The sequence below is a fragment of the Lotus japonicus genome, chromosome 2, assembly GCF_012489685.1.
Source record: "Lotus japonicus ecotype B-129 chromosome 2, LjGifu_v1.2".
NCBI classification, from domain to species: domain Eukaryota; kingdom Viridiplantae; phylum Streptophyta; class Magnoliopsida; order Fabales; family Fabaceae; genus Lotus; species Lotus japonicus.
The window spans coordinates 5581224-5643568 of NC_080042.1; the positions used below are offsets into that span (position 1 = coordinate 5581224).

At 39.9% G+C, this 62345-nt stretch overlaps 3 protein-coding genes and 2 long non-coding RNA genes across 9 annotated transcripts; 4 read left to right on the top strand and 1 right to left on the bottom strand.

The window, feature by feature from the left end:
- Positions 1–9639: 9639 nt before the first annotated feature.
- LOC130735208 (B3 domain-containing transcription factor VRN1-like) lies at positions 9640–12581 on the top strand. Of its 2 annotated transcripts, XM_057587285.1 has the most exons (6): positions 9640–9799; positions 10228–10732; positions 10828–10976; positions 11098–11368; positions 11629–11726; positions 12164–12581. In XM_057587285.1, the coding sequence occupies exons 1-6, from the start codon at positions 9716–9718 to the stop codon at positions 12407–12409; spliced, it is 1353 nt and encodes a 450-aa protein (XP_057443268.1). In that variant the 5' UTR covers positions 9640–9715; the 3' UTR covers positions 12410–12581. The 2 variants fall into 2 exon arrangements, with proteins under 2 accessions (XP_057443268.1, XP_057443269.1); XM_057587286.1 differs by lacking the exons at positions 11629–11726; positions 12164–12581 and adding an exon at positions 11449–11614.
- Positions 12582–15383: 2802 nt separating this feature from the next.
- On the top strand, positions 15384–17875 carry LOC130737453 (uncharacterized). 4 transcript variants are annotated; one of them, XR_009018703.1, is made up of 5 exons: positions 15384–15678; positions 15856–15947; positions 16098–16724; positions 17072–17218; positions 17600–17875. It is a non-coding gene; the product is annotated as an uncharacterized LOC130737453 (long non-coding RNA). The 4 variants fall into 4 exon arrangements; XR_009018701.1 differs by having other exon boundaries at positions 15391–15947; positions 16098–16260; positions 16585–16724; XR_009018700.1 differs by having other exon boundaries at positions 15385–15947.
- Positions 17876–21178: 3303 nt separating this feature from the next.
- LOC130735209 (uncharacterized) lies at positions 21179–22830 on the top strand. The gene is made up of 3 exons (XR_009018339.1): positions 21179–21311; positions 21992–22064; positions 22575–22830. It is a non-coding gene; the product is annotated as an uncharacterized LOC130735209 (long non-coding RNA).
- A 5889-nt stretch (positions 22831–28719) lies between these two features.
- LOC130737454 (B3 domain-containing transcription factor VRN1-like) lies at positions 28720–30437 on the bottom strand. Its single transcript, XM_057589215.1, has 4 exons — positions 29802–30437; positions 29575–29714; positions 29238–29493; positions 28720–29049 (listed from the first exon to the last, which is right to left on the bottom strand). The coding sequence occupies exons 1-4, from the start codon at positions 30361–30363 to the stop codon at positions 28982–28984; spliced, it is 1026 nt and encodes a 341-aa protein (XP_057445198.1). The 5' UTR covers positions 30364–30437; the 3' UTR covers positions 28720–28981.
- Positions 30438–34239: 3802 nt separating this feature from the next.
- LOC130735210 (uncharacterized) lies at positions 34240–36775 on the top strand. The gene is made up of 3 exons (XM_057587287.1): positions 34240–36094; positions 36237–36373; positions 36460–36775. The coding sequence occupies exons 1-3, from the start codon at positions 35830–35832 to the stop codon at positions 36703–36705; spliced, it is 648 nt and encodes a 215-aa protein (XP_057443270.1). The 5' UTR covers positions 34240–35829; the 3' UTR covers positions 36706–36775.
- Positions 36776–62345: the final 25570 nt, after the last annotated feature.

A 62345-nucleotide genomic window follows, 5' to 3' on the forward strand; every position in this document is an offset into this window, starting at 1 on the left:
CATAATCTACTTAGCATAAGTCAATTATGTGATAGTGGGTTCACTGTTTCCTTTAATAAAGTGAAGTGTAGTGTTACTGATTCCGATGACAAAATCATCTTTGAAGCTCAGAGACAAGGGAATCTATATAAGACGAACTTGGAAAACCTAGCAAATCAAAATGTAACTTGTCTAGTATCATCAGAGGATAATACATGGCTTTGGCACAGGAAGCTAGGGCATGCATCCTTAAGGACCATTACTAAAATCATAAGTAATGACTTAGTACGTGGTTTGCCAAAACTATCTATTAAATCTGATGCTACATGTTCTGCATGTACTCAAAGCAAACAGCATCGTACCTCCTGTCGTGCTAAAAACTTTGTCAGTACTAGCAAACCTCTGGACCTCTTACATATGGATTTGGTTGGTCCCACTAGGGTAGCTAGTGTTTCTGGAAAAAGATTTTGTTTTGTCATTATCGATGACTACACAAGATTCTGTTGGGTCTACTTCCTAAGAAGCAAGGATGAAACATTCCAAGCATTCAAGATCTTTAGCAAAAGAGTTCAAAATGAAAAGGGCTACTACATCACAGCCATTCGCAGTGACAGAGGAGGAGAGTTTGTGAATGAAGATTTTGAAAAATTCTGTGCACAAGAAGGTATCAGCCATCAGTTCTCAGCTCCAAGGACACCACAGCAAAACGGTGTAGCTGAACGGAAGAACAGATCACTTCAAGAAATGGCAAGGACAATGCTCAGTGAAACTTCCCTACCAAAGTATTTCTGGGCTGAAGCTATTGAAACTGCATGCTACATTCAGAATAGAATATCTATGCGACCCATGTTGAAAAAGACTCCATATGAACTATGGAAAGATAGAAAGCCAATTGTATCGTACTTTCATCCATTTGGATGCAAGTGTTACATTCTCAACACCAAGGACAACATCGGAAAATTTGACAATAAGTCTGATCAAGGAATTCTCCTTGGATATTCTTCTCACTCCAAAGCCTATAGAGTTTACAACTCAAGAACAAAAGTTGTTGAAGAACCTATCAATGTCAAGTTTGATGATAGTTCAATCAAGGCCGTTGATCGTTTAGAAAGAGATTTTCTCAATCTAGACCTATCAGATCATGATGAAGCAGATGACGACACAACAAGAGCTCAACCATCAGAATCAGTTCATGAAGATCAATCTCCGTCACCTCTTGGTACTATTCCTGAACAGTCTGACCAAGTCATGACTTCAAGCGGAATCTCACTTCCAAAGGAGTGGAAGTACAGAAGTGATCATCCACCAGAGCAAATCATTGGAAGTGTATCAGAAAGAGTAAAGACCAGATCAGCATTCAGAGAAGAATCAAACAGCGCATTCATCTCAGAGATTGAACCAAAGAACGTTGAAGAGGCTCTACAAGATGAAGGATGGATTCTGGCTATGCAAGAAGAACTAAATCAATTTGAAAGAAGTCAAGTATGGACCCTAGTTCCAAGACCAACTGGAAAATCTATCATTGGTACTAAATGGGTCTTCAGAAACAAGATGGATGAAAATGGGAAAGTCACTAGAAACAAAGCGAGACTAGTAGCACAAGGTTACAACCAACAAGAAGGAATTGACTACACTGAAACGTTCGCACCAGTTGCAAGAATTGAAGCAATAAGGATACTCCTAGCTTTTGCATGTCAACATTCCATCAAGCTATATCAAATGGATGTCAAAAGCGCCTTTCTGAACGGAGTAATTGAAGAGGAAGTCTATGTGAAGCAACCTCCAGGCTTTGAAGAACCATCCACTCCAGACTACGTGTACAGGTTGAAGAAAGCTCTGTACGGTTTAAAACAAGCCCCAAGGGCTTGGTATGATCGTCTAAGCAACTTTCTCATGAAGAATGGTTTTTCAAGAGGAAAGATTGACAACACCCTCTTCAGGAAGCAATTGAAGGACGACTACATCCTTGTACAATTGTATGTTGATGATATCATCTTCGGTGCAACTAGCGATAAACTGTGTAAAGAATTTTCCACTCTCATGCAAAGTGAATTTGAAATGAGTATGATGGGAGAACTGAAATTCTTTCTGGGACTTCAAATCAAGCAAGAGAAAGACAAGATCTTCATACATCAGTCCAAGTACATAAAGGATATGCTCAAGAAATACAACATGCACAAGTCAAATGAGATGAGTACTCCTATGTATCCCAACACTGTTCTGGACAAAAGTGATGAAAGCTCACCAGTTGACCCAACATCGTACAGAGGGATGATTGGTTCACTTCTTTATTTAACGTCCAGCAGACCAGACATAATGTTTAGTGTTTGTCTATGTGCAAGGTTTCAGGTAAACCCACAGCAATCTCATCTTAGTGCTATTAAGCGAATCTTTAGATATTTAATTGGTACTGCTAACCTTGGTCTATTATATGAGAAAGGTGAAGATTTCAGGTTGAAAGGATTTTGTGATGCGGATTATGCTGGTGATCGAGTTGAACGGAAAAGCACTAGTGGAGGATGTCACTTTCTGGGAAACTGTTTAGTATCCTGGACAAGTAAACGTCAAAGCACTATTTCCTTATCCACTGCTGAAGCTGAATATGTGGCAGCAAGTTCTTGTTGTACACAACTCCTATGGATAAAGCATCAACTTGAGGATTACAACATTCATGAAAACAAGATACCTCTTTTATGTGATAACACAAGTGCCATCAATATTGCCAAGAATCCAGTTCAGCATTCAAGAACAAAGCACATTGAGATCAAACATCATTTCATTAGAGACCTTGTGGCAAAGGGAAACATTGATATATCTCATATACACACAGAAGATCAACTTGCTGACATACTCACGAAACCTCTTTTAGAAGGCAGATTCTCAGATCTAAGAACAAGGATAAATATGCTCTCTGCTCAATAAAAGGTATGGAAACAAAGGTTTCTATTTTGCAGGTTTCGTTCTTCGAAGAACATCCGCACTGTTCTGTCTCCTCACTGTTCAACCAGTAGATCAAATCGTTCAACAACTCTCTGTTCAATGAAGTTGCTCTCAGGAAATCTATATCGTTTGGTTAACAGCTGGCAAAGACATTGTTTAGTTCAATGCATCATTACTCTTGCACGTGCTACAACAGTGAACCTTGAAAGGTCCCATCACATTAAATGCGAAGCAGTTATCTCTCTTACTTTTAACGCGCGTGGTCTCAACTGCTCAATTGTTTAATAGTTTCTCACTCATGAAAAGAAAACCGCCATCTGCACACCATCCAAAACTGCCATTCCTTATTCCAAATCAAATATATCCAAAAGATTTCCTTCTTTCTCTTTCACCTCACTTCATTTGACACTTACTCTCTCTCTCTCTTCCAAGTAAAGAAACCCTAAGCCTTCTCTGAAACTTCCTCTCATTCCCAAATGGCCGGAGTTCTTGCTACCTCTTCCAAAGCCCCTTCCAAATCTAAGGCCCAATCCAAGAAAGGTGGTAAAACACCTTACTCTGCTGAAGAAATGGAGATCATCCAGAGGAGATCAGAGAGGATCAACCGCCAACGCTCTGTTCAACTCAAGGAGGTTGGAGCCGTGAAAACTGAGAAACTGGGTGACAACTCTCTTGTGTCCCCAAGGTACTTTGATCTGAAGGTGTTTGCCTTCGTGAAGATGGCTGGGCTTGCAGACTTACTTCATCAGGACTGGGAGACGGTGTACACCATGGCTCAGCGTGAGGTGTATGTGCCTTTGGTAAAGGAATTTTATGACTGTGCCGTTGTGATAAATCACAGACAAGTCATTAATTCCAAAGTAAATGACAAGATCATCTCAGTGACTCTCAACGACATGGCTGAAGCACTGAATGTGAAGTTGGAAGCTGGTGAAAAATATTCCCCAAATTGGTTTGCGAAAGTTGATGACTGGAAGTGCATTTGGAAGAACCAAGAGGAACCACTGACTGTGGAAGTGGGCAATCTCATTGATGATGTCAAGTTCAACAATGCTGTGATTAGCAAGGTTGTCTTGCCAAAGGATGGTGCAAGAAATTATGTAAATGCGCACGCAAGGTACGCATTGTACAAGATCTTGAAAAGAGTGAAAATTAACCCTGCACACTTGATGTGGAACTACTTGATCAACTATCTGGAGAAAAGCCAAGGATACCTTCCTTTTGGCTCGCTGCTGACTGTCATTTTCGAAAAGAAAGGTGTTATCAAAGAGTTTCTGGAATCAGAGGATCGCTTGAATGAAGATGTGATCTTTCCTTCACCGATCAGACTGGGAGATGTGAGCAAAATGCACATTCCCTTTGATGCCTCTGAAGTTCCTGAAGAATACTTGCCCAGAACAAGGAAAAACACCAAAGGAAAAGAAAAGGTATCTGCTGAACAGACTGTCCAGACAAGGAAGAAAAATCTGACAGAACTGTCCGATGTGTCAAAGAGGGAACCGTCCAAGAGAACTGTTCCTGCATCTCTCCGCATCGCACCGTTCCCTGAGGACGAGGTAGAACAGTTTGTTCGAATCAAGATTGTGAAGAGTGGTGAACCATTGCAGTCTCAATCCAACCCCATCGCTTCAAGAACCAGATCCGGAAAAGGTTCTCCGCCTGTCAAGAAGGCTGAACCCAAAAAGCTAAAGAGATTGAGGAAGCAATTTGAAGAACCTCAAGTTACTGTTGAACCACAACCTGCATATCAGAAAAGGAAGATTCTCTCTGCTGAACCTGAGGAGCCCTTCTTTGATGAGGACATTGCCCTTCACACAAGGTTAGCAAACTCTCTCTTACCCTATCAAGAAATTCCTTCTGAAATGTCCAACAAAGAATTTCTGGATTCACTGTTTGTTGATAATACTCAAACACCACACTCCTCTCCAACACATTCACAACACCACACTGAACCATTGCCAAAACTCCCACCAAACACAAACCTCAATGAACCCTTGACTGAAACAACACATGAACCACTCACATCTCAACCAAACTCTACCATGAACACTGCTTTCATCACTGACCAAACTGTCGTTGCACAAGAGAATGCCTCTGCATTCCAACTTGCCCAATCTTTGCCTAAGTCATTGATTGCGGATGAGCATATGACTTCTACTCTCAAACCGTTCACGGAAGCAAGCACTAAGAAGGCAAGCAGATCCGGTACTGTTCTCTATTTTTCTCAAGCAAGAAAAAGGCGCCTTCAGACGCTAGTGTCCTCTGCTATCCAACGCAGACGCACCTTGAGGACTACCAAGGGATCGTTCAAAAGCTACCTGAACCTTCTGGCAAGAAAGATTGACAAGTCTTCAAGCAATCAGCTCACCGCCACGTGGAAACGTCAAGAGGGTGACAACTACTTGTTCCAACTTCTAGCTTGCAAAGTTCCTGATCCAGAGTTCTGGAAATTGAGTGTCTCTGAGGGATATGTTGGTACTCTGCCATATTCTCTCATGAATCGGACCTCCGCGCTCTCACTGAAATTTGGAACTTGGGTGTTTGTACTCCTACCCACTCACATTCCTGAAGTTGTTTCTCATCCTAAGAAAGCCAACGCTGACAAAGGAAAGGAGAAGATGCTTGAAGAAGCAGAAGATACAGAGTCCCAACTGAACAGTTCTGCTGATGAAGATGAATCTGAGGGACTTCAAGCTGATTTCAAGACTGAAGCTGGAAGCTCAAGTGCTCAAGTCTTGGCGACTCAATTTGTCACCAGAGAAGACTTTGAAGACCACCGTGACCACATCAACCAGCAGTTCATGACTCTTGCTCAGAAAATCGATCAGCTGCTGACACGCTTTGGCTAATGGCCAACTCTCTATCCAGAACAATTCGCTTTTACTTTTATGTTTTCAGACAATTGTTCACTTATTATGCATATTTTTATCGTTCCATCATGCTTATCGTTTTATAACTAACGTTTGCCATGTTTACTATGCATATTATACCTTTCTACTAAATTCTTTTCCCTTTCTTTTTAATAATGCCAAAGGGGGAGAAAATAGGAATTAGGAATTATAGAAAAGTTAAGATCAAGTTCAAGGTTGTTTCCTTAACCTAACACCAAAGTTTTATACAACTCAGGGGGAGTATACAACTCAGGGGGAGTAATATGTTTTGAATAAGTTGTTTTTAACATTTATCTTACCCAATTTAGGGGGAGCATAAATTCTTTTTACTCTTGATCATTATCCTTTTCAATAAAAATTGTCATTATCAAAAAGGGGGAGATTGTTAAGTTCAAACGTGTTACAACGTGTTTCAATCCTATTTTGATCCTAACAATTTTTATAAATACTTTTCTCTACTAAAATCTAATTCCAGATGTTAATGACATTTTTCAGGAAATATATATTATAAGGTCGCATGCTTCAACGAATATGCCTAAACCTTATAAGGAAAAAGAAGTTTACGCAAGATATGATCGCATCGTCCAGTAAACTAGGAAGACACTTATTCTGTATCGTTCTATGCCACGTCATACCTCAGAATTTCAGAAGAAGTCTTTGAGCGGGAAAGTCAAAATTGTATCTCAACTATTTGCCCCATGCTTTAGTCAGAAGGAAACTAATCTGGTCACGTGCAAACTGATTTATCTTTGAAGAGAGAAGTCTCGATGACCAATGAAGAGGAAAAAGGACAACACGTCAACATCACTTTTCCAAAATGTCTCTCTTCTGCAAAGTAGCCCAAAGCTATCACCACCTACTAGCTGACAAAGTACACCTTTTTGGCTAAAGGATAGTTTTGAACAGCAGCATGCATTTAATGAAGCTACCAACCGGAGATTTGAATCAATGGTTAGATGACACTCACAACGGCTACGAACAACGGCCAGATTTTGTGTCTCAACGGCTACACAACTAGCAAGATCATATATAAAGGACATATCTGAAGATTGAAGATAAGAAGAGAAAAATTTATTGCAAGAAAAGAAAGAACTCAGAGCAGTTAATCAAAACATTCTTCAAAGCATTAAAAGCTCACAGCAGATTTCCTAAGAGTCAAATCCGATCTCATACCTCTGCTAAATCAAGAGAGAATACCAAACCTTAAAAGAGTCAAACCTCTTCCCTTACTTCTCTCTTAGATTCTGAACTCCTGTGTGTTCCAACGTCTTTTCAGAACCCAAAACACTTGAGAGTTCCAGTGCCATAAATTGTCTACACCAACTCTTTTGAGAAGAGATTTCTTGTAGAGCCAAACAATCTTGTTGATTATAGGAGGAGTCCTGTACAATACTTGGAGAAGTCCGTGATAATACTAGGAGGAGTCCTGTACAATACTTGGAGAAGTCCGTGATAATACTAGGAGGAGTCCTGTACAATACTTGGAGAAGTCCGTGATAATACTTGGAGAAGTCCTGTCTAATACTTGTATTGGAGAAGTCCTTGATACTTGCTAGTGAAAATCTTGGTGGTGGCCAAGTACTGGACGTAGCCCAATCGTTTAGGGTGAACCAGTATAAATTCCTGTGTGCTGATCGTTCTGCTTTATTTACTTACTTCCGCTGCACTAAACAGTTTATGAAAAGTCACCAGAACAATTTTCTTAAGAACTTATCTTCTTTTCATAAACTAAAGTTTTAACAAGTAATTTTTAAGAACACAATGCAAACCCCCCTTTCTTGTGTTACTTATTTACATATCACAAGGTTGGTCGGATCTTGAGAGGACTGAATCAAGGCTGATTCAGTATTTAGCTAGTCTTAAGAGGATCGGTAGATCAGCTTCTTAAGAGGATACTAGTGAGAAAATCAGTGTACTGTTAGTCACTTAGCAGGTTGCAAAGTGCAGTTGTAACACTCATTGATTTTAGTGGATTGCCTTCATCAGAAGAAGGAAGAAATCACCTTCACAGGTGGACTGGATTAGCTTGAGCTTTTATCTCAAGTGAACCAGGATAAAATACTCGTGTGCTTTACTTCCTATTATTCAGCACTTAGTTTTTATCTTTGAGTTTTGAAAAAGCTAAAAAGTATACCCGAGATACAAAAACTCTATGCAAACCCCCATTTCTAGTGTTTTTCGCACCTTCATATTGATTATATTAAATTACATAATTTATTATTTGTTAGTGGAGTGTGAAGAATTTATGTGGAACATAGATAAGCTTTTACATTATTTATTATTATGCTTATCCATATGATATGAGTTCTCACCCTTCTGTTGGAATGATGTTCTATGCGACATCACTCAGGTACCGAGGATAGTGGAGCTTCTCGCGAGGGTTAGTTGGAGGAGCTAGTCTTTCATTTATGGTTTAGTTTGGGGAGTCATGCTCTGTTATGTAACACCGGGGAAAACGTTTAGTTTTGTACCTTGATGTTAAGAGTTATTTTATGAACTCTCTTTGGATTATGTTTTATCTTTGAGTTGAAAAATAAATCCGCTGTGCTATGCATGTCATGTTATGACACTAAAGTTGGAAATTTATATATTTATTATGAGTATGACAAGTGTTTTGATTTATGGTTTTGGAGAATAAGTGTGACACCCTCTGTGTTATGCATTTTACTCTTATTTATGCTATAATAACTACGCGGGGTTTAGAGGGTGTTACAGTTTGCAGTCCCAGGAGGCCCTCAGTTTATTGGTGGTGCCACTGTACAGGAGTATATGTAGCAGATTTTTGCAACACAGGATGCAGAAGTGTTAGGCACTTGTCTTGCTTTTTTGTATCTGATTTGAGAGCAGCGGAACAAAGTAATTTATCAGAACCAGGCTCTGTCCCTTGAGTTGATGCTGCAGCGGCTTGCAAGGTTCCACGACCCAACCGATTTGCAGCAGGGTGGAACGCAACAACAATTGCAGCCAGGCGTGTGATGGAGGAGACCACATGGTGATGTGATTAAACTCAATTTTGATGCAGCTTGGAAGGCAGATGTGGGTGCTGGATTTGGTCTCATTGCAAGAAACCAGCATGGCTAGGTGATGGCAGCAGTCACAGGTCCTGTGGACACTTCTTCTTCTCTTCTAGATGAAGCTTTAGCTTTTAGATGGTCTATTTCACTAGCTAAGGACCTTAGATTCATGGAGGTTTGCCTCGAGACGGATTGCTTGAACCAGTTTGAAACTTGGCGTAAAGCAAGGAGTGGTAGTTCTTATTTATTTTCTATTTTACAAGATTGTAGAGACATGGTCTCATCTTTCCGTTTGTTTACTTTATCTTTTACTCGTCGTTTCGGTAACTCTGTGGCTGATTACTTGGCCAAGAGCTCCACCGACTGCATTTTCTTTGGTTCAGACTGATGTAACTGCCTCTTTAGCCTCTTGAGTTTTAATATTATGGTAACTTTCAAAAAACAAAAAAAAAACTTAAGATAACCATTTTAAAACGGATGTAGGGGTGCTGTGAGATTATTTCTCTACCCTTTCCACATTATATTCTTGTGTTATTTAATGTGCTTCTCTTTATTATATTTCTTGAGTTGTCTTATTTCCTAACAATTAATTATGAGAAAAAGTATGATGCACGGACATTGTAAAATTTTTTTACACCGTTAACCAATCGGATTGTAAGGATGTGTCACGTCAATTAATGAAATTAAATAAAAATAGATATTTTCTCACTTTATTGAAATCTGATTGGTTGATGGTGTAAAAAGCTACATAAAAATTAAACTCATTATTTATTTGCCATTTCATTTCATATTTGTCATCAATGTTCGATAAAAAGCAAAATGAGTAAGATACTACCTCAATTCTCAATCATCTCATTTTCTTAGTCACAGAATCACTCAGTCCCAGCATCCATGACTTGCAACAAGCGAGACAAGCATTCTGCAATTCGTTTCTTTAAGATTATCACAACAAGAAGTCTTGAAGCTGGAAAACTTGTAAGTATTCGTTCCTTCATCTCCTATTTTTCTCATTCTTTTCATTTAATTTTTATCTTCTTTCGGATTTTAAGTAAGGTAGAAACTGCTGTCACAGTACCTTATGCTACCAAGGCATACACATGCATGATAAATTTTTACCTTTCCCAATTCTACTTAGTATATGTGATGTGTGAAATTCTGTTTTTTACTGCAAAGTTGGGTCCTCTAATGAGTGATTATATGATATAAAACCAATTGTTTGCAAGAAGCACTTCTGGGTCATCATGCATGGCCCAAGTATCCACAAAGTTCCTCTCTTTCATGCATTTGGAGTGATCAAGAAATAGAACAGAATCATTACTAGTACAATTGATTAAAAAAGTTAAAATTTCTCTGATATATGCTTGTGAATTTCATCATGCATGCTAACATAAATTTCTTTGCAGATGCTTCCAAATGGTTTCACTAGGGAACATGGTGGTGATGTGTCAAACCCAGTGTTTCTCAAGCCTCCAGATGACAAAGACTGGAAGATACATTGGACTAAACATGAAGATGGCTATATTTGGTTTGAAAAGGGTTGGAAAGAATTTGCTTCATACTACTCCCTTGATCATGGGTACTTGCTGTTGTTTGAATACAACAAACATTCTGATTTTGGGGTACACATATTTGACAAGAGTACCCTTGAAATAGAATACCCTTTCCAAGGCTATAAGGATGAACCCGACAATCTTGGTCAAATTAATGCTGATTTAGTTCAGAGTTTGGATGAGAGAACTTCATGCAAGAAGAGAAAACTGAAATCTCCAATGTCAAGTTCTCAACCAAGTAAGAAATTGAGACCTAGCACAAGTGGAGATGTTGGAAGAAGATCCAAATCGCCAAAGTTGCCTCAGCATGTTAAAGGTCATCATCAGTCTCAAGGGACCGAATTTGAGGAATTGGATGGTATGTATTTCATGATTGAATTATCTTCTCACTTCATGATTGCATTGAGATTACATTTTCATAACATACCCATGTAATGTTGTTCAAATTTTCAGAGAATGTGAGTGGTGACTCCCTTGAATGCCTAAAATGGAAGGAGTTAACTTCTAAAATTACTAAGGCTTCAAACAGAGCCAGAACCATCACATCTAAAAACCCCTCTTTCAAAGTTGTCATCAAACCTGCCTATGCCAATAAATACATAGTGAGCTTTTGATTAGCTTCAGTTTTGTCCACAGTGATTTTTTTGTATCTTGTGTTGGAAGCAGAAATTTAACTTGTTTATTGTCACTTGTTAAATTTTCCAACTTGTCATGAAAATCCAGCGAGTTACATCAGAATTTGCAGAAAAGCATTTGAAGAACAAGCGAGGTGAGATCATCCTTCATGTCAAGGATGGGAGAACATGGCCTGTTAAATATGTTCTTGAAAAAGGGACAATCAGTGCTGGATGGAAGAAATTTGTATCAGACAATAACTTGAAAGTTGGGGATGTTTGTGTTTTTGAATTGACCAAGAGTCAACCTCTTTCTTTGAAGGTATCAATCTTTCCACCTGGGGGAGAATCAGATCAACCTCATTCCCCTCCATCACTAGGTAATTTATGCAAGTTAGAATTTCATAAAGTATTATTATTCTTTGATCATAATGGTAAAGATTGTAGTTTTGTTCCTTAGATTCTGTTCATGGAAATGGAGTTAATGGCTTAGACCCTGCAAGAATTATAGATGTAGAAAATGAAACTACTATTACTAGGAAAGGTGAAATCTTAAACAGCTATGTTGTTTGTTGAGTAAGTAGTTTCTAAGTTATGCTGAGTGCATTCTAAACCATGTAGTTTTGTTTCCATATCACAGGTAGGAAGGCAACTCAGAAAAGAGCTGATGCATTCACCCCAAAAAACCCCTATTTCACAGCCAATATAAAGCCAAACAAGTGGGGGGATTACAGACAGGTAATGTATATTATTTAGCAGCAAATAAAGGAGGTGATAATGAATCCTCTCAAGTCAAAAGATATTAATATTGTCACATTAAATTTTGTGTCTATCCACATGATCAAGTTTTGTTAGTTCACTTGTGCATGTTTTACTGCTTTGGGATCTTCTTTTTCCCCAATAGAATTCACTTATTTATTAATTATAAGAAGATATAGACACCAAATTTCTAAAGATTCAAGTAAATCTAACATTTTTTTTTAAACATAGGAATATCCTAACTCTAGATTTCATTTATCTTGCAGCTGACCCTTTGTAGTTTTTTTTTTCTATAAGCCAAGTTGTCGCTTTCCATCTTGGTTTTCATATCATGATATTATAGCACCAAGCATGCAGTTAGTGTTGTAGTTTAATGAACTGTGTTTATCTGATCTAAATTTAAGTTGATGCATCAGGATGTACCAAAGGCCTTTGTCAGGAAGCACTTAAAAAACAAGAAGCACTTGCGGTTGCGATTTGAAAATAAATTCTGGCCTGTAGGGTTGTACCATCTTCCAAAACGAGGTGTGGGCAAGTTGTCAAAAGGTTGGGCCCGATTTGCAAGAGAAAGTAAATTGCTGGTTGGAGATGTTTGTGTCTTTGAACTCATCAACAAGGAAGAAGATGCTCCTGTGTTTCATGTTCATATTTTCAAAGCCTAATGTCAAGGCCATAATATATTATTTGGAGATGTTTTGGTGAGGTATATCTATATTATATATGACTACTAGGCAATGAAATTGGTTATGTAATGCTTAATTAATCCTTTAAAATATGTATGTCCTAAACTTAGTTTATCAGGTTTGTACATAAGTTGGTTAAATATTTGGTATTTTTGTGTGTAGATATTATATATAGATTTTATCTGTGTTATCCTGTGTAGATATTTTTGTGGTATCTTTATCCTGTTTAGTAAATTCTACTGTCTAATATTTTACTCTAAACCAATTTGAGCATTCACTCTAATGACTACTATTCATAAAATCAGCTAAAGACTACTAAAACAGGATAGTACGTCCCATTACCTGTCTTATGAGAGTGACTTTTTTACTTCTCTTTTGTCCACCCATGTGCCTCTTTGTTTTGTTTTAACTAAAGGTTGTGTGACACCATTAAATCTATTAAAAAATTGAAACTGATGTCAATTGATACGTAGGGGTTGTGCGTACAGGTATTAATGTGCAGATGAATTGATTAAATTAAAACATGGGGGAGTTAGCAAAGGATTTGGAAAGAATAAGGTGCTTTTACTATTAATTTCTTTTGTTTGGATGTTTATTCTGACTTCCTCATTTCTTTATTTATTATAATTATGGTACAAATGAACAGTCATAAATGGGTACGAATGTAATTATTGAAATGGATTATATTTTGTTGCTTACTCAAATGCATTACATTATGTAACCAAAAAAATGCTTTTGCACCCAAGTCTCATCAGTCATCCCTTCTATGATCGATGATGAAGGTACTTAAGTTAATAAATCAATATTTTTTAATATAAGTTTAGAAATGTTCTTTAAGTACTAACGTGCCAGAATTATGTTAAGACCGGTGTTTTTACATGACCTAGCATTCTCTAGAGTCACGCATCGTACCTCATTTATCATGGTGATGACAGTAATTCTAATAGTACTTCAAATGTAGTTTACAAAGAAGTATTTTCAATGTAATATGATAAAAATGTGAAATATTATGTTTTCAGTTTTACTCTCAACGAAATAATGTCAATTGTAAAAAAACATCTTATTCTTAGCACATCAATGTTACTTCAACTAGTTAAGATGGACTAATCAATAGAAACAAAAATAATATTAATCTACCATTTAAAACAACAAGTCAAAAGATAAAAATAAAACAACAACACAAAATCTTTTGATTTATGCCCCTCTAAATATTTTTATTTGGTATACACCCTTATTTTGAAAATAATATGGAGGGATAAGCCTCAGTCGTCCCCTCCGCATCAATGATAGAGGGACCAAAGACATATTTAAGCCAAAAAAAAAAACAAAAACAAACATTAATAGAAAGAAAAGATTTAACAAAAAAAACATACACAAAACTCAAAAATGAATATTTAATATAACACTCAAGGTTTTTTTTTTTAATTTCAATGTGTGTTCTCCTCTTAAATTGTCCCTGCTTTCAATTAGCATAAGAGTTTTCCGATTATGAATTTTGAGTATTCCGATTTTGAATTTTGAGTTTTCCACTGTGCGACAAAGCAGAATCGAAGAACGACAAGGAGGAAGAAGAGACTGGAATTGAGTTGATTGTGTGTGAGAACTGAACGTGACATCGTTTGTTGCTCACTGAAGCAGGTAAAATGAAACTAAAACAAACCTTCTTAACCTTAATTTCATGCTTAATCTCTCACTCGTCGTGTTTGCTTTCATTTCTATGCATCGCTTCGCTTGCATAGAAGCTGCGGGGAACACGTCTTCAAGGACTTTCATTAAAATAGTGTCCTTGTCAGTGACAATTACCTTAGGAAGATTTTCTTCCTTCACAATCAACCCTTTCAACCTATTTAATGCCTATAACACCTCATTTGTGCGCTCATTCGCATGTAAGAAAAGGCAATAGAGTATGTCAAATTAGTTGATGTCACCCCAACCATTTCAAGTAAAGGAATTCTGTACCTGTTGGTCTTGTATGTACTATCCATAAGCACCACAGTAGGAAATTCATTAAAAAGATGAATAGAATCAGGGTGAGCAAAGAAGAAAGATTTAATCACATTAGAACCACCCTCAACCCTAGACCAATATGCGTATTTGTGACCTTCTAACAAATTCATCAAGTGTTGAATCTCTGAGAAAGGTCCCCTCTGAGTCCTATTGTAGGCTTGCTTCTCATTGTAGATTTGTTTGATTCAAGTCAAGTTGATGGGGTTTTTTTCCCTTAGTGCAATCAACATGTCGCTTGGCTTAACCCTTTTCTCAATCATACTTCCCACCAAGGCATTTTCATCAGGATTTAGACGACCAACAAAAGAGTGACCTTGTAATGTTTCAGCTGTATCATGGTCGTGAATCCCAGAATGAACTATCACCTTCCATCGCCCATCAACCTTACTAGGCCTTGCTCTTAGCCTGAAAAGGCAATCAGACTTTTTTGTTCCAGCTTGACTGCGTTTTAATACTTGAGCCGCTGGTCTATACTTCCCACCACGTTCACATCCCAATGTTATCAAAGGCTTCCTTTTTGCAGATCCGTAGTCAGACTTAATCACAATAACAACATAATCATTCTCTTTACCTACACCGCGAGCCCAATCAATAAGATCAGCGGGGGATGCAAAAGCCTGCACATACAAAAATTATAAATCATTATCTCATCACGTAAACGTAACCATGTCCTTACTAAACAATTTTAATACTTACTTGATCAGTAGTAAAAGCCTTTGTGAGATCCACCTTAACAACAATTGTGCCATCATCACTACCACAAAAAGTGGGATGGGCAGCGGCAAAATGGTAGCGGTTCCATTTAACCACTACCCAAGTCTTATAAAAAAAAAAGGAAATTAAAAAAAATACATGTATTTTAAGGCTGAGAACCGGCAACGCTACCCAAAATTAAAATTTCGGCACTAGGTAGCGGTTAAATGAACCGCTACCCAATTTTCTATTTTTTTTTTTATTTTCCATCCAAAACTTATCCTTTTCCTTTTCCTTCCCCTTCTCAATTCAAAACCCTAGCTGCTTCTCGCCGTGCCAAATCAAAAACCGCTAGCTCCTTGCCACTATCTAGATCACTGCTTCTCGCCGTGTTGGTTCGTCTTCACCGTCGCTTCCATCACTCAAGCTCGTGTGGGTTCTGCTTCTTCTTCACCGAGCCCGTGCGCTTCAGCGCGACTGCATCCCACAGCGCGCCGCACCTTCTGCTGCTTCATCTTGCCGCCGCACCTTCCGCTGCCATTATCGAGGTTTGGTTTGTAACCATTATTTTTCCTGCCATTTTCTATCTTGTGTGCTATGTTTTTTCGTTTAATTTCTATGGAAGCCTGTGATTTTTTCTGAAAACTGCAATTTGATTCTGTCGTCGGCACGTTTCCCCCACGCCGTGGGTAATACCCTTGTCCTCTGCGCAAATCTATGAGAAGGAGAAGAAGACTGCACCCAGTCGTTGTCTTTGCCTCTTATGCGATATTCTTGTCCTTTGCACAAAGCTGTGAGAAGGAGAAGAAGAAGCAAGGTACATTCCCAACAAAACCCACTGTCATCATCAAGTTTGTAAAGCCATAACTTTTATTGGATTTACCATAATTTCTTTTAGATTTAACTTCAAATAGACAGTTTGTTGCTAGATTACCTAATGCATTTTTTCTTGTTTTTGTTTTTATAGCTTCAAATTGACAGTATTAGGTTTGATTTCTATTGGGTTACTGCAATACGGGGACATTTTTTCTTGGATAATTTGGTTGGCCACTGTCTGGAGTATCTGGAAGCTTAGAAATTCAGTAATTTTTAGGGGTAGTGAGAAGGAGCTGTCTCAGGTTGTGAACGAGGTAAATTTCAAGGCATGGCTAATGGCTATGGATTAAAGTAAATCATAAAAACTTCTCCTATTCTCTCTTTGAGTGGAATCATTGTCCTCTCTCTTGTATTGATAATAGTTGATATTGATAGTGAGTGGGGAATGTCATAGGACCTTACATCTGTTTTGGGTACCATTGCTAATTAATACCCGAGTGTTTTTTCGTTATTAGCTAGCTTCCTGACTCTATTGTAACTTTGTTATGGTTCTCTTTGTAATGGAATTTGTGCTGGGATTTTTTGATACACTAGCACGGGTCACCGTTGTTGGTCATGTTAAAAGTGCATTTTTGCAGTGTCGAACGTCATGGTGATATTTTCAGAAGTTGAAGTGTCGGTGAAAGGGAAGGAAATGAAGGTTGCGTACTCTGTACGAGAGATTTGTGGACAGGGTTGACCATGTACAACACATTGTTTTTTGGAACCTACTTCAAAGGTACTTCGTATTTGTATATTTTGGTTAGGTGAAGGAGTTATGCAATTTTGTTAGTTGGCACTTGGTATGTGGAAACAAAATTTTACCGTTTGATTATTTCCTGATTAATGATTGGTTTGTAGAGGTTTTACCTTGTTATTCAATTGAGTTACTTACAATCTTTGTCAATCACACTGAAACAACTTACTGACTCATTAATGCTTGGTCACAATTTGCTCTTTTTTTGTATTTTCTTCTTTCTGCCCTCAATTGTCTTTAGTAGTGCATTCAGTAAAAAATCGTTTTGCATGTGTTCTTATCTTTTTGCTTCATTTTTTAATCTCTGGGGTGCTTTTGAATGAAAGCAGGTCTGGTCCATTGTTGATGAGATAAAATAGGTGATTGCAGCTAGTTCTAATACAAGAACAGAGAGCGCCAAAGCTGAAGACTTTTATGCTGAATAGGTGGAACTGGTTAAGAAGGAAAGTGAACAAGGGGAAGACGTTTTCGATCAGGTTAGTTGTTTATGCTCATCTAAAATAATATAAACCTTTCAGTAACTCTGGAGGATTTTTTCATCAAATAATTGACACCCAAATTATTAATGTCAATTACTCTTCTTTTTCTCTGTGTTGCATTAGCATAATTACTTGGCTGAGTGTGAGCACTAAGAAATCTAGATGAGACATCTATTAGAAGTGTGTAATGTAGTTGTCTTCTAACTGGTTGTTTAGTATTATTCATAGAGATAGCTAGCTGGTTGTTTAGTCTAATGTAGGTTTAATTTACTTTGCTTATCATGATTCTGAGCACATCACGATTCATCTAATATTCTGGATCAGTAGATTCATCATAATCAATTGTGTTTTTTTTTTTTTTGCATGATTTCTATGCAGTGGAAGTTGCAAGATTTGTTCAAATGTTGCAGAGAAGTTTTTTTTTTTTGATAGGCAGTGTTGCAGAGAAGTTGATATCACTGGGTGGACAAAGTCTAGCAACGCTTTGGTGGGGGAAGATTCTTGAGAGGATGTCATTGAGTGTGATACAGTTTATTTATTGTTGGGATCTCAAAATTGTGGAATTTATTTTGGTGCACAATTTTTAGTTTGTTTGATTTCAGCACAGATATATAGATTGGGTATCAAGTGTTAATTTAGTCATGTTTTGATTCATTTGGCTGCATTTATAAAAAAGGTTAAAAAAAGGTTAGGTAGCGGTTCTCTCTTTCTTTTTTTAATCTTAGGTAGCGGTTTTTTTTTTTTAATATTAGGTAGCGGTTTGTTCCTTGATGCGTAGCGGTTTTTAACCGCTGCCCATCTAATACCATGCGTTGCGGTTCATGGAACCGCTGCCCATCTTTTAATTGGGTAGCGGTTAAAAACCGCTGCCCAACTTTAGCAACGCTCAGTTATGCACCGGTCCCAGAACCGCTGCCCAACTCATAACATAAACGCTCAGTTATGCATGTTCATTATCAACCTCAGAAGTTCCAGCTGTCATAATGCTCCTAATAGACAATAAAATTCACCAAGTCAAACACTAAAACCAGAACCTGCAACAAAAATCGTAATTTAAACTACAGTAACTTCCGTTATCTTAATAGCGGAAGTTACAGCTACCTTGATAGCGGACGTTACAGCTATTTTAATTGCGGAAGTTATCGCTACTAAGATAGCGGTAGTTACCGCTACTAAGATAGCGGAAGTTACCGCTACTAAAATAGCGGAAGTTACCGCTACTAAAATAGCGGTAGCAATTAAACGTCCGCATTTAAAGTGGCGGAACGAACCAGAACCCACATATTCAACCCAGATTTACGCAAAAAACCTGTAAAAATCCCAAAATCTCACCTATTTTGAGCTTCTAATCTTCTCTTGATCTCACCCACTTATCTTCTACACTGATTTGGAGCTTCAAGGTGTGTGATATATTTGGCTTAATTGCAACTTTGGTCCCTGACATTTATAAAAGCCACGATTTTGGTCCCTCACCTAATTTAATTACAAAAATCGTCCCTCACCTAACACTCTGTGAACAAAGTTGGTCCGACCGTCAATTTTTTAACGGAAGAAGCTTATGTGGTGTTTGAAAACTTAGGTGGAAGTGCCACTGGAGAGAGGGAGGCACATGCCTCTACATCTCAGAGGAAAAAACAACAAAAAAACTCAGAGGAATAGCACACAACCTCAATCCCAGCGTTCCAACAATTAGGCCTCCCAACAGCAAAGCTTCACTATGAGATAAAAAAAACAGCCGAGAGGAGAGGAAAAATCGATTCTGACGCCAGTGGCACTTCCACATAAGCTTTCAGACGCCACGTAAGCTTCTTCCGTTAAAAAATTGACGGTTGGACCAACGTTGTTCACGAAGTGTTAGGTGAGGGACGATTTTTGTAATTAAATTAGGCGAGGGACCAAAATCGTGGCTTTTGTAAATGTCAGGGACCAAAGTTGCAATTAATATATTGATTTAGAAGATGAAATAGGGATGGGGGAAGGTGAGAGTGGAAGAGGAAGAAGAAGGTGAGATTGGGAGAGTATTTTTTTTTTACTGCTTTGTATGTTTTCTATGTGGGGGATATTTTTGGAATTATAAAAAAGGGGATGGTGTGGATAGTAAAGAGGGATGGTCCAAATAGTCTCTGCCTATAATATAACACTCAAGGTTTCTTTTTTTTAATTTAAAAAAAAAGGTTTCTTTTTTTACAAAAATATCTTGCTCGTTGAAAATCACTCATTCAACAAAAGTGAACACTATATCTAGCTAAGTTGAAAATCACCCACTGAACAATCATTAAACATTCATTCATCTCTCATTCGTACAAACTCTGCAACTCTGCACCGCATCGGAAATTCTGCGCTGCGCATCATCACCGCGCATCACCGCCACTCATCGGTTGTCTTCACCACCGTGACCGAGCTCCCGGAACACCACAACCCTCGCCTCACTCTCGTACTGGTTCTCTTTCTCACTCATCTATGTATCTAGGGTTTTTCTGTTTGCTTAGATTCAAATGTGTGTGCGTCTTCTCCTCTTTAACTGTCTCTGCTTTCAATTAGCATAAGAGTTTTCCGATTCTGAATTTTGAGTATTCCGATTTTGAATTTTGAGTTTTCCATTGTGCGACAAAGCAGGATCGAAGAACGACAAGGAGGAAGAAGAGACTGGAATTGAGTTGATTGTGTGTGAGAACTGAACGTGACATCATTTGTTGCTCACTGAAGCAGGTAAAATCAAACCAAAACAAACCTTCTTAACCTTAATTTCATGCTTAATCTCTCACTCGCCGCTATGCATCGCTTCGCTTGATTGTTGAGGAAATCGTGTAAAACAAGTGAGTCTATGTGTGTTTGTGTTTGCGCCAGCGCATGCATGCTAGGTGTTTGATAAAATTACTGCTTCTTGACACACATCAATACTAATTAACAATCTTTTGGACAAGTATGAAAGGCATAGTTGGTTGAATGCATAGCTAACTTTACAGTGAAACTGGTTTGGGCATCCATCCCCAAGTACCTTCCATCTTTCGTTATTATCTAAATCCATCACTAACTCAATTTTAGTGACTTTGACTTCATTTTTATTATCATTGTTAGTCAGTAACTCAATTTAAATTGTATATTTGCGAGGGGTGGAATATGATTTGAATCCATTTAGACTTGGAGTGTTGTGGTGCATATGATGCCAAGGGATTTGTCTGACATGGGAGAAGTTATGGATGATATTGAAAGTGAGGAATACCAAGAGCAAGACTTAAGCAATTTATTGTCAAATGAAGATGATACAATAACATTGGCTAGAGATGATGTAGATGGTGAATTCATATCTGGAATTCTGGAAATGCAGAGATGGATGAGTAGCAAAAATAAAAAGGGAATATCTTTGGGTAGTATGACACATGTTTTTAAGTTCATTTAACTTATGATTATTATTTTATACATATAGCCATACTAATTTTACTGTATTTTTTCACTCATACAGCCATGTATCATAAACCCAAATGGTCAAAGAATTGTGCTTCTGCTCATTCACCTACTAGAGTGTCTCATGACACCTCATAATTTATGTCTCAAGCTTCATTTGACGGGCGTTCTATGCCTCATAAGAAGCTTCCACCATTGGATAGTAGTATGTCATTTGTTTTTATGTTTATTATTCAACTTGTGATTATTATTTTATTCAAGTAGCCATAATAATTTTACTGTATTTTTTCACTCATGCAACCATGCACCATAAAGCCAAACACTCAAATTATGGTGTTTCTACTCATTCACCTACTAGTGTGTCTCATGACACTTCATATTTGATGTCTCAAGCTTCATTTGAGGGACGTTCTATGCCTCATAAGGAGCCTCCACCATTGGATAATAGTATGTCATTTGTTTTTAAGTTTATTTAAGTTATGATTATTATTTTATACATGTAGCGTTACTAATTTTACAATTTTTTCCAATGCTACAGCCATGCACCATAAAGCCAAACGCTCAAATTATGGTGTTTGTATTCATTCACCTACTAGAGTGTCTCATGACATCTCATATTTGATGTCTCAAGTTTCATTTGAGGGACGTTCTATGCCTCATAAGGAGCCTCCACCATTGGATAGTAGTATGTCATTTGTTTTTAAGTTTATTTGAGTTATGATTATTATTTTATTCATGTAGGCTTTCTAATTTTACTGTTTTTTACAATTATATACAGCCATGCACTATAATTTTATCTGAATTAACAAAATTATTTGACACATGGGTCATTATAATTTATAATCACTTTTGAGGTCAACCCATTCGCACATGAACTGCTTGAGGGCTGGGCTTGCTATTGAACAATATTAAATTATGATTATGAACACAACATTACTGAGAAAGAGAACAAAGTGGTTTCATAAATAAGTGGACTAGCTTTTAATATATACAAGGAGGTCTTTTTAGTTTAAGAGAGCTCAATTTTCTCAAGGGAAACTATGCAAAACCCATGTAAGACAAGCATGATTAGTAAGGCTTACAAGAGAAGAAACACAAATTGGCCCACGGGTTAGTTAGGCCTTGTCAGTTAAAGCAGACCTTGTAAAACTGTCAAGAGTAGTTAGTTAAAGCAGGCCTTATCGCTAGAATGGAGGCTGTAATAGAGGGAATTAGATGGTTAGGAAAACAAATATCTCATCAAACTTGGTGCTTTGTTCGCGACTTTTACTCAAATGGTAATGTTACTTATTAATTTAACTAAGGTAATATGTTGCAGTTTTTAATGAGTACAAATGTTGATTTGGTGTGGTTTTAATTTTTAAGGACAATGTCAATGCTAATGATGAACCGGTTGAAACTGCTGATCATGCAAAGAGATTTCACTAATGTTAGTGAGGTTAGTCATGTTTGCTACTACTTTGGAAATTTAGTTTTGAATGCTGAATGTTTTCATTTATGTTTCTCATTGAAGTGATTACTTGATTGGGTCCTTGCTTCCACAACTGTTCTGTCATCCACATTTGTTTTAGCATCTTGTTTAACTGTAGTTGCTGTTTGGGACTTGAGAAATTTTATGTGGGTTTTCCCCCTTTTTTGGTTCAAAAAATACTTGGTAATTCAGTGATCTTTTCATCTGTTGAGAATTAATGTTTGGTCTGAAACTTAAATGACACTGTTGTAACTAGATTTATATGTGCAATTAATGGAAGAACTTCATGTTTTATATAGCTTTGTACTTCCAATTTTGTTGAACCCTTTAACTCTGATTTGTACGTGAATCTATTTCCATCTTAATTTTGATTTCATTTTAGATAATTCATACTTTCAGATTATTATATTGACTTATGGTTTATTAGCTTCAGCTACTGATTAGAAATTTCACAAATGTCTACCCTTTTCATTGCAGGGTCAATTGATGACAATATAGATACAATGAAGAAATATCTAAAAATAATTGAGTCTTTAAATCCTTATGTACTCAAATTCAGATGCTGGAACCATATATTTCCTTTCATGTTCATGCCCATTTGTCAGTTGGATTGAACCTTGTGACATCTTGAGGCGTACTCAGAATTTAGTAAAGATGTTGCATATTTGAGATATGTAATAGCAGTGAATTGTAATTTTTTTTATGAGTGACTGAACCACCTTTGAAGAGTGGTCTTGCAATTACTTGTAGCATTATCATGCACATGCTTATTAATATTCATTATTATGTTCTTTTTTATCCTATTCTCTCTTTGCTTAATTTGGTGTTAGTTTAATCCCTAATCACAAACATATTAGAGATTTTAAGAATTCATTTAAATTCTTTTCAAAAAAAATAGAATTCATCTAAATTGATTCACAAATAAAAAAAATAAAAAATAAAAAAATCACTTGGATGGGTCAAAACCTGAATTATGCATTTTGTGGCACTTAAAGGATGTCAGTAAAGTTTGAGCCTAATTCAATGGTTGGTGCATTTCGTGGCATTTAAAAAATGCCAATACCGGTTGTGGCATACAAAACCGGCATTTAAGCAAAAAATACCACAAAACAGTTGTGGCACATGTAATAAAGGCATTTAAATGTGAATGTCACTAATAACACTTGGGGCATTTAGGCCCCGTTTGGAAAAACAGTTTAATTAAGCACTTATGGTCATAAGCGCTTATGACATAAGCGCTTATTCATAAGTTATTTTTGAAAATTTATTGAAATAAATTAAAAATAAGCTGTATATAAGCATAAGCTGTTTTTCATAAGCTATCCTGAGTAGCTTATGAAAATAAGCTGAAAATAGCTTATGGCAGGTCATAAGCTGTTTGCATAAGCCCTCCCAAACGCTGGCATAAGAGCTTATGCTGTCAGATAAGCTCAAATAAGCTCTTCCAAACTGGGCCTTAATAAATGCCGCAACTTAATAATATCAATCCCACTAAAAATATATTTTTTTTAGTGTATGCATATATCCAAACGTAAAGTTATGTTGTTCTGACAGATGTGATGTGACCCTCATGTGCTCAAAAATGAAAATCAAGTTAAATTAATTGCTTTATGAAGAGAGACCTGTTATGTTACTATCTGAAACTTTGAATTCATGAGCTGATCAAAAGATCTATTAAATGTTTGAGGTGCAGTTTTGTCATGATATGAAAAAAGCATATCTTCCAATGTGTCCATTCTGGAATGAGATCAATTAAACCCTGTGTGACCAATATTTTCTCTATATATCAGGGTCTCAGACCGTCCAAATTATCAAAAAAAAAATATTCTCTATCAAAAAGGAAATTTGCTGCAAAGGAGTCAAAGGAACTCAGTGGTTCACATAATGATGGGATCCTTTTCATGACATCAGAAAGACGTGTGAGGTAACATGTTGGAGTTGCATGAAATTAAAGGGAAAAAAAGGATCATTCCAAGAAAATAAACTTCAGCTCCTACTAAAAAGATGGCTGGCAAGGAAAGGGGAAAAGATAGCAAAATGTAGCATAGTACCTACTTCGTTAGATTGAATTTTTCTTTTTGTATACTTGTTTGTTACTTGTGCAAGAAAAAGAAGCAATTAACATGAAAACCCTCAGACACAAGGTAAATCCAACTTGTTATTCTTTCATTTAAAAGTTTTATTTCTGTGATCTGGACAGTAATGATTGTAATTTTCTTGCTTAGAATCGGCTCAAGGACTAGGAGATGGAGTTAATGGGTTAATTAGATCATGTACCTGCAAGAATCCCAGATGTTGAAACTGAAACAATTGCTGCGACCAGTAAAACATGAGCATCATGCACGTAATCTTTTATTGTAACGGAACTGTAAATCTATGTACATGTCATCTCTACTCTGCAATGCAATGGGTGAAAATTGAAATTGACCTTTTATGCTAATGTAATAATTAATACTTAAATATGTAAATCCTGAACATTGTTTATCAGGTTTGTAATACTTTTGGGGTATGCTTTACCTGACTTAACATGTTGTACGTGTGAAGGAATTAATTTTCTCAAAACTTAAGCTATTCGGTAAAAGTTATATGTATGATTTTATATTATTATTTCTAATATGTTTGCTCATGAAAGATTCCGTTTGGACTTGAAGCATTCACAATGCATAGACCCAGCACCATATGCTGATGTTCAACATTTTTTTATTAGACTACTTGAGAACGACGACAATGATCGAACTCTTGACCACTTGGTTATAGGAGCTCTAATACTATGTCAAGGAACAAATTATTTCATAAGTTTAAGCTATTGAGTAAATGTCATATGAATGAATTTATATATTATTATTTTTAATATCTCACATTATCTCATAAGTTTAAGAGAAATAGAGGGTAGTTTTATTTTAGGTAAACAAATAGATGGTAGTTGATTGCGGGGGTGAGAACTATTTAAGCCTCATGGAGAGCGGTAATTTTTAGTTTTATATTTCTAAATTTTTAAAATAAAACTAATTTTCTATTTTATAAATTCAGTTTCATTTTTTTTTTACAGTTTTTTTCTAAAAAATTTGTTAATTATGAAAATTCAAGATAGTCATTATTGTTGTAAGACATCTTCAACATTACATCTATTTGTATAGCGTGTGTAGCAGTGAAAGGTGGAAGAAATGGTAGAGCGTGTCAATGGTGGTGCTAGAGGAGGGTGTTGGATAGTTGTTGTAAAGGACACCAAGTAGCAAAGGTGGTGGTGGTGGATGTTACCTAGCGACAGTGGTGGTAGTGGAGGTGGATGTTAACTAGTGGCAGCAGTGGTAGTGGTGTTGGATGTTATCTGGTGGAATGGTGGAGGTGATAATGGAGCTGGTTGTTAATTAGTAGCAGCGATGGTGATAATGGTGGTATTGGTTGCAGTGGCGGAGGCAAAATTCTTATTTTGGGGTGACGAAGATTACAGTTTGTATGATTTCAAAAGAAAAGAAATTAAATTTTCACATGCGTCATTTATATACAACAAATTTGATATATAATTCACATTTATATAAGAAAAATGTGTCACTAAAAGGGGAAGAGATAAAAATAGCAACAACAATCGAGTGAGTAGAGAAAGGAAAAGTTTAAAGTTTCATTGACTAAGACACCAGCTAACTCAAGAGGTAATATATTTAGTTAGGGTGGTGCTATATGTATTTTTATAGGGGTATTGGTAGAGAATATTAGTATAATGGGGGGACTATGACATGATCGTCACCCCCTGTCTCCAACACTGATTGGTGGAGGGCAGTAGAGGTGGTAGATGTTACTCGGTAGCAGCGATGGTGGTATTGATGGTGGAGGAGGGTGATAAAGGTGGTGATGGATGTTACTTGGTGGGGAGGATGGTGGTGGTGGCAGTGGTCTATGTTACCCGATGAACGTGGCGGTGATGGTGGTGGTGGATGTTACCTAGTGTAAGCGATGACAGTGATGGCGGCGGTGACGAATGCAGTGGCGGTGGTGGTGGCAATGACAATAATGTAGGCAGTGGTGGTGGGAGCTGGATGTTACGTGGTTGTGATGAAATGGTAGTGGAGGATGATGACGATGGTGGACGGTGGTGGTAGTTGTGGATGTGTCGCGATGATAGTGATGGTTAGGGAGGGTATCAAGTGGTAGTATTAGTGGAAGGTATTGGGTGGCGGTGGCGGGTTTCAAATGATGGCGGTGGTACTAGTAGTGTCAGTGGAGTGGAGGGTGTTGGGTGGTGGCAGTGGGCATGGGTACAAGGTGGCGACAACAGTGGAGGTTGTTGGTTAGCATAGACAAAAATGGTAGCGGTGGTTGTGGTCCATGAATGAGATAGAGGTGTACATTTTATTAAAACTAAAAACCATTATCACAAAATCAATTTTTTAGTTTTAAAAAGTTAGAGTCAAATGAATTTTATATTAAGTGAAAATCCATTCCAAGTTTTTTTTTCGTAACACGTTTTGTTTTTAGATTTATGTTTGAAAAAATAAATTGAAAAACTCGCAACCACCTGAAATATGTTCTGGATTTACATGATTTAATTTTTTTTTATCAATGTTAGCGTAATTAACATAATCGATTCTACTAAAATTTATTATTTGTTAAATAACCAATTATCTCAAAAGCTTTGGTTGTTGGGTAACGACCACATTAATGATTTTATATTATTATTTCTAACACGCCCTGCATGCAAGAGTCTGTTTGAACTTGCCCGTTTAGGCTTGAAGCATGGAGAATGCACAAACCCACCTACCATATGTTTTAATTTAACTTTTTATTAGAAAAATTAGAGGCGACAATGAACGAACCTTGGACCGTTTGATCAACCCGCGAATAGTCTCGAGATCACTGCCTGGGTACTCAAGCCCTAAAACTCTCACAAGAAGCCATGCCTTTTTTGATATAGTAAAGTACTCTCCAGCATAACTCACATTTGAGGGCCCTGGCTCTAGCATCTATATATAGAGATAGGAACGTCAAACAAACCATTCCCCCCCTCCCCCCTCTGGCAGATGCACAGGTCCAGCACCATCGGAGGGAACCACCATCATGAACCGAGAGTGCTGATATTTCTTTACCTTTTTAGGACGTCCACGAGGCCTAGTAGAAATCTCATTACAACTTGAAGCCCCCTCTAGCACACCATGACTCTTCTCCATGATAGTTGCCTCCTTTGGAGAGGGTAGGATAGTCAAACATCCCTCAAGATCAGATGCTTCTGCCGCACCAGAGGTCGAACCAAACTCAAAAGAATGGTTACCCTCAAAACCCAAAGGTGGTGCCGAAAACCCCAAGTCATGTGGGCTTCTCTCCACCACCGCTAAACCACCGCAAACGTGTGAATCGAGACCCACCTCTGCCAAGCCGGCGTCTTCAGAATAACCTACGTCCACCTGCACAAGATCTCTACGGTCCCAACTAGATAACTCAGGGAAGAGAGCCTCCATTAGAACTATAGGCTCCAAATCACAAAGACAATATTTAACCTCAAACAACCTCTCCTCAATCGACGAAGAATCAAACGGAACATCCCTCCAAGAATAAGACCTTGAATCTACCCCTTAGCTTTCCTTCCCTGAAATTGCGACCCCCTAGCATCTTCCCCCGAAGCCCGAGAACCGACCTCCATTTCCGCAGGAGCCACATACGGGACGCCCAAGAAAGGGAACCTCGCCTTCTTCACGACCAGAAAAGTACCTCCTACCTTGAGCCAGTCCAAAAACTTGATTGCCATCTCCACACAAGCTACAGACTCAAATCTGACAAACCCAAAGCGCCACCGTCGACCCTCTTTCTTCACACGCTGAACAAACACCTTCTCTGGTTTCCCATGTTGCGCAAACAAGTCCCTGATCTCGTTGTACCCCACCATGTCGGAGATGCCATCGATGAAAAGGGTGACACATGCTAGAGAAAACCATCATCACCCCCTGACCTCTGTTCCGGACCAACCAAACCGCCCTCCATGCTCTGATTCGGACCCTCCATACCATCCTCGGTCTCCTCTTCGTCTGCATCACCGCCATCGAACCCAGTTACTTGACCACCCTTCGAAGCCACACTCCCTGCGACAGGGGAAGCCATGGCAGAACAGAGAACCTCCATGGTAACAGAGAAGCAAGCTAAGACTCTGCGAAGGGAAACAAAGAAGTTTGAGATCGAGAGCCAAGGTAGGTGGCACCGAGATCCTGAACAGGGGTTCAAGAACAAAAAGGAAAAGTGGTGTTGCGCGAGATTGAGAGCCAGTTGATGAAGCTTGAGACGAAGGTTGCATAGAAGAAAGTTTCACCGCCGAGGACTAGCAGGGAGGCTAGCCGTCGTCGTCTGAAAGAGCTAGGGAAACGTTAGTGGCCAGTATTTATTAAATCAATTTTATTGATACATGCAAATATGATTTCAATTGGTAAAAATTGGTTTTAACTAAATAGAATTGATTTTATAGAAACATGCTTTTTCAATACCAATAGCTCGCTAGAGATTTCCTAACAGTGCCCCTAGAAAATATGAACATCAAGCACCGGATCTTCCTTGTTGATGAGGTCAAAGACACATACATCTCCATTCACAATGTGCCTCTTTCTATGGAAGTAATGCACTCGGCACAAGCTGCACAAGTAAGTTAATGGAAGTATAACATAATAACAATAACCTCAGGCCTCAGCCTTGCTGCTTTCAGGATATAAAATTTCCATGAAACTACAGTTTTTTACAATCCCCATACAAAGTACAAACTGATTATATGCATTTTTTATGGGTACTAGGAGAAACCTCTTTCATTTGCCACTTCATAAACCTTACCATCCTTTGATCCTTCCGAATAATTTGGCTTCAGCCTTCATGTTGATTTACCGTTATTACTGGTAGCAGCAATAGTTTCACTTTTAACATCTGGGGTTCTTTCTTGCAGTTGCAGGGTCTAAGCTATTAACTGCATCTCCTTGAGCTGATTCTAATTAAGGAAGAAAATTACAACTTTTACTATATAGATCACACTGAGTAAAACTTTTCGAAACTCATACAATTTTGAAGTCAGAATTAATTCTGGGGAAAAGCTTTTGTATGTAACTTTTGTATTAAGAATTGATTCTGATGAAAAAGAAGCGACATAAATATGTTATAATACCAAATTGGATTTACCTTGTGGTGAATGGGGATATGGCTCTTCCTCAAGTGGAAAGATCAATACTTTAAAAGAAAGGGGTTGTTTCTTAGTCAACTCAAAAAGACAAACATCCCCTGCTTTCAAATTATTATCCAATACAAACTGCCTCCATCCATTTTTAATTTTGTAGAGATCATATGTACCATGCCAACTTCTCCCATCCAAGACCTCAAGGAAGATATCACCATCTTTCTTCTTCAAATATGTTTCTGCAAATTTTGATGGGATGTGCTGGATTTTCTTTACAAGTTAGAAAATCTTAAAACTCAAGTTATATTTATGAAGATACAAAAGATGCTAATCAAAACTTACCAAGGAATATCCACCAATATATGAAGATTTCATGACAATCTTGAAAGAGGGGTTTATAGATCTCAAGGTTGTGCCTCTTTTTAAACCTTCAGTTATTTTAGGAGTTAAATGCTCAAATCCAGAGGTACCATCCATATTCTCTGAAAAATTGAGTTCATGGGTGTGTTATGAAAATATAACCTCATAATCTTGCATAATCCAATAGAGATGCATAATCAAATACATACCCTCCAATTTGTTCTGGTCAGGTTCAAATGTTGACTTCTCAAAGTTTGCATCTTGGGACTGATTACCTTCAACTTTGACTTGTTTTGAATAATTCTTCAATCTGGAGCTACTTCCAACATCTCCAGTAATTCCAGCTCTCAATTTCCTATGTGGTTGAGTTTTTGATATTGGTGATTTTAGCCTAGTCTTCTTGCATGGAGGTAGCTCATCCAAAATTTCAACTGAGTTGTCACTCATCTGATCAAGGTTGTTGTTCTGTTCATCTTGATTGCCATGGATCATAGGATATTCTATTTCAAGGGTGCCCTTGCCAAATATACGCACCTCAAAATTAGAGGCATCCTTGAATTCAAACAACACCAAGTGCCCATGATCCAGGGAGTAATATTTCGCGAATTCTTTCAAACCCTTTTGAAACCAAATCTCAGAATCATGTTTGCTCCAATGTATCTCCCATTTAGTGTCATCTGGAGGCTTGAGAATTACCGGGTTTGACATATCACCATTGAATTTCCTAGTGAAACCGTTTGGAATCTTCTGTGTAGAACCGTATGTTAGCATTCTACATAAATAAATTCACAAGCATAACAGCAATTCAAATATTTTAATCCTAATGACTTAATTTCTGTAATCACTCCAAATGGTTGATAGGCATATGCATATTTGAAAATACTTCACCAATTGATTCTAAATGCAAAATTCATTGAAGAAGTAGTTTTTAGATGGTTAAGAATTGATTTTGAGAAAAATGAAGTTCATATAAATATGCTAACAATCATGGAGATAGATGCTATGCTGTAAAATAAAACAACTTTCACTGGCACAAATCAATACACATAGGATGACAATGGGTCTCGGACCCATTGGGTACCCGCTTAAAATACTCACAATGGGTAGGGTAAAAACCCGCTAGATGGGTATGGGTTGGGTATGGATAATTACCCGTAAAAATTAGTGGGTACAGGTGCAGGTATGGGTAATATAGTATCCAACCCACCCCATATTCGCACACACTTTATTAACTATTTTTATTATATATACACACTTTGAAATATATATATCAACAAATTAAATTAAAGTTATAAGTTTCTAAGTTACTCTTTTAAAAATGAATGAATGGTTTTACTTATTAAATATCTGGATAGTCTTTTGTATTTTTAATTAATGCTTTTTATTTTATAATAGTAGTTATATATTATTTTATTTTGGAGAATGAAAATTAAATTTTCGTTAACTAAATTGTGGGTAATGAGCACGGGTACGGACATATAGGTACCCAGATGGTACGGGAACGAGCATTCAAATTGCTACTCACGCGGATATGGGTACGAGTATCTTTTGAAAACACGGGTACGGGAATGGGTACTATAGTACCCTACCCAACACATACAAAAGGAAGAAATAAGAAAGGTAAAAACTGATTGTGTATGGCCGTGTAAAAACTGAGTGTGACAGCAACTTCTACCTTAATTAAGTGTCCTGACTCACAGAAAAATAACACTTTATTTTTCTTATCTCTAATTTCTTATCGGATGACATCACATATGACATTTTTTACTTTTATCTATTCTCATCCTTTTACTCTCTGAGCGTCTACATCTAAGAGTGGTTTTTTTTTATATAGGTAAAGCATAATATATTGAATAAAAGTACAAGGGGTACTTCAAACCCAATATAAAAGAGAGAAAGAAAAAGAGATAAGCAACAGAAATATGTTGTTCAAGATCACAACCCATCTAAAATTAATCTAAGAGCCTCACCCACACCTTGAAGGGAGATTATAGATAGTATGCCTCATTAAAACCTTATCAGGATAAAACTCCCTTAGGAAAACCTGATAAGGAAAAAGAGTACAAAATAACTATAATCAAGATAACCCTCCAAAGACAACAAACAAAAGGAGCAAGAAAGAAGATAAACCCAAACTACACAAAAGAAAGAGGAGATGTAGGAAAGAATTAAGAATGCTCACAAGCTTTTCAGTTTCAAGACATGTTGTTGTAATGATCTTGAAGAAAGGGACTCCAGAATGCTTATTATGCTTGTTGCAAGTCATGAGTGCTATCTATGACTTAATGCTATCCCGCAAAGCCTGTGCAAGCGTTTGTTCTTTTCCTCCCCTTTTAATTTATAGCTCTCAAGTAACAGAAGCAATTCGTTGGTCATCAGGTTTTGGTATTCGTGATGTGTTGAGAATATGATGAAATATTTAATTATGATTTAGTATTTTATTTTAAGATATTGTTGAGATTTGTTTTCAAATTAAGATAAGATTATTTTCCTACTTACCAAAAAAAAATTAAGATAAGATTATGATAGTATTAGTTATTCCTTTTTCTTTTTTAGTTATTCGTTTTAGCCTATAAAAAAAATTAAAATTACATCTAATTTAAATTGAAATGTATATTAGATATTTTCTAACACTTGATTTAAGGAATTAGATTTTATTTTATATATTAGAGTAGATTTATTATTTTTCACCGAGAACATTTACATCACAATAAGATTAACTCTCATAATAGAAATTTTTTCTATCCACAATACTTGAACCCAAAATCTTACATAAAAGGAATCAAAACATGTAACCCACCATTAGTATTTACTTTATACATTGAGCATACAAAAATCAATAAAATTATCTCATTTAATAACAAATTTCCATCTACAACCCTATAAATAAAAACCAACAGCATGTGGTAAACATGTACACAAACTCTAAGTTAGCGTAAGTAGGAAAGTCAGATTCTAGGGACTTAGCAAGACTTTATGTAAAAGTAATTTTTTTTAAGTAATTTTTTTTTACGATATTAAAACATAAATTTAAGATAAGATTATGATAGTATTAGTTATTCCTTTTCCTGTTTTAGTTATTCCTTTTAGCCTATAAAAAAAATTAAAATTACATCTAATTTAAATTGAAATGTATATTAGATATTTTCTAACACTTGATTTAAGGAATTAGATTTTATTTTATATATTAGAGTAGATTTATTATTTTTCGCCAAGAACATTTACATCACAATAAGATTAACTCTCATAATAGAAATTTTTTCTACCACAATACTTGAACCCAAAATCTAACATATATAAAAGGAATCAAAACATGTAACCCACCATTAGTATTTACTTTATACATTGAGCATACAGATATCAATAAAATTATCTCCTTTAATAACAAATTTCCATCTACAATAATCCTATAAATAAAAACCAACAGCATGTGGTAAACATGTACACAAACTCTAAGTTAGCGTAAGTAGGAAAGTCAGATTCTAGGGACTTAGCAAGACTTTATGTAAAAGTAATTTTTTTTTACGATATTGAAACATAAATCACATCGCTTTTAACTTATGTTTATAACATTTAATTATGTTAGAATCAATTCTACTAGAATCAAGTCTACAAATATTGGTCCAAACATACACTTGCTTGAAAATGAAGTCACTTTCACTTGGTTGTGGTATAAACAAATGTTAGCACTCACTTCCAGATAAAAAATAAAGTCTTTTAGGATATGTTCCGATTAAAAGAATGGAGCGGATCAAAATCAAATATAATGGAACGATACAAAACGAACAAAATGAACAAATAATCTCATTTCATTGTTTGAGTATTTTAAATAGAACACATAACAAAATTACAACTCCGTTGTCCGAATAATGGACATATATAACGATTTAAAATATATGTTATGAGGTATTCTATAGTTTATAAGTTATTATTATGATCTATAATTAACATTATAAATAATATATAATTTTTCACATAATTTATGCATTTAAAACCTTGCACATCTTAAATCACTGAAAAAATAACATAGCAAGAAAAGGAAAAGGTCTATCTTAAAGAAAAATAGAGGATTCTTTGTGTCTTTTATGTTGTTGCAAGTAAAAGAAGGAAGAAGAGGGTTTATCACTCACTCCCACACACATAGACAAGGAAGAGTAACTAACTCTGCCACTCACACACGGAGTGAAAACAGAGATAATAGATCGATTGATTGATAATATTTTGCTCTCTAGTAATATTCCATTGATTGATAGTACATATATTATTCTGGTATAGCATCCTTAAGTATTAAGAATGGTGCATGGGCACCATGTTACACAAAGACGGTACCTCTTGGGAATTAATCAAAACAGCATCTGGTAAGTGGTAATCCATTAGAATTGTTATGATTAAAATGGGAATTTGTGCTGCTGTATGATTCAACTCTGTCCTAGTGTACAAATATTTATCAGTTTTCATCAGTTTCTCTTTATTAGTACTCAAGAGATGACATGTAGAAATATTTATCTTGCCAAGCTTGTATAGGTATTCAAATGGAACATAAAGCATTTAATGTACACAGGACTACAATTAAGGTAGCGTTTGGAAACCGAACAGAACAGTACAGAACAGAACATAACGGAACAGGACGGAACAGGACAATTGTGTTCTGTATACTGTGTTTGGTAAATATGTTACAAACAGAACAGAACAACAAGATTAATTACCTATATATCCCTATCATATTTAATGTTTAGTTGAACATAATTTTCTTTTTTATTATTGTTTGATATATGTTATATATTATTATATACAAATAAGCATAAAAAATTTATTATATTATCTTCCATTTCTAAAAAAAAACATTAAAAGTTAGATTGAATTTGAGAAGGGAAAAAAGATAACGCAGATTTTAAAAAAAAATAAATAAAGAAGATAAGGTAGTTTTAAAAAATAAGAAGATATTTTGATTATTTAAAAAAAAAAAAAAAGATAAACACGTTTCTTTCCCAAACAGCGCTGCAACAACGCCTTCAATGGCATCTCCCCCTTTCATGGTGGTTTCCTCTCACAGCCAAGCAACTTCGATCTGCCACTGCCACCGACAAGCCTTGCCTCCATCAAGTCGAGCCCCCATCGTGTGGAGCCGGTCCGCCACTGGATCTCCGCCACGCCGCGACCAGAGACCATCACGCTAAATGTCCAGATTCGCTGCCATGGATGCTCAGATCGTTGTGAACGGAGCCACATCGTGAACCAGACGTCCTTCTCCCTTGTCTCTTCGTCTTTATTTCTCATCCCTCATTTGTCTTCTGCGACGTCGAGTGATTGTGGGGAGGGTTCCATGAACTTTGATTGTAACCATGTTTGAGCAGATTCACAAGATTTGAGTATTAAGAAAAAAAATGGAAGAGGAATTGCTGGACGGATTTGAGAGGAAAAAAAATTGTCAGAGAAGAGGCAAGGGTAGAGTTAAGGAAATATGATAATAGATTAAGGGTAATTTTGTCTTTGTAAAATATTTTAATAAGTGTTCCGTTCCGTTCCACCCTTTTTCACGGAACCAAAATGTCCTGTTCCAGGAGCATTATGTCATGTTCTGTTCCATCTAAAAAACACAACAAACGTATAACAGAACCCATATGTCCCGTTCCGTTCCGTTCAAACGTGTACGCCAAACGCTACCTAAGTATTGTGATTAAAATGAGTGGTAGCAATAAAATACACAAGGTTGGTACTCTAGAAAATAGTGGTGCATGCATATTGTGTTTTATTGTTTTTGGGACTTAGAAATTGCTGTCACAGAGCAAATGACTACACTATCCAGGATTTGTTTTTACCTTTCCCACTTCTTAGTATAACTGGGGTGTGGAACTTGTGTTTTTGCAACAAAGTGAGTGATTTTAATATATAAGACAAAATGTTTGTTATGTGGCCTTAAGTTTGCTCCAAGCTCCTACCTTTCATGTATTTGGGGTAACTAGGAAATCATAAGTGTCATAGATTTAAAACAAAAGACATTTAAAATTTCTGTTATGCTTGTGAATTTCATTATGCATCCTCATAGAATGTTGTGTGCAGAGGATTCCAAAGACATTTACAAGGACATATGGAGATGATTTGTCAAACCCAATATTTCTCAAGCTCCCAGATGGAACTGAATGGAAAATATGTCATAGTAAGCTTGATGGAGATATTTGGTTTCAAGATGGGTGGAAAGATTTTGCTACATATTACTCCTTGGATCATGGACACGTGATGGTTTTTGAATACAAGGATACTTCTCACTTTGGGGTACACATATTTGATAAGAGTAGCCTTGAGATAGAATATCCTTCTCATGGGAGTCAAGATGAACAGCACAATCCTGATCAGATTCATGATGATTTAGTTGAGACATTAGATGGGATCACCCCTTGCAAGAAGACCAAACTGAAATCCCCAATTTCATGTCCTCAACCACGTAAGAAATTGATAAGCAAGAATGCTGAAGGTAAAACTGCTGTTACCAATCCAAGCAAAGGTAAATCTTAAATATCAATGTTGTTCAAGCACTTTGAAATGGTACAGTTCATTCAAGTAAAAATGCAAATATAGATTTTTCAAAATTGTGCATAGTGTGTTTATCCCTGAGCTAAGTGGTTCTGTTATCATATATACCACAGGTGGGGAGACAAGTACAGCTACAAGAACTTCAAAGCTCAGAAATGCTGCTGCTCAGATGGAAGCTCAGAAATTCACCCCAAAGAATCCCTCTTTCATAATCAATTTAAATCCAAATATGAGCAGAAGTTATAGACCGGTAAGAATTATTAAGCTGCAAATTTCTTTTTCTCTATCTTCTTTTTCTATTACATTATTGATCATATCTCTCATTATTTGATGCAGAATATACCAATGTCCTTTATCAGAGAGCACTTGAAGGAGAAGACACAGACCATAAAGTTGAAGTTTGAAAAGAAATGGTGGCCTGTGGAGTTGACATTTTATCCAGACCATGGTTCAGGGAAGTTATCTACAGGTTGGACTCTATTTGCACGAGAATGTAAACTAGTAGGAGGAGATGTTGCTGTCCTTGAGCTCATCAACAAAGAAGATCCAGAGCTTGAAGTTCATATTTTCAAAGGTTACTGATATTTGGAGCCCTGTTTGTAGTATACTAGTATGTCTACATTGTTTGATGCATTTTACTATCTAGAATATTATCAAAACTCATTGTATTAATTAGGGACCCTATTAATTCTATGTTTATGAAGCTTCATCAATTTATTTGGACTAGTTTTTCTAGAATTTTAAATTAGAAATTAAGAGAACATGAAAATCAATAACAATGCATAGTACTTTTTTTTACAAACTTCATTAAAGTGTACGCGGTAGAATATCAGAGGGAATACAAGCATGGAAGCAACTAGGACATTATTCACCCACACCATGGGTTGGTGATTTACAGCATACTAGATTTATACGAGTTAAATATTTTGGCAAGTGTTTATAAACTGATATATGGCATTAATATAGGGAACAAAAACACTAGGAGACACATATTGATCATTGAAGAAGGAAATACCAAGGCTTGTATTAGATCATTATTGTGTCATTTTCAAGCTTTGAATTTCTCTCCAAAACCACTCTTGTTTTTTTCTTGTTCTTTTGATAGTTTTATAACACAGAGATGATGAGATATTAAGGTAAGAATAGTATGAAGGAGCGAAAAACACTAGAAAGGGGGGTTTGAATAGAGTTTTTGAATAAGTGGTAAACTTTTGTATCTTTTCGAAAACTCAAAGATAAGAACTAGGTGCTGAAGGATAAGAAGTAAAGCACGCAGGTATTTTATCTTGGTTCACTTGAGATAAAAGCTCAAGCTAATCCAGTCCACCTGTGAAGGTGATTTCTTCCTTCTTCTGACGAAGGCAATTCACTAAAATCAATGAGTGTTACAACTGCACTTTGCACCTGCTAAGTGACTAACAGTACATTGATTTTCTCACTAGTATCCTCTTAAGAAGCTGATCTACCGATCCTCTTAAGACTAGCTAAACACTGAATCAGCCTTGATTCAGTCCACTTAAGATCCGACTAGCCTTGGTCTCTTAAGGAACTTTTCAACAAGATGTAAAAGGTTTCGGGTTTACAGTGAGTGCTTCTAATAAGCTGATAGTAAACTCAGATGTTTAAGAATAGTGAAGAAATAATGCTAAGAGAATTGGTTCGAATGTGTTGAATGTTTTCAGCAAAGTTTCTTCACTTCTTTCTTCTTTCTTCAGCCTTTATATACTCCAAGACTTGTGATGTAGCCGTTGCTAGGGTTTTATCCGTTGGAGTGGCAATTTTGTAATATCAGACTGCTAGGCTGTACAAGGTAGGTGGCGGACAGACTGAGACTTGTACGTCGTTGTACTGTGATAGTGACCTGTCCTTTCACCCGTTGACTTGAGATCAAGGAGCTTCAGATGAACTTTGGTGAAGCTTCTGATTCTTGTCAGATTGAAGCTTGGATTCTTCTGACCTTGCAACTTCTGCTTCTGAACAAGTTCCTCAGAACTTCTGAACGTCAGAGCTAGAATAGCTTGGGTCTTCAGAACCAACTTCTTGCCGGTCTTCAGAACTTGAGTCTTCTGCTTCTGGACCGTTCCACTGGAACATCTGGTCTTCAGAACTTCTGACTTGAGTTCTTCAGAACTTCTTGAGAGCATCCATCTTCAGAGCCTCTGAAGTATTTGCCACTGTTCAGAACGAACATGGTAGGTTAAAGAGCTCTCTTTTTAGTAACCCTTGGTTCTTCTTCTTCTGAACGAATAGTCTTGGGTCAGATTCAGAACCTGTTTATCACATCTTAAACAGACAAACGTTAGAGTACCATAATTGTTCATCATCACAAACCTTAATTGTAATCATCAAAACATAGAGATGCAACCACTGATCAAACCTTGATCTTACATAGTACCCAAAGCAAGATGTTCTGCGTGTAAAGATGAAGGTGTTATGTGGTGAAGATGGTGGTGATGGATGGTGGCGGCGATGGCGGTGATGGAGGGTGGTGGTTGTGGCGGTGACGGTGGTTATGCTGAGTGCTGGTAACGGTGGAGGGAGGTGGTTGTGGCGGTGACAGTGGTTATGCTGAGTTTTTGTTTAATGAGTGTGGTGTTTGATTCTTTCTCATCACTTGTCTGATCTCGGGCTGAAGTGGTATTTCTTGGTGAACAGATATTGTTGCCTTCCTGACTCATAGAGAATATTGTGCAAATAGAGAATGCTGTGTCATATTGTTGCCTTCCTGACTGATATTGTTGCCTTCCTGATATTTCTTGGTGAACTGGTATTTCTTTGGTCCTGAATTCCTGATGTTAGGCACATACAGAATGTTGTGCATATAAAGTTGTTTCTGTCCAATATTTAGAGTGGCAAAACCAATGGTTAAGATACTTAATTTTTCACCATTACCAACAACCAGATTCTGTTTACCTTTATGTTCAGCATCTTCTTGATGAAGTTGATCAGAATCATGAGTGACATGATTTGAGGCACCACTGTCAAAGTACCATTCAGGATCATGGAGTGAATTAGGTGAAGCAAGGAAGACATTATTGAAGGAAATATTTTCCATGCATCTTATTGATGGGTAAACACCTTATTTATACATATACACCGTTGACTATTAATAAAAACTAAACCCTAATTATAGGCATAATTACATGAGAATTAATACAAGAATATTATATTCTATCACACCCCCGCAGTCGAAGCGGGAGGTTCACCAACGCTGAAACTGGAACGAAAATCATCAAAGAGGACCCGAGGAAGGCCCTTCGTAAATATGTCCGCAATCTGATGGCGGGTAGGAACATGAAGGACGCGAGCCTGGCCACGCGCAACCTTTTCCCGAACAAAGTGGATATCCATTTCTATATGTTGTTTGGTACGCTGATGGTGCACTGGATTTCCAGATAGGTAGATGACACTAACATTGTCACAGTGGACCAATGTTGCCTAAGAGAGAGGAAAGTGAAGTTCGAGAAGTAAATTGCGGAGCCAAAATGACTCGGAGACAACATTAGCAACACCCCTGTATTCAGCTTCAGCACTAGAGCGAGAGAGGGTGGGTTGCCACTTGGAGGACCAAGAAATGAGGTTGTCGCCAAGGAAAACACAGTAACCAGAAGTAGAGCGTCTGGTGTCAGGACATCCCCCCAGTCAGCATCAGTGTACGAAACAAGTTTCGCGATGGGGGAGGGATACAAATGTAGACCATAAGTCAAGGTGCCACAAACATAGCGTAAGACACGCTTGAGGGCAAGCATTTGCTCGGTGCGGGGAGCATGCATATGTAGGCAAACCTGCTGAACTGCATAAGAAATGTCAGGGCGAGTAAATGTGAGGTACTGGAGAGCACCAGCAAGACTCCGATACAAGGTGGCATCCTCACAAGGAGTCCCAGAAGAAGAACTGAGCCTCTGCTTGGTGTCAACCGGAGTAGCAGAAGGGTTGCACGAAGCCATGCCGGCTCGAGCAAGAATCTCTTTAGCATAAGTGCTCTGACTGAGAAAGAGGCCACCTGCATGTCGATGGACAGTGATGCCCAAAAAGTAACTGAGAGGACCAAGATCCTTCATATTAAATTCTGATGCAAGAAGTGCCATAAAGGAGTTGCGGAGATCATGCGACGAAGCAACCAGAATGATGTCATCAACATAGAGAAGTATGTATGCAAGATCAGTACCCCGCCGGAAGATGAAAAGAGAATGATCTGATGTGCTGTGCCGGAAGCCAATAGAGGAAACATAGTCAGCAATTTGCTGATACCAAGCACGAGGCGCCTGTTTCAGACCATAAAGAGACTTCTTCAGGCGGCAGACATAGTCCGGGCGCTGAGAGTCGCGGAAACCCAAAGGCTGATGCATGTAGACAGTCTCATGAAGATCACCATGCAAAAAAGCATTCTGGACATCCAACTGATGAATGGGCCAGGATCTAGAGAGAGCAATGCCGAGAACTGTCTGTATGGTAGCCGGTTTTACCACGGGGCTGAAAGTCTCAGCGCAATCCACACCTGCAATCTGAGACCCGCAATCACCTACAAGACGAGCCTTATAACGCTCAAACAAACCATTAGACTTCTTTTTATGGCGAAAAATCCACATACAACGAATAACATTAACATCACAAGGACGGGGAACCAACTCCCACGTATTATTGCTAATAAGAGCATTAAATTCAGACTGCATAGCGGACTTCCAATTAGGATCGGATAAGGCTTGTTTTGGGTTACGAGGCAAGGGTGAGATGGACGGGTCATCAATAGAGACCGAAAGACTAAAAGGCTTTTTAGGTTTGGAAATACCGTGCATGCTACAGGTGGTCATGGTCCGAATTGGAGGTGCAGGTGGGATCGGAGGCAAGGGTAAAGGTGCAGAAGAAATAGGCGAGGAGGTGGGGGCCGGTGAGGGCGGCGTAGAGTCAGTGGGACTCGATGGTGGGATTGAGGGGTCAGGAGGGCGTGTGGATGTAGTTTGCCAATGATAGATCAGAGAAGGAGGTAGGTCCTCCGTGAAACAATCATAAGAGGACGTAGAGGCCAAGGGCAAATCAGCAAAAGGAAATCTAGTTTCGTCAAAGATAGCATGCCGCGAAATTATTAGTTTTCTGTTTGACAAATCATAACATTTATAACCTCTGTGATGCATTGGATACCCCAGGAAAACACACGGAGACGATCGTGGTTGTAGTTTGTTTGTTGTAGCGGAAGGAAAAAGAGGAAAACATAGACAACCAAACACACGTAAGTGTGAGTATGAAGGGTCACGATGATACAACAGCTGAGTGGGAGAATCATTTCTAAGAGTCTTACGGGGCAGAATGTTCAGAAGGTACGTTGTCATTTGAAGGGCATGATGCCAAAAGGAAGGAGGAACATACGAATGAGCCAAGAGAGTGCATATCATGTTGTTAATGGTGCGGATTTTTCCTTCTGCTTTGCCATTTTGAGAAGAAGTGTGAGGGCAAGAGAAGCGAAAAATAAGGCCATTAGCATCACAATACCGACAAAAGGAATCATTGTCATATTCACGACCATTATCACATTGAAGACATTTAATATTTGCAGAAAATTGAGTTTTAATAAGTGTAGCAAGAGTAGTAAATATATCATAAACCTGAGATTTCTTGCTAATCGGAAACGTCCATAAAAAATCAGTGTGATCATCCAAAAATAAAACGTAATAACGATGACCAGAAGTGCTTAAAACATGAGACGTCCATAAATCACTATGCAAAATATCAAATGGCCTCAAAGTAATAGTTTCAGAGGAACTGAAAGGCAACCGAACATGTTTTCCTAAAACACAAGAATCACAAACAGTACTAGAACGCGAAGGTTCACAATAAATAAGTTTATTATTCCTAAGATGATTTAAAGCTGAGGAAGTTGGATGACCAAGACGATTGTGCCAGACACCAGAAGCAAGACCAGCAAAATGAGAGGAACGGGTGACTGGGCAGAGGTCGCCGAGGCTGTTACATCTCAGGAGAGGCATCCCCGTCTGGAAGTCAAACACCGAGAATCCAAAAGGATCAAAAGAAACAGAAACATTATTGTCAGTAGTGAGTTGTCGCACAGAAATTAAGTTTTTAATAATTCGCGGAGTGTGCAAGACATGGTTGAGTGCTAAAGGTTTGTGAGAGGTGGGAATAGAAGTGTGTCCTGAACCTTGAATTGGAATGCCCTGACCACTACCAACTATCAGTTTCTAATTTAAATGACTTAAATTAGAATAAGACGTGAGAGTACCTTGAGATGCCGCAGTATGGGACGAGGCGCCGGTGTCCATGTACCACGTGGTGTCTGGAGGAGTCAAGGACATAGTGTGCATGGCAGCAGCGATATCAGTGGGTGCTGGAGAAACAGTAGCGGTGTAGGCTTGAGGACGCTGACCCAGAATGCCAGGTTGCGGCGGAGAAGCCATGGGACGCGACCACTAAGATGTCGGGTACGGACAAGGAGGCATGCCCCAAGGGGAAGGGGCCCAACCAGGGGGAGGAGGCCAACCCCAGGGATTCCAGGATGCCTGTGGAGGCGGGCGCCATGGTGGAGGCGCTGCAACAGGGGAACCAGAGGAGCCAGATGATCCAGTATAGCGGGAGCCACCTTTCTTTTTAGGTTTACCAAAACTACCCTGATGGGTACGATTGTGCCCTGACCCAGAACGGTAGTTAGAGTGTCCCTGATTGCTGCGGTTGGTGGTGCGCTGCTGAGAAGAGTCATCAGAGTCCTGTGGATGAGAAATAGTAGTGTGCAAAGCAGTCTGAGAGGCAGGGCCTGACATCTTGGCGAGACCGGATTCCTCTAGAATCAGCATGGAGCGGACCTTGAGGAAAGGAGGCAAAGGCTCACTCTGACGGATCAGGGTGGCAACACCACGAAAAGGCTCAGTGAGACCAGAGACCAACTGAAGGACAAGACGATGGTCACTAACGGGGGCACCAACATTGCGCAACTGATCAGAGATATGTTTCAGACGCTGACAATAGGCCGAAACATTAGGAAAATCTTCCATGCAGGTGGAGATGAAATTCTGGTCGAGAGTGACAGCACGAGAGTTCCGGTTGTCCTCAAACATAGAAGCGATACGGTTCCAAGTAGCCATAGCACTAGAACCTTTCTCCATAACAGTGGAGAGAAGGTCAAAGGAGATGGTGGAATAAATCCACTGTTTGACAGTGGAGTCAAGAGTGGCCCACCGGGCATAGGAAGTATCGGTGCGCGCAGGAGGCTCCATGTCAGCTTGAGGAATGATGTGGTGGAGCACCTGAGTGACGTGAGCATGAGTCTCAAACAATTCAGCCCACATAGCATAATGATCCTTGTCTATCTCGAGTTTGAAAGGAATGTTGTTTTTGATATTGGTGACAGCAAGGGCCGGATGAAAATCAGGTTTAGCCGGCGGGGCTGGTGGGGTGACCATAGTAGTCGTGGTGGCACTGGTTGGGGCATCGTTTGGAGAGTCAGGGGTAGAAGCAGATGTAGCCATGTAATCTGCAAAAAAAAAAAATAATAACTCTTTTTTTTTTTTGGATTGAGTCCTGGGTGAACCGCTAGTTCGGTTCACTGACAGATCGGGTTGGTCTGGGCCGGTCGGACCGTGTTTGCTGTTATGAGCAAACGGGTCGGATCCGGGTTGCAGATGCCCGTTTGGAGCACAGCAAGGCGGCGGCCGGAAGCGGCCGGGGGTGGTGTGGCGGTCACGGCAGGAGGCGCGGCGTTGTTCGTTTGGAACGAATGCGAGCGGCTTTGAAGTAGCACGCAGAGGAGAGCAACAGCGCAGGGAAGGAGCGCGGTGGCTACGATGTGGCCGGCGGCGCGACGGGAGGCGCTGCAGGGCTTGGCTGGAGGCGGCGGCTGCGCAATAGGCGACGACTGCAACTGTAGGAGAACGAAGAGGAAAAGAAGAAAAAAAAACTAGGAAAAGTTGAAAAGAAATTAGGTCAGAAAAGTAGATCTGAACCTGCTCAATGATACCATGAAGGAAATATTTTCCATGCATCTTATTGATGGGTAAACACCCTATTTATACATAAACACCGTTGACTATTAATAAAAAATAAACCCTAATTATAGGCATAAAATTACATGAGAATTAATACAAGAATATTCTATTCTATCAATTATGATTTTTTGTCCATTCCTCAGTATGTCCCATGTAAAACTTATCAAAACGATAGAACCAGTGAACTACAATGTGTCCAACCATACCGCAGACTTGACATGTAGCTTTATCTCTAGACCTTCCTCCTCTTCCTCTTCCACCTTTTGATCCCCTTTGATTTGAGCCTCTCTATCTCCTTGATTGTAGGATCTGCCTCCTCAGAAATTGGCTTTACTAGAAACATTAGCAGAGGAATTCAAATTGAGATTATAGAAGCTATTTAGTTTAGGAGTTGTGTCTGGAAGTCAACCCAAGTTAGGCCAATTTTAATCAAATAATTGAACAACTTTGCATTATATTCAGAATCTAGGCCGGCCAGGGTTTGAATAATGAAATCATATGTTGAGACTACACTTCTGCAAGCTTGAGATTATCTGCAAGTGCCTTCATTTTTATGAGATAGTCTTCCATCTTCATTGAGTCTTTTCAGCAGCTATGAAGTTCAGACTTCAATAGAGTGACTCAAGACTTGATATTCACACCAGCCAAGCTTTGAGCCTCATCCCAAAGCTCCTTTGATGTCTCACAGTGTAGTAACTGTGTTGCAATATCTTTCCTCATGGAGTTGAATAAGAACAACCACCCTAGGTGTTGTTGATCGTTTGTCACCCAGTCTTGATCATGTGCAGGATTTTTCTTTTCCTTATCACCTTCAATAATGAATCCTTCTGGACACTTCTTTATCCCAAGGATGTATCCATTCAACTTAGCACCTCAGGCTAGTGGCAGCACCAGTGACTTTCAATACAAGGGTAAATAGCCAAACTTGATTCCTAAAGTGTCGTCCGCCTTCAACTTCGTCTCTAAACTTTTAAAATGTCGTATGTAGTCATTGAATGTGTCAAATCTCCCTCATTAGTAGTCTCTGGGTTAAAAAAAGTTGACGCCAAGTGTGACTTGGAATGTTTTTGGTCAAAATTGAAGCTTATGTGGCATTTGACTTCAATTAAGTCCCTAAATCTGAAAAAAAAATCTTTCTCTCCCCATCTTCCTCTACCTCTCCCCACCACCATAACTCTCTCCCCATCTCCATCTTCTTCATCCTTCTTTTTCTATTTTCCACCCTCATCTACTCCCTCCCACGATCTCTGATGCTCACCCTCACCTCAACCCTTTTTCCCTTCCAAAGACCAAAACCGTTCAACCCAAAATCACAAAACAAAAAAACCCAGATCTGACCGTCACACACCAAGGAGAGTAAATGAGTTTAGTATGTAATTATCAGAATTATCCATTAATGTTGGGGAGAGTCACGGCGAGGACCCATGTGTCAAGGTCGAGGGGAGACACCAAGGAGATCTTGGACACCACATCTTAACACAAAACCTTAAGGCATTAGGTTTACGGGTCCATCTCCTTATAAGCTCTCCCTCTAACCTTGACTTCTCCGATGTGGGACTTAACTCTAACACTTGATTCCAACAATCTCCCCCTCAAGTGTGAGTCCCTCAACCACCTCATCCATGGTCCTCCCGTTTGCGGAAGCTATCCACCTTTGTACCGTCGCTCGCTACTCAATTGAACCCGCCACCCAACCACACTGTTAGGAAGACTTTCGACACAAGGAGTCGTTACCATGGTCACACGAACCATCGGCTCTGATACCACTTGTTGGGAGAGTCACGGCGAGGACCCATGGGTCAAGGCCGAGGGGAGACGCCAAGGAGATCTTGGACACCACATCTTACCCCAAAACTTTAATGCATTAGGTTTATGGGTCCATCTCCTTTTAAACTCTTCCTCTGACCCTGACTTCTCCGATGTGGGAATTAACTCTAACACTTGAATCCAACAATTAAAATATTATTTAAAAAAAACAATTAAAATACAAAGAATGTATACACAATTGAATTTAACTATTGGTAAATAAGAGTCTATCTGTTTGTTACAATTTATTGATAAAGTCATCCGATAACAATAAATCGCTCTATTTTCTAACTGGTTGGTAGTGGTGGTGGTGGTAGTGGAGATGTGGATGTGGCAGTGTTATAGGGTGGTGGTGGTGGCAATGACGGTGTCGGTTCGGGTGGTTGTGATGCTGGTAGCTATAGTGGTGTTGGAAGGAGATGGTGATAATGGTAGTGGTGGTGGAGGGTGGTGGTGATAGCGGTGGTGGCAAGGGCGATAGCGATTGTGGCAGCGACGACGGTGTCAGTGTTAGAGAGTGGTGGTGGACGCAGGTTAGTCGTAGAAGTAGAGGCGGAGATAGTGGAGGGTGGTAGTGGCAGTGGTGGGGATGTTGATTGTAGCCAGGGGCGGAGGGACCTCGGTGGCTCACCGGTGCCGTCACGCCCCTCATCTTTTCAATTTTCATTTGGATACTATGCATATTTTTCTTATGGCCTTAGTGGTAAACTTAATATATATTATCAAGTAACTAGTATCACATAACACATTATCGCGTAGCGCTATGCTCATGAATAACGTCCCCACTAGTCTTGTGTTTGAATCCGGCTTACAGCCTCAAACCATTTAATTTTAATTTTTGAGCAAATAGGCTATAAAAAATAGAAATGCTCCACATAAGAATCCAACAGTCTAGTCTAAGATTTCATAAGTATGAACTACCACTAAGCCAAACACAGTTTTAGTGATGTATTTGACGATTTAATTTATTTATACATCTAAATAATATCATAAAACAATAAACACATTTTTGGATTTTTATTTATTCTCACTTTCAATTTTAACAAAGTTATGAGTTGTTTAGTATCTCTTACCCTCAAAATAATTATATACTTCTTCATATAAAAATATTAACTATATTTATTAATTTACACATGTGGAGTCGTTTGGACTTTGGATTATTATTTGATAAAATTATGTTTGATATAATAAAATTTGATAAAATGAAGGATAAAAAATTGAATATATTTATAGAAATTATATATAAAATTAATTTAAAAAATGAATATTTGCCCGCGTAATTTTCTGGAGCTGATGCTGGAATGGCGAGAAATGCAAAGGAAATCATTGTGGGATTTAATCCCACACTCCATCTTCTGGTCCATTTGGTTAGAAAGAAATCAAGTTATTTTTAACAATCACAATGTGTCCCTTGAATCTATATGGGATCTTCACCTATCCCGAATCTCCCTTTGGATTCGAAGTTGATGGAAGGAGCTCTCTTTCTCTACTCACGACTTTGCTCAATTCTATGAAGAACTTCGAGTTAGTCAGCCCTCTAATCCCCAACGATTGACTGAATGGACAACACCAGAAGAGGGAGTATTAAAATTCAATGTAGATGGCTCGTCGAGAGGCAACCCGGGATTAAGGGGTGCTGGTGGTCTAATTCGCAATCATGCAAAGGTATTCGTTGGGGTTTTTTTCTGAATCTCTAGGCAATAAATGGACTTATGAGGCTGAGGTTATTGCCATTCTGAGGGCTCTTCTATTCTGCAAACACCACTCTCTTAAACTCTTGGTGATTGAAAGTCATTCCACGCTTGCGGTTGGCTGGGTTAATAGTAATGCAAAAAGAATGTGAGTTAAATTTAATTGACATCCTAGCTGGTGAAGTTGATTGCATCAGAGTGGCATATATCTACAGGGAGGCGAATTCAATAGCGGACAACCTAGCGAAAACTGGTTGTGACAGATCTCTCCTTTATCTGTTTTCTTCTGTTTGGGCTCAGCTTGAGTCAAACCTGTGGTGCTGTTATTTTTTTTCTTCTTTTTACTGCATTCTAGCTCTACTACTTTGTTTCTCGCTTTGATCCTGTTGTTTTTGCTTACTTAGTTTTCCTTTTCTCTTGTATTTGTGCTTGCTATTCTTACCTACTTGAGAGGGTTGGTCTCAAGGATCTTTTCATTGAATATATTCATTCCCTTTTTGAAAAAAAAAATAAGAAAGCAAAATTAATTTTTTTTCAAACTTTGGTCACACCGATGTTAAAATTATATCCAAGAACATAGAGATGAGGTACGGTACCTAGAGTGAAGGGATCGTGATGTGAGAATTTAGAGAGAGTAAGAGCGTAACCGCTTAGAGAGAGAGTAACTGAATTTCAATCTTGTTATTTCTCAAATGAACTAAGAGTCCCTTATATTAATAGAAAAGATAAATCATGAGAACAATCCTCTCATGTGGATTGGTTGATAAAGACTATAAAAGATACAACATGGATCCCGATCTCAAGCTAGTACGCAATGAGTCTTATCACCCCCTTAACTATTTTGGTGTCAAAGAAAACTTATGAAGAGCCTCATTAAAACCCCTTGGAGAAAAACCCAGTCGGAAAAACCCCAAGGGGGAAAAAGAGTACTCGCTCATAAACCAACAACCAAAATAGATAATATCCTAATCTTCAAAAGAAAACATCTCAGATCATCCGCAACACATATGCAGCCTATGCAATTGGTTTGATAGCCAACCCACTTCCTGCTTTAATTGGTCCACCATCCATGACCCTTCACGTGCCCTCTTGCTGCACTTTGTTGCTCTGTGGTCCAACAGTGCCCATTTTTCCACCGGATGATTCACCCCTTCCAGCACCTGTATGATCCCTTCACTCAATAACCAGCGATCAATTCTGGTCCATAAGCCTCCTTGTCTGCTACTGAACCAGGTATAATCTCCAATAGCAAGCGGCAGGTCCAATAATCCCAATACCATCCACAAAATTACATAGGCTAATATCCACAACATCATCCCCACCTCTTCTTTCACCCAGGTTCAATGTACCATTAAAGTCCCCACCCAATATGAACAGAGTACCTTTTGAAGTTAAATAATCTGCTAATGAATTCAGGAATATGGACCTCTCATTCCTATAAGCACTTGTTCTGGAATAGCCGATACCTTGCTACCAAAATGATGAATCTCTGACCTTTCAAAATTTCTTCAATTGAGATTGAAGCAGGATCCCAGCATGACAGAAGCCCTCATGCAGAGCCTTCTGCCGTCACATAATCACACTGCAGGTTGATGGCCTTTGCCAATTTTCCCCCAATCTTGCTTTATCTTCACCAAGCTTAGTCTCTTGCAAAAGGCCTAAATCCACCCCTAACATTCCAGGAGAGCCATTTTCTAATACGACCCATTACTGACCTGGTCCACCCGCTCCGTCCTCTTCTAATTCCGCAGCTAATCCCCTTATAGCTTCTTCGTCACTCCCTGGATAGCGTAATCCTAAGGATTTTATCAACATCCACACTTTAGTTGCCCTCGTGAAGTATCCACCAGCCCCTGCTCTCTCTGCAGTTGCTTGCAAACTTGCAATTGATGGGTCGACTCCTCCCGCTCCCTCTGTAACCTCTCTCAGAATCGCCGAGCCTACCTCTGATCTGGGTTTTCGCCCTCTTTAACGCCCTCTTGATGCTTTCAGATTTCTTCCCGGAGCCGATTTTCCCAACGCCTGCAGTTTATTCCTTCGTCCAACCCCTTTTTTTATAGATTGATTTTGGAGCATCAAAGCATACTCTTATGGAATTGTCAATTCGTTTTCCCCCTCTCCCTCATCTAAGCTATTTCCGCACCAGCTTTCTGGGCTCCCAATTTCCTAGCTTGCACGCCGCCCTGGGCTGGAGCCCCTAGGCGAGGGGCCCTAGGGTCTCGCCCAGTCCACAAGTCTACAAGACACCGAGCTCGAAGCATGAGAGCTGAGTGTGTCGTTAAGAAGAAACCTTAGGCGACGATCATGAGAAAACTAACTAATGCTGAAGCCTATTGACTCAAAACAATTGCCAACATGGCTTGATAACTAAAGCCTAAGACTGATTTTTTGATTTCCCTAGCAAGTTCCTTCGATCCCACGAGTCCACAAGTGGGTTTGTGGCGACAACCGACGATGCCGCTTGGCTTTCTCGCCCAGTTGCAGTCGCGCGTGTGTCATGAATTGTGGTGGCTTGACACGCATTGGGCCTATGCCACGTGGCAGCAGAGGTCTGCAGAATCTCAACTGACTTCCTTGAAATGTCCCCTCAAATCCCCACAAAGCCTGCCAAATTGAATTTGAACCAATTAGCTTCAACTGTTGCAATTTCCATTTATTGCGCCATTCCCACTCCCCGAAATCCCGCAACTGCAATCATTTCTCCGTCGGTATGGTGCACGATTTTCCACCTTCCCTCCACGTTTCTCTACAACTGCCCACAACATCCCCTCACACGTTTCCCCTCGATCATCATCCCCCTCCTATAAAGACGATGTTCCCCCACCCCTTACTCCTTTCACAACCCCAACTCCTGGCCACACTTTTTACGTGCGAAACCCCCTCAACAGACCATTGCCTTAGTTCTCACAGCGCCCCATGCGCCGCCTTTCTTTCCGGTGAGTCTTTACAACTTTAAAGTAATTTTTATTTCCTGTGCCCTTTCCTTTAATGGGTTCAAGACGCCGAACCAAGAACTCCAACCGCAATGTCACCGTTGCCACCCCCTTACAGTACGTTCCCCTTGTCGACCCTCGCCGAACCAAAAAGACATTGCTGCTTTCCGAGCTAGGTCTTCGGAATCCTTGCCAGTTCCTACGGTAAAGGGCCTCCCGGCCGGGACAACTCCCAACCAACCGTCCAGTCTAGACAGTGGTCGTCCATTTGCGAATTTCCTCAGAGTCTGGTGGGTTTTGTCATGAGAAACCTCTTGACAATATTTTGTACTATGGCAGTTGCTCAGCCTCTGAGCGCCCTTGGCTCCGCCTCCCTGACCACCTCGTGAATCACCCCCACTTCTTCTACGTGTACGAGTACATGTTCACAAGTTTGGGAATCAGGTTTTCCTTCTCTCCCTTTGTTTGCTCCGTGCTGCGTAGTATCAACGTCGCTCCGTGTCAGCTTCACCCTAACAGCTGCGCTTTCCTGCGATGCTTCGAAATCCTCTATGACGCCATCCAGCAAGAGCCCGAGCCCTCTCACTTCTTTTACTTCTATGGGGTGTCCTCCCAGCCTTCACCGCCACGCAACTGGGTCTCCCTGGAAGCTAGATCCAATCGCCAACGCTTCAACCCCTTTTGGTCCACAATCACCACCGACCTTGCCCGAAGGTATTTCAAGATCGTGGTATCTCACGAATACCCCGAGATTTTTACCCTGAGGGACGGTACCGCTCGATTTCCCTTCTACTGGACCCAAGAAGTGTCCCCGGTGGTCGACCCACCTGAGGATTCTCTAACCCTTGAGGACAAAGTCGTTATCAGCTTCCTGGCTAAACTCCCAGTCTTAGACTGCGCTCGCGTGATCGGTAAAGCCAAAATTTCATCAACTCCCGCTTACTTAGGTTTTCTTGCACCTTCCCTACTTCGTCCCTTATCCCTTGTTTATTTTATAATTCTTATCCCTTGCTGACTCTTCTTTGTTTCCTTTCGTTCTAGGGAAGATGAATTTCACCAGTACGGACCTTCTGGCCGCCTTTGAGAAGAAAAAGAACATCCCATTCGCCCCCGGGTCAACCTGAAGGGCGACAAGACATCTTCTTCAATAGCCCTGGCAGGCTAGAGTGAGAAACGGGCAATTGGCGAGGGAGCCTTCCGACCACCCCCCAAGAAGCCGCAGCTCTTGACTAGTGCCTCTTCCTCCGGCGGGGAGAGCGTCCTTGCTACCTTCACAACTTCTCATGGACCCGAGGAGACTCCCAAGGCGACTGAGCCCAGCGAACCCCCAAAGGTGACTCCAGCTTCTTCACTCAACGCCCAGGGCGATCATGTTGTAGATCGCCCCCTGAGGGGACGATTGCCCCGCCGCTCTCCGGACAAAACTCGATGTCATCTGCCAGTTTACCACCACCGCCGCCTTTGGGTCACAATTCGCCCCCGCCCCCAGTTCTGTAAACCGGGGATTTCCATTTTGCCTATCCTTAACGCCGACGTAAGTCGTGAGGATGGATGAAGTGGTTCAACAACAGGGTTTAGACAGAGTGTCCGAGGGTGCTTTAGCAACAGTGCTCCATGCTTTCCATCGGTACAAGTGGTCCACCAAAGACGCCGAAGCGCTACGGTTAGAGGTGGTCCGCCTTCCCGCCCTCAACGCTGGATTCGTTGAGGAGCGCAAGGCTCTCCTTGCAAAGCTAGCTTCCCAAGAAGCCTCCTTTTCCAAAGGGTTGGCCGAGCAGATTAGCCGTTCTGAGGTTAGCTTGGAATTTCGGGACAAAAAGATTTCAGAATTAGAAAGGGCCCTTGCGAAACTCCAGCAGGAGGCACAGCTGGGGTTCGACGCGAAGGAAGATTTGGTGGCCTCCAAGGATCAAGCCATCTCTTCAATGGGCGCGGAACTTGAAACTCTCCGTGCTGAACTAGCGAAGAAAAACGAGGCTCTGTCAAGGCCCAGGCCCAGTCTGACGCGAAGGCCTTAGAAGAAAAGATGAAGTCAGATGTCGTTGCTGTCGTCGTCTTCGAGCGCGGTCGCGGTTTCTTCCTTGCCAAAACCCAAGTTCAACGCCTCCACCCCCGAATTGTTCTTGGCCAGATGGGAGCGTTCAAGAAGGTGACTTGTAACACCTCGATTTCCAGGTGTCACTTTAGTAACCAAAAATAAACTTTACGCGGAAAACAGGTAATTTTTTTTTTTCGTTTGATTCCTTTTAAATAAAGCAATAGAAAATAAAAACATAACCCAACAACTAAACTAACCGATGTACACCGAAATATAAACATGTACAGCCTCAGCTACACTCCCACGTCACGCGCATTCGCAGTGACTCCGAAGTAGTGTGCTCGTAGGCAAATATATACAGATCCAGAAGTGTGAGTGAGAGAATTATAATTACAATCCATTAGGAGAAAGTCGGCCTCAAAATGGCCTAAGCAAAGACCCCTACAGTCCAACTGACTCACTGTGATCCCTCAGTAAGAGAACCACACAAAAAGTCATGCGTCGGGAACCTACCCTGTCCCAAAAGCAAAACGAATCAGAGCTCTACACAAAACATGACGCCTGCCTAAACCTACCCTCCTAGTACCGAATCCACAGCGAACTGAAGTCGGAAAGTTGAAGCTCAGCTCCATGCGTCGTAAAGCTCCTTTCGTCGGACGTCCACGCTCGTCAGTCCGGTCCTCCATGACCCTTCCCCGGTACGTCGCCCGATGACCCACAAGATAGATCACCCAAGCGGTGGGGGCATCACGATCCACCAACTCATACCTGATCCCCCCCGAGGGAGAGACCATCGAAAACCAGTCGGCCATCGACATCTGGCAGCAGGCCGACCGCCCAAACACAAACATGCAACCAAAGCCAAGGCGCCAGGGTCAACTCACGGGAATAACTAGATATACACTCAACATGTGATATGGGGTATAGATATATGTTGATATATATATAAGCAATCCTAGCATGTTATTGGCTCTAACAATGCTTCAATAAATCAAACAGCACACAATTCCAGTCAGAGTGAATGTATGCGTGAAATGAAATCAATATGATCCGGATATAAGTGACGCGTTCCCGTTCGCCACAAGTGAAGCATTCCCGTTCTTCACTATGGATGAACCATTCCCGTTATTCATCCTCGACAAAGCATTCCCGTTCCTTGTCGAATATGCATCGGTGAACCATTCCCGTTATTCACCAAATGATGCATTGGTGAACCATTCCCGTTATTCACCAGGTGAACCATTCCCGTTATTCACCAAAAATGCAATGGTGAACCATTCCCGTTATTCACCAGGTGAACCATTCCCATTATTCACCATATGATGCATGATGCAATATGGTTAGCCAAACATCGAATCGTCCTCACAACACAAGTGTTTAGCTCAAAACCCAATCTCAACAACCCAAGAGTTAGTGTCGGTCAATACAACACAACTCGGACTTAGTGTCGGTCAATACAACACAACTCCCACAGCAAAACCCAAAATCAAAGCCAGAGTCAGTGTCGGTCAATACAACACGACTCGGAGTTAGTGTCGGTCAATACAACACAACCCCAACACCCAAAACCCAGAGTTAGTGTCGGTCAATACAACACAACTCGAACAACACGCCCAAGAGTACTAGAGTACTCGGTGACTTTCAATCATCACCGTAGCTCACCTCAGTGGCTTCCCCAATTCCAAAACCCACAACAAAAGTCGACTTTTCCCCTTCTTTCGCAATTATTTTCTCCTATGATTATTCGTTTAGTAAAAACGTTTCGAATTGGATTAGTCAAGTTATGAGTTTATTTCTCAAAGTCTAAGTCTTCCGAAGTCTCTAGTTTTCGAAATTCTAATCATCCTAATTTTTCCAAAAACCCTCCAAAAGAAGTTTCCCGGGGAAAGTCTAAGTATTTCAACGAATACCAACGAATGGCTAAGTCTCAACCCCACGTTTGAACTTGCCTAGGGTTGTTCATCCAACCCGAAATATCAAAGATCACCAGATCAATGAATCTCCACTCCGAAGTCGCGTCAAAACGCACAATCCAACAACATCTCAACATCATCAGTTATGTAAAACATCATAACATCAGTTCATCAACATAATCAACATCATAGCAAAGCATAAGTCGAATTCATCGACGCCTATCATGCATTCATAGCTAATAGTAAGTTGCCCTAACCTCGAGCTGCTCCAGTCTCGTGGTTAAAGTTCCCTTCACACGATTGCTCTGAAACTCCCAAAGTTCCTTCAACTGAACCTCGGAGAAAAACAAAGCAGAATCCAAACAAAATCGATTAGTTCGATCGCAATACAACTCATAAACGATAGACAAAGCATTCAAGCTTCAGAATATGACATTCGAGTACGAAAAGACAAGTTTTCGAAAACGAAAACTCCCCCCCATCACTACAAGCTCTCGGCCAAAGAGGAAAAAGAGCTCCTGCTCTTTTTCTTCGATCAAATCTGTTTACAAGGTAGTTTTAGGACAAAACTAAGGCAAAGAAACTGTCGCAACAATTTTCGGACGATCGGATCAAAATACGGCTGTTCAGGGGCGTTTTGGTCCAAAATAAAAGCTAAAAACCTCAAAGTTATCAGTTCGGAAAACAAATTTGACAGCAATGATCCTAACGATATCCGTGACAACAAATCCGAAAGGCACGAAGTCAGATTACGACTTTTCGACAGTAAAGTTTCGAAATGTGCGACAAAAAGGGTTTTGAATCAGTTTTTCAGATCCTTGACAACTCGATCACAATCGGCGAATACTGACGGAGGTTTTAGACTCTTGGGCACGTAGGGAAGATAACCCAAGCGAGAAATCAGGAAAAACGGACAGTTTTACAAAAAGCTCAAAACTTTGAGCACAGAAACGACTAAAGAAACGCAGTAGAAACAGTGATCAGAGGTAAGAATCAAGCTAGTTACCTCGGTACCTTGAAGTAGGGACGAACTGCACGAAGATCGGTCGAGTTTTGGCGAAAAATTCTTCTCCCTCACTCCCCTTGAAACTCGCGGCCTTGGAGGATGAAAATGAGGATATTTTTGAATTTTTGAGCTATTTATAGGCAGGTGAAATCGCGGGAAAATGAAAATTTCGCGATTCCGATTTTTGCAGCACGTTCACCGATGAATTCTAAGAGAGATTCTGGCGACAGATTTCAAGAACTCAAAACAAATCTCTAACTTTTGGGGAAAATGATATCTAAAATCCCAAAAGCGGTGTAAGTTAATCTGTCCCGAAAAACCTACTTTTTGCTGTGATGGTCAGACGACAAAAATTCCTTCTGAAGAAAGATTGGAAACGTCGAAACAAATCTGACAACGCGGACGGAAACTTCGTTAGAAGTCTCGAATAGAAAAAGTCTTCATCCAGCGCTTGAATTTAGGGTTTCGAAGCAAAGAAATTAGCGTCGTCGGACTTCCGAAAAGTGAATACTATCGTGCGTACAATCCAGGGTTCCGAAATAAAACGCTGGTCGAAGGAAAAATAAAGAGAATCTTTAAATTTTCCAAGGATTCGAAATCTCACGTAAAACGTTGCTCTAAAAGTGAAATTAGCCTATTCTGGACACGCTCGCCATAAGGCAGGTGTGCAGACAACTCGCACTAATTCCTACAGCGACTACGCAACATTCCTCAAGCAATTCCTGAACTTTCTTCTTCATTAATCTTTCTCAAACATCAAACTCTTGTCACGCTTACACTGATTCTACGCGTGAGTCGGAAATTAACTTGTTCTACAAATCCAGGTCTTACAATACTCCCCTCCAAAAAGAAAGTTTCGTCCTCGAAACTCAGAGTTCTGCAAAAAGTCCGAGGTACAGTTCCTTGATCTTATCTTCCAATTCCCATGTAGCGTCTCTCGTATCCTTGTTCCATATCACCTTTACCAACGCAATCTGCTTCCCTCTCAGCTGTTTCACTCTTCTATCCCCAATACTCACTGGCGGTGCCTCAAAGGTCAAATCATCCTTCAGTTCAACGTTGTCTGGCTCGATTACATGAGTCGGGTCTGGAATGTACTTCCTCAACTGCGACACATGAAATACATCATGAATGTTGGAAAGAAATGGTGGTAGTGCAATCTGATACGCAATTGGTCCAACACGTCGAGTGATTTGATAAGGCCCAATAAACTTTGGCGTGAGCTTCCTTGACTTAATAGCTCGTCCAACCCCCGTAGTCTGAGTAACTCGTAGAAACACATGGTCACCCTCTTCAAACTCCAGGGTTCTGCGTCGTTGATCAGCATAACTCTTCTGTCTGCTCTGTGAAGCTCTCATCTTTTCTCTGATCTGCTTAACCTTCTCAGTCGTCTGTTGCAGCATTTCTGGCCCAATCAACAAACTCTCCCCATCTTGATACCAACACAACGGTGTTCTACACTTCTGACCATACAAAGCTTCATACGGTGCCATCCCAATGCTCGCATGAAAACTATTGTTGTATGTGAACTCGATCAATGGCAGAAGATCATCCCAGCTTCCTCTGTTATCTAACACACAAGCCCGTAGTAGATCCTCTAGCGACTGAATAGTTCTCTCTGTTTTCCCATCAGTTTGTGGATGATACGCCGAACTCAATCTCAGCTTGGTTCCTAACGCATCATGAAGAGCTCCCCAAAAGTGCGAAGTAAACTTTGGATCCCGATCAGACACAATACTTGTCGGAACTCCATGTAGTCTCACAATCTCCGCCACATAAATCTCAGCCAACTTTTCCACATTGTAGGTAGTTCTCACTGGTAGAAAATGCGCTGACTTGGTCAAACGATCCACAATCACCCAAATCGAATCGTGCCTCTTCTATGTTCTTGGCAAAGCTACCACAAAATCCATGGATATACTATCCCATTTCCATTCTGGCACGTCTAAACTCTGCAGCATACCAGCAGGTCTTTGATGCTCTACCTTCGCCTTCTGACAAGTCAAACATGCAGCTACATACTCGGCCACTTGTTTCTTCATTCCCGGCCACCAGAAATTCAGTTTCAAATCTTGATACATCTTTGTCATTCCCGGATGAATACTCCATTTGCTCTTGTGTCCTTCATCCAAGATCATTCTTCTCAATTCTGGATTGTTGGGTACACAAACTCTATCCTTGCATCTTAAGATATCATCCGTTCCGATCTTGAATTCCGGGTCTTTCCCTTGAATCACAAGGTTCCTCTTCTCTAGCAGAAACTCATCTTGCAGTTGTTGTTCTCTAATCTCTTCCATCAGTCCACTAGCAATTCTGATCATTCCGAATTTCAACTTTCTCTCCGACGGTGTCACACCTAAACTCATATCTCAAAATTGTTCCAATAACTCCAACTCTTTAACCATCATTGACGAGACATGCATCTTTCTACTCAAAGCATCAGCAACTACATTCGCCTTCCCAGGGTGATATTGCAACTTAAACTCATAGTCTTTGATAAACTCCATCCATCTTCGTTGCCTCATGTTCAGCTCCTTCTGATCAAACAAGTATTTAAGACTCTTGTGATCGCTAAATATCGTGAAAGTACAACCATAGAGATAATGCCTCCAGATTTTCAGCGAAAACACAATGGCAGCTAACTCCAAATCGTGAGTCGGGTAGTTCCTCTCGTGAGTCTTCAACTGTCTCGAAGCATAAGCCACCACTTTTCGATGTTGCATCAGCACACATCCCAAGCCTTGATACGAAGCATCACAGTAGACCTCATAAGGTTCCTCCGGTTGTGGCAAAATAAGCACAGGTGACGTCGTTAAACGTTCCTTCAGTGTTTGAAAACTTGATTCACACACCTCAGTCCATGCAAAAGGTTGATCCTTCCTTGTCAGTTGAGTCAAAGGTCCAACAATCTTAGCAAATCCCTCAATGAAGCGTCTATAATATCCAGCTAAACCCACAAAGCTTCTGATCTCTGTCACTGTCTTCGGTTGTTCCCAAGCCAAAACAGTCTCCACTTTCGCTGGATCCACAACTATGCCTTCCTTTGAGATAACATGGCCTAAGAAATTGACTTCCTCCAGCCAGAATTCACACTTGGAAGGGTTCGCATACAACTTTTTCTCCCTCAACACTTGTAAAACTTGGCGCAAATGTCCTTCATGTTCCTTTGCGTCCTTCGAATATATCAATATGTCATCAATAAACACCACCACAAACCGATCTAAGAACTCATGAAAGATGCGGTTCATGTAATCCATGAAAACAGCAGGTGCATTTGTCACTCCAAACGGCATCACTAGGTACTCGTAGTGTCCGTAACGTGTTCTGAATGCAGTCTTTGGTATATCCTCAGTCTTCACTCTGATCTGATGGTAGCCTGACTTCAAGTCTATCTTGGAAAATACGGCAGCCCCTCGTAATTGATCCATCAAATCATCTATCCTCGGCAACGGGTATCGGTTCTTGATCGTCGCTTTGTTCAGTTGTCGATAATCCACACACAATCTCGACCTTCCGTCTTTCTTCTTAACTAGAAGCACGGGCGCTCCCCACGGTGAAACACTTGGTCGAATGAATCCTTTTGCCGCAAGATCCTCCAACTGAGATTTCAACTCTACTAACTCCGCAGGTGCCATACAGTAAGGTGCAATCGAAATCGGTCCGGTTCTGGGTACAATATCGATCACAAACTCTACATCGCGTACAGGCGGTAGTCCAGGTACATCTCCAGGAAAAACATCCGCAAAATCTCGAACCACCGGAATACCATGAATATCTGATTCCTTCTTCCCCTCCAGACTTAGCAATGAAAAGTACTTCTGAGTGCCTTCGCTCAACGATGCACTAATGTGGTTAGTAGAAAGATACTCGAAAAGATCCGAGTTTGAGAACACCACTTTCTTTCGACTACAGTCCAAAAGACAATGGTAGTGGGATAACCAATCCATCCCTAGGATTACATCTAGGTTTTTAAGGGGTAGACATACTAGGTTGGCATGAAAAGTTCTATCTCTATATACTACTGAACAGTGCATGCATGCGGCATTAGCAATTAGAGTCCTAGCAGGTGTAGTTACCATGAGATCAAAACTCAAAGTAGTAATAGGCAGATGCAGTCTTGATATGCAATCCTTAGAGACAAATGAATGAGTTGCACCAGAATCAAAGAGTACAGTTAGAAGATTACCGTCAATTTCACATTCCCCTCTGATCAATCCATCCGCTCCTTCAGCCTCTTCACCATCCATGGTATACACTCTTCCCTTCGCCACTGGGCGCTTCCCACTAACAACATTCACAGACGGTTCAGCCTTTGGTGCCTTGCAATCCATAGCCAGATGCCCAGATTTATTGCAGTTGTAGCATCTTGGTGGCATCGTGCAATTGTTTGCATAGTGTCCGACCCCTCCACATCGGAAACAAGTCACCTCACGGTTTTGGGTACGGCTTCCCGACCCTCCAGAAGTAGCAGCAGCAGCCATCGGCTTGTAAGATCCCGGGGTAAATCCTCTCCCCGCAGGACGTTGATATGGCTTCCTCGCCTGAAACCTTTCTCTTCCTTGAAAACTCTGTGGTGTCGACCTCACTGGTCCTCCTGTTCCAACCCTGTTCAATCTTCGATTCTTCATCAACTCCACCTCAGTTGCCTTCTCAACCAATGCCTGGAATCTCATGATCCCCAACGGTCTCACTGAGTCCTCTATATCAGCTCTCAACCCCCTCACAAAGCGCTTGCACATGTAGGGCTCATCAACTTGGTCACGAAAAAATCGGAAATGTTTTGCCAGAGACTCCAACTTAGCAGCATATTCCGGAATGGTCATGCTCCCTTGTTTAAGAGTCAGAAACTGTGATTCACGCTCGTCACGAGCACTGTCAGGAAAATACTTCTCGAGAAAAGCAGTTCGAAAAGAGTTCCAGTTCACCTCAACATGATTTGCTTCCATTATCCCTCTGGCTCCCCTCCACCAGTACTCGGCATCACCCAACAGCAGAAAGGTTGTCATTCCCACCTTGGCTCCCTCAGCAGTCTGTAACACACCAAAGATCTTCTCGATTTCCTCAATCCAGAGATCCGCTTTGTCCGGATCAGTACCTTCCGAAAACTTAGGTGGATCCTGTCTCCTGAAATCATTCAAACCTTTGTTCTGATCCAGAGTCGCCTCCATCTGACGCTGGTGTTGATCACGCGCTTCCTCCGCCGCACGCCTCAAAGCATTGTCATTCGCTTGGTTAGTCATCGCCTGGCCATAGTGGCCATCATCTCTGCTAGTTGATTCGTGTTCACCATCGTCTGTTACCCCCAAGAAAACTGTTAGTCCTAATCGTATGATAGTACCAAAACTATTCCATATGATTAAGTAACAAAGCAATCAATTAGAACGAAAAATCGTTCTGCAGACAATCAATTTTCACTCTTTGCAGAGTCACACTACCTAGCACAGAAGACCTATTCCCCAAAGACTCCCAAAAGACTCAACTAAGCTCTGATGCCACAATGTAACACCCCGATTTCCAGGTGTCACTTTAGTAACCAAAAATAAACTTTACGCGGAAAACAGGTAATTTTTTTTTTTCGTTTGATTCCTTTTAAATAAAGCAATAGAAAATAAAAACATAACCCAACAACTAAACTAACCGATGTACACCCAAATATAAACATGTACAGCCTCAGCTACACTCCCACGTCACGCGCATTCGAAGTGACTCCGAAGTAGTGTGCTCGTAGGCAAATATATACAGATCCAGAAGTGTGAGTGAGAGAATTATAATTACAATCCATTAGGAGAAAGTCGGCCTCAAAATGGCCTAAGCAAAGACCCCTACAGTCCAACTGACTCACTGTGATCCCTCAGTAAGAGAACCACACAAAAAGTCATGCGTCGGGAACCTACCCTGTCCCAAAAGCAAAACGAATCAGAGCTCTACACAAAACATGACGCCTGCCTAAACCTACCCTCCTAGTACCGAATCCACAGCGAACTGAAGTCGGAAAGTTGAAGCTCAGCTCCATGCGTCGTAAAGCTCCTTTCGTCGGACGTCCACGCTCGTCAGTCCGGTCCTCCATGACCCTTCCCCGGTACGTCGCCCGATGACCCACAAGATAGATCACCCAAGCGGTGGGGGCATCACGATCCACCAACTCATACCTGATCCCCCCCGAGGGAGAGACCATCGAAAACCAGTCGGCCATCGACATCTGGCAGCAGGCCGACCGCCCAAACACAAACATGCAACCAAAGCCAAGGCGCCAGGGTCAACTCACGGGAATAACTAGATATACACTCAACATGTGATATGGGGTATAGATATATGTTGATATATATATAAGCAATCCTAGCATGTTATTGGCTCTAACAATGCTTCAATAAATCAAACAGCACACAATTCCAGTCAGAGTGAATGTATGCGTGAAATGAAATCAATATGATCCGGATATAAGTGACGCGTTCCCGTTCGCCACAAGTGAAGCATTCCCGTTCTTCACTATGGATGAACCATTCCCGTTATTCATCCTCGACAAAGCATTCCCGTTCCTTGTCGAATATGCATCGGTGAACCATTCCCGTTATTCACCAAATGATGCATTGGTGAACCATTCCCGTTATTCACCAGGTGAACCATTCCCGTTATTCACCAAAAATGCAATGGTGAACCATTCCCGTTATTCACCAGGTGAACCATTCCCATTATTCACCATATGATGCATGATGCAATATGGTTAGCCAAACATCGAATCGTCCTCACAACACAAGTGTTTAGCTCAAAACCCAATCTCAACAACCCAAGAGTTAGTGTCGGTCAATACAACACAACTCGGACTTAGTGTCGGTCAATACAACAC

What these genes read in the sequence shown, in the direction of transcription:
- LOC130735208 (XM_057587285.1), top strand. Translation starts at nt 9,716, where the DNA reads ATGACTTGCAACAAGCGAGACAAGCATTCTGCAATTCGTTTCTTTAAG. An exon ending in GTCTTGAAGCTGGAAAACTT is followed by an intron (nt 9,800 to 10,227) that starts GTAAGTATTCGT and finishes ATTTCTTTGCAG; the next exon opens with ATGCTTCCAAATGGTTTCAC. An exon ending in AGTGGGGGGATTACAGACAG is followed by an intron (nt 11,727 to 12,163) that starts GTAATGTATATT and finishes TTGATGCATCAG; the next exon opens with GATGTACCAAAGGCCTTTGT.
- LOC130737454 (XM_057589215.1), bottom strand. Translation starts at nt 30,363, where the DNA reads ATGCTAACATACGGTTCTACACAGAAGATTCCAAACGGTTTCACTAGG. An exon ending in TGACCAGAACAAATTGGAGG is followed by an intron (nt 29,715 to 29,801) that starts GTATGTATTTGA and finishes TCAATTTTTCAG; the next exon opens with AGAATATGGATGGTACCTCT. An exon ending in ATATCCCCATTCACCACAAG is followed by an intron (nt 29,050 to 29,237) that starts GTAAATCCAATT and finishes TTCCTTAATTAG; the next exon opens with AATCAGCTCAAGGAGATGCA.
- LOC130735210 (XM_057587287.1), top strand. Translation starts at nt 35,830, where the DNA reads ATGGTTTTTGAATACAAGGATACTTCTCACTTTGGGGTACACATATTT. An exon ending in TGTTACCAATCCAAGCAAAG is followed by an intron (nt 36,095 to 36,236) that starts GTAAATCTTAAA and finishes TATATACCACAG; the next exon opens with GTGGGGAGACAAGTACAGCT. An exon ending in TGAGCAGAAGTTATAGACCG is followed by an intron (nt 36,374 to 36,459) that starts GTAAGAATTATT and finishes TATTTGATGCAG; the next exon opens with AATATACCAATGTCCTTTAT.